The sequence below is a fragment of the Tachypleus tridentatus genome, chromosome 13 (genome assembly GCF_004210375.1).
Source record: "Tachypleus tridentatus isolate NWPU-2018 chromosome 13, ASM421037v1, whole genome shotgun sequence".
In the NCBI taxonomy this organism is placed as follows: Eukaryota; Metazoa; Arthropoda; class Merostomata; order Xiphosura; family Limulidae; genus Tachypleus; species Tachypleus tridentatus.
Window position 1 is genome coordinate 171,948,180 of NC_134837.1, and position 72,089 is coordinate 172,020,268.

Consider the following 72,089-nt stretch of genomic DNA (forward strand, 5'->3'; position numbering starts at 1 on the left):
GACGTCTTGCGTAAGCGTGCACAAAATGTCTGTTCAAATTTTAGCGGCTTTTGCTGATTAACTTTGCACTTGTTGCTAAAATTTAGATCAGCTTTAACAATTAATTGTAAATTATAAAGTTCTATTACTGCAGCAAATTTGAAAATAAAGAACATTAAAAGTTAAGTATGTATTTTTATCAAATATAGTTTCCGTGCTTTCGTTGCAAAGAAAAAGTGGCAGAAAAGGACACTCAAATCAGTATATTTAATATCTTACGTATTTCTTAATGAACTGTCTTGGACATTTGTATATGAAGTAACGGTTTAGTATAGCACATCATTTAAAATTAGGTATTGATTTGGGTTACCACAACTAAAGCCACAGAAAATAAAAAAATCGCTTCTGTCAATAACACACAATGTGTCCTGAATGTTTTTAGCCACACGAAACATTACCGTGTGTCTTGATTTCATAGATATAAACTTCACTGTATATTAGTTACCATAGAATTAGTACTTCATAACTGGATTACAAAGCTTTTAAATAATTTTATTTCGTTTGATGATTGTGGTTCACGCATTTTCTCCACTGTTTATGTAACTTGGAGGGTTATCTAAGGGAAGTTCAATTTCACAATTTCTTCAGTATTCGTAAAATTTTTCTACTCTCGAAAATTCATAATCTCTACTTCACTGTATAGTTTACATTAATTGATAACTCAAGAATAATATTCCTTTTCGTTTATTTTTTTCAACAACAGGTTGCACAAGATTTTAACAATTCACACTCACACTAATATATACACATATATGCTATAAATTATCTTTCTGTGAGTTTATTTTATTATTACAGGGCTTACAAAGATTTCCTATTAATTTTCGTCGTTTTCTTTCTGTTACTTTTCAGTTTGTCCATTTGTTTATGTTAGGTACCGTAACATCTTAATCAAGAGGAAATTTCTTTCTTTTTTTCATATTTTTGTGACTACAAAGTCATTTGTTTTCAAAACGATTCAACATGTACGATATTTATGTAAGGGAAACTCAACTCTTTAGATCTTCAAAGCTGTAAACAACTCACTTAATTTCTCGGAAGTTTAAATCGCTTTTTTTCTAGCATTTTCTTCTTTTCTTTTTCCCAGGTTCTGTAAACAATTTCATTGATATTCGATACATGAAGAAAATCCATATCTTAAAATTTAGGATTTCATGAATAGTTCTTACTGTATTACTTCAAATGTATTTAGGTTTCGAAAACCTTATAGTTTTACCACTTGATGATAAATAAATGTTGTAGAGAAATGTGTATGCCAATAGTTTTTTTAGTCTCAACGAATAATTAACAGTCAGACAGCAACCTCAAACGTTGAACAATTGTGATGAAAAACGTATTCACTGAAAGTTATAAATTTGTTTTTGTAATATATTTTTAAATATTGGGAAAATTTGCTATACAAGGAAAGTTCTAGGTTGTTGCAAAATTATAACTTTATTCTTTAAATTACTTTTAATAATATTTTCATATCTCTTTAATATTAACAGTGGATTATGTGAAATATTTACATATGCAGACTCGAGGATTCAAACTTGACTTCATACAACTACATTAATTTCCAATTAAAATCACTATTTCATACAAAAGATGGAAAAGGAAAAAAGTAAATCAGTAACAAATTTACATATTTTAATATTAAGTAAATTCATTTGAAGTAACTGAAATCAAAATATGTTTCGAACTAGATCGACACTTTAAGGTAGCTTAACAGAAAATGCAAATATTTAGCTATATATAAACAATTTTCTTCTCACTTTTATGTCCAGAACCATGTATTCAATATTTTCATGACCGAATGTTTCACTGGCGAATTCAACAAATGCTGGTAAAAAATAAATGGGAAAATGTTTTGTCATGTTTCGAGAGTGATAAATTTATATTTTTATGGGCATATTCTGAACCACGTCGAAGGTCTAAGACAATATCCTAGTTAGACCGAATCATCTTCAATTTGTAAGGTGACAACAGTCTTGAATCAATTCAACCTTGAATGAAACCTTTCGTGATGTGGTCAAATAATACTTGGCTGGTTTTAAATCCATAGTGGAAAGGTTAATTTCCGTTGTATTAATAGTCAAATTAATAATATATATATATATATAAATACTGTACTTTGTCTTACTTTGAGAACTAGATATTCTACAAAAGAAATTATATGTTTCACTCCTTTTACTCACGAGACATATAATTTAATCATATTGAAAATCGTGTTTCAAAAGTGATGTAGTAAATCTACAGAGACGGAAAAGACGTACGACAGTATTATACACTCGCAAAGATATAAATTAAAGTATAAGTACAAACAGGAAATGGTATATTTTAAGTTTACTTCTAACTATGAAGTTTTCTAGCTTTTGTGGCTGTTGATTTCTAGCACAAAATCATGTGTACTTCTTCCATCAGTTTCATGAAATTTAGTCATTGCGAATCTACATAAAATGATTATTAAAATATTTGAACAATTTCTGGTGCAAATTTACTAGAAAGTTGAGTTAGATTGATATCTTCATAACAGCAGTTTTTTTGTTTTTTTATAGTAAAGCACGAAGTTGTACAATGAGTTATCTATTCTCTGTGTACAGCTGGATATCAAAACTCCAATTCTAATGACATAAGTCTTCAGATATACACCTGAGCCAGTGGGTTTTGGGTATTGAAATTAAAAATTTTGATTGTGCGTGGATACAAGCATTTTAACAGACAAATGTAAACAGTTAATTAATGAAAGAAAATATAAAGATCGTAATTTCTATATGGACCAAGTAAAAATATAACAAATTAAGCATAAATCATCTATTATAAAACTGTAATGATAGTATTTGAACATTTATAAAATTGATAAGTTATTACATAGCTTTAAGGTTTCGAGATAACAATAAATAAAGTCATTCAAAATAAAACAATAAATACTTCTTGTGTATCTGTGCATATTGTTTTCACATTTTTAGCGTCTAGTGGATTTTAACCACATTCTGCATATATATTCCGTAGTTAAGTTGTAAAATAAGTGGAGGTATAACTCGAAAAGAACATTGACAAACGCTTTTGTCAGATAACAGAGTGTGAAACTTCTAGATTCGTAACAAAGAAAAAGAATTATTCTATGTGCACAATACTTATAAAAGAAACTAAAATGTTACACAACGACAGTATAATTACATAGCAACAGACACAACAATTATATAATTAAAAATATTCCTTCATCTTCAAGAAGGAGTGATCAAAATTTGCACAAAAGCCTTAGATGATACGAACTGTGATTAATGGTCTTACAGATTTAGAATTCTAACATCTTATGATCTTAAGTTACATATTAAGATTTGCATAATAAGAGATAATCTTAATTTTCCAACTTACTTTGTATAAAATATTATTTATTAATTACTCTAGAACTTCCTTGCCTGACACCTGTCATTCACACTCTGTAAACACGACAAACTTGAGAACAACGTTTTGATCATCTTAGGTCATTTTCAGATTAACAAATAGACTTCACAATTCTCAGTTCCAAACTTTCTCTGTTAGCCTGAAGATGACATAGGAAGGTTCAAACGTTGTTATCTACTTTATTTTAATAAACTTCTTAAAACCCATAGCAGCCGTCTTCAAGGTCACGATATCAAATCTTTAGCAGCCTAATTAACTTCACGTCTTGTTTCTTTTAGCTGTTTACATAAAATATCTAAATATCTGAAAGGTTCTTAATTAGATCATCAACTACTGATCTCAACCTAGTAAATATCTAGAAAAGAAATTATTAAACTATATGCCTGAATTACTTGAGTGTGTGGATCATTTCCATATATGGCCCGGCATGGCCAAGCGCGTAAGGCGCGTGACTCGTAATCCAAACATGCTCGCCCTCCCAGCCGTAGGGACGTTATAATGTGACGCTCAATCCCACTTTTCGTTGGTAAAGGAGTAGCCCAAGAGTTGGCGGTGTGTGATGATGACTAGCAGGTTTCCCTCTAGTCTTACACTGTAAATTAGGGACGGCTAGCACAGATAGCCCTCGAGGAGCTTTGTGCGAAATTTTAAAAAACAAACAATTTCCATGCACTTTGCTATTATTCATATGAGTAATATTCATATGTTTCGCGCGACTCGGGCATGAACCCGCGACCCTCATATTACGAAGCGCACGCCATAACGCGCTAGGCCATACCAAACCTGCTGATATCTCTACCAATATGGTTTTTAAGACGAAACGTTCATCCACGCCAGGCAGGCCGTCAGTACCTCCGGTAATCGTCGACGGTCTACCGTCGAACCTCACGCCGCTTCAAGTCGCCATGTTGATCGCCCTAGCCAAGCCAGGAGCAATCTCTGAACCGTCCAGGACCCGAATCTTACGCCTGGGCGGAATTTTCATTTAACCCGCCACTACCGCAGACCAAATTTATATGTGTCAACCATGGAACGCCGAATTTAATGTAAGTTGTTCCCCTACCAAAAGTCCAGTCAGTCTTTATTCAGTATTTCTCAGGGGCGTCGACCCATCAATTCAACCAAAAATAATCAAACAAGCCATAGAACCTCAAATTTAGGCCAGTGTTTATGCTGTTCATCGATTTTTTTCTAAGAACACTAATCTTCCTCGTACTTCATGAAGATTGTGGATACATCGAAGTACAATGCTGACTGTATTTTACGTGCCGGATGTTATTATCACATATTTCACTTTAGAGCCGAACGCCCACATCGACGACCTTTCAACACTTGGTCAAACAAAGCGCCTAGACATCATAAACAACCAACGGACAACTTCCAACGAGAAACTACAAAAATACCGCCCAGTCCAGATCCAACTGGAAGAAACACGAACACAGATACAGATAACTCGACCCAGAAGACGTCAACTCCCTCTGTTAGCAACACGCCAAGATTCAGCAGTCCAAGCGACAGATCATGCCAGGCTTCAGTCCCAGTTCCACAGAATTCAACAACCAGCCAGACTCAAACCATTAGCAAGATAACTATCGACGCGTCAGTTCAAACAGAAAGACAAACTACTACCACGCAGAAAACTCAAACCAAAATTACAAGAAAAAGCAAAGCATCACAGACCACCGAAGAACAACTGACTGGAAGAACAGTCAGTTGTTCCACCACCTAGATCACGTTTTTCACTTGCACCAATGGGCTTCAAGTGTGAAAACAAGTTCATGACGAAGTTACTACCTGATCTACAAGACCACAGCTAGCAGTTTTCATGTATACCACCGTCACAGTCCATCAGCTTTTCTTTTGTTTTTGATTTTTTTTTATTCCGGTGTTTCTTCCCAGCTACTTCCGGGTATGGTCTGGGTAGATTTTTCGGCGCTCAGGCAGTGAAAATGGGTTTTCTCCAGGTACTCCCGTTTTCCCCCACAGCAAAATCTCTCGCATTGGATCTGTAGGTCCCAGTCACATTCTTACCGGAGCCTGAAAAGAGCCGCTTGTTTATTCAGTTATAGTTTATACTTTATCCAGTTATGGTTAATTTTAAGTTAATTCGCCAGCCGCCAGCATATTCCGACCATAGGCCAAGGTCTGGTTTACTTCACTTATGCCGCCCTCGTCCAGTTCTCCCGTCTTTCGTATTACTCTCAAATACCCCATTACACCTTAAAAATGTCAAAATAAAAGCGAAGGAAAAACCCATGAGAGTTGGAGAGAGCATTCTTCAGATTTCTCTCTCTCTGAACTAAGCCTCTGCCACGTTCGTTTTCGTTGCAATTTCCCTCCGGGTACAGGACAGGTAAAACTTTCGGCGCCTGTGAACGTGTGTTTCCTCTGAGCACTCCGGCATGGCTTACTTTCCTTGCCTCCCCTACCTCACCAGTAATTTTTATAATACTCCACCTCACTTCATCAACTTAAACAAGCTAAATCAAATTACAAAAAACTTCCACGTAAAAGTAAATAAACCTCCATGAGCGGGGACGAAGTAGAACCACAACGTTCCCGATCACTCCTGTTGGAAAGAGAATTACTCAGACTTCTCTCTCTCTCTCAACTTAACCTCTACATAGTTCAAAGTTCAAAGTGCAAATTTCCTAGACCATCACTGGAAGCAGGACTACCTTGCTAGAGCGTCTTGTGGTTTGCGACTTTCATTTTCTGCTGCAGTATTTTTTTCGGTGCTTGTTCACGGGGTTGTGCTAATATTATATCGTGTGCTTTACCTTTCGTGTTTTTCGGTGAATTTTGTTTGAGTGTAATTTAGACTTTGTCCTTTGTAGCAGTGTTTGTGTTTTTTTCTTTTACTTCACTTGCTTTAATGAAACGATTTTCATTGTTGGCCGGTTTGACTCTACAGCCATGCGTTTCGTGGTGCCCGCAGCCTCGCTACCCTCGGCGATAATAAACGCAGTTTGTACCGACTTCGAGTAGCCATGTAGAGTGCCTCCACACTCTATGATATGAAGAAGTCGGTTTCCAGCTTTACATCTATCCATAGATTACGTGTCATGTGTAAAAAACTATTTTGGATGCGGAGACTATGCAACCGCTGTGGCCTTGAAAGCCACTTGTTGAGTTCTTGCCAAACCCCACCAGTGCGGAAAGTGTCTAGCATTTGGATATTTCAACGAAGAATGCAAGGTAGTTTATGCTGTGTGGGGTAGTCACCCCGCATTCTGGCGTTGTCCGAGGCGTGTGGCATCTTACATCGCGGCGGCTGCAGGACAACCGCAGCTGCGTAAGAAGAGTATGGGGATCTCCTCCATACCGCCACCAGTTTTGAAAGCTTACGGAGGTGGGGTCTCAAAGCAGATGCCTGACCCATCAGTACCTATTCCTGTGTTTTAGGATGAAGGGACTCCCCAACCCTTGACAAAGGCCAGACCTATCATGTAATTGTTCTGGTCCTGGTGTGGTCAGGACTTCTGAGAAGCCCTGGTCAGCCTGGCTGACTTGGAGTGGATTCAGTTTGTGTGGGGGCTCAGTCCTCTGTCTGGTAGTGAGGTGGTTGGGGCTATGATAAAACCCACTTTTTCGCCACTTGAGGTGATGTTTGGGTGGGATCCTCTATTGAGAATCAAGCTCTTACAATCCTGTGTGGGTTGACTGTGGGCAATGGTACTTCGTATGTGGCCCATGATCTCTTGGTCAGTAAGGCTGAAGTTTAGATATCTGAAGGAGTCTACTCACCTGACCTTTGGTATTGTGGTTGATCTGGCCCTCTTCCCCATGAAGGTTGGAGACCCCATCCTGCCAGTGGACGAGCTGTACTCTCTGGGCTCGCTTGATTACCTTGTCAGCTTCTCTAGTGTCCCAAACCATTTGGGATCACAAGGGGAGAATGATCAAGAATGGGGACTCTGCAGCCCCATGAATCTCCCAGACTTAGATATGGGTATTTCTTCAGTGCAGCAGTGGTTGTCGAATTCTGGTAGCCCCAACCGTGTTGGAGTGGTGGGGTTGGAAGGTTTCAAAAAGGCCTCTGCCCCCCTGCACAATCAGTTCAATTAAAACAGCAGCTTCACTGATTCCCACTTCTATGTGGGGATAAACTTTTCTGGCTAATTTTACACATCCAGAGGATGAGAAGCGATTCAAAGCAATTCTACGCAGTTTTCTTCTTCAACTCCTTTGCAGTTAATGCTCGTTTTGCAGGAGACCCATTTTGCTTCTAGAGTGACCAGTTTGCGTTTTCTTCCAGGTTTTCTTTTCGGGCTTTCTGGTAGTTTGGCTTGACGTATGTGCGTGTTGTGGGATAGTTTTTGATTCGCATTTTAAGGGCTCATTTTCGTATCACATCATGATACTGAGGGGCAGGTTGTATGCATTGTTGTCGCTGGGGTTGATTCGGCTTGTTAACGTCAATGTGCCTGTTCAGTCCAGGGAGGTGAATTTTTTTTTTCTAGGGCTTGAGCAGGTTCTTGATAATGCAGGCCGATATCATCCTTGGTGGCGACTTCATCTGAATACTGAATCCCAAAATAAAATAGATTGGAAGCAATCCTCTTTCTGGCGATCAGGATATGTGATCTGTGTGCAATGCTGTCAGACAAAATTTTTCGATGACTGGTGAGTACTCCATTGGTCTGCTTTGCGGCCACTTGGAGCAGTCAGGGTGTTTCTTGTTACCTCCACAGGTTCTACGTTACAACAATGTCACCTTGCGGAAAAAAATCTCAATGACGAATTGAATGATATTCTATATGTGTGCGTCAGATCTGTAAATAAAATTAAAGCACACACACGTAATTCGTTACAGTTTTTTAAGGTATGTGAAGAAAAAGGTAATTGGTGAACCAATTACTGTTGCATACTGAAGTGAGGTGACTGTCAAGAAGTATTTGGTTGGAAAGGCGTATCGAGTTCTACGACTCAAATATGGAGATTTCTACAGATGTGGATTCCTTTTTATGCGATGAGTTAGAAAAAATAAGAATCATCTTTTCTATTTAGCAGACCTATATTCAAACTTAATGATGTGCAGACCAGTCTGTAATGTAAAGATGTAACTATTATACAATCCCGAACAATCCATGGTGCCAACTGTAAAGTTCTGTAGAGGAAGAATCATAATCTGTGGCTGTTTTTCATGGTTTTGGCGAGGCTCTTTACTTGCAGTGAAGGGAAATATAAATGCTATAGCATACAATGGCATTCTAGAGAATTATCCGCTTCCAACTATGTGGCAACAGTTTGGGGAAGACCCATTCTTGTTACAGCACGACAATGCGAGGTCCATAAACACTAGATCACCGAGATTGGTGTGGAATAACTTGACTGGCCGGCACAGAGCCCTGATCTCAATCCCATCGAACACCTTTGAGATGAATTGGAACTTCGACTCCGAGTCAGGTCTTCTGGTCTGCTCTTGTGGCAGAATAGCAGAAAATCCCCGCAGCCATGTTCCAAAATCTCGTGAAAAACTTTCCCAGAAGAGTGGAGACTCTTACAGCAGCAAAGTGGGGACCAACTTCTTATTAATACCCATGGTTTTGGAATTATATGGCCAACAAGCAAATGAGTGTGATGATCGGGTGTCCACGTACTTTACCATATAGTGTATCAGTTGAAAGATAAAAGAATATGTCATTAAACTCACTGCCTTAATTTAATGCAGCTTTAAAATTATATATAGCTAAATATTTAAGTATCTATATAAATATAAAGCCACATTTCACTTTACTTCTCTGTTACATCCAAAACCATATATTCAATCCTTTCATGACCGAATGTTTCTTTTGCGAAATCCACAAATGCTGATTGAATATCAACAGCAATAATCTTAGTATGGGCTATACAGTGGGATAAAAGTATGTTTTTTTGTGATGCTCCCTGCGCCACAACCAAAACCTAAAACAATATCCCAGTTAGATCCAGTCATTTTCGAGACATAATGCGATAGTCTTGAATCAATCCATTCAACATCTGTTTCAGATCTACTGAAACAATATTGGGCTGCTTTGGAATTCATTCTAAAAAAAACAAAAGCATCATTAAGAATTTAAAAACGTTATATTAATAATATTAGTATTGTTATGTTTTCTGTGAATCTCTAAATGATAACTTAATACACATTACTTCTTTATGTGAATTTGTCTTTTTATAGAATGTTATTCGTCTGCGAAGGATATACCCGACCCAACTCAAACATATATGTACAGTAGTTTTGCTATTTGTACCTCTTAATTTGGAGACAAATATACTATTTATAATGTTTATACAAACATAGTACAGACCCATAACTTTAAGACCATACTCTCTTCCAGCAAAATAAGGATATTGTTTGAATACGTACAGTCATTCAAGTCTTATTGCATTCCTAATAACACGGTCAGAACATGTAAAATTTAATTAAATTTAATTTATTTTAAAATTATACGTGTACGATAAACGTCTATAGTATTTTACTAATATTAATGTTAGTTAGTTTAGTTAGTTATTACCAACAGATTCCATTTAGGAACATAGGGTCGCAATCGCTTGCGGATTCTTCAACAAGTATTTTAAGTGAGCAGGTTGTTAGCCCACCGAGCCGTCCCTAATTTAGCAGTGTAAGACCACAGGGAAGGCAGCTAGTCATCACCACCCACCGCCAACTCTTGTACTAACGAATAGTGGGATTGACCGTTACATTATAACGCTCCCACGGATGAGAGGGCGAGCATATTTGGCGCGACGCGGGCGCGAACCCCCGAATTACGAGTCGCACACTATACGCGCTTGCCCATGCTAGGCCTAATATTAATGTTACTGTATATTAATTCTCATGTTATTAAGCCTTTAAAAGTATGGCGTGTAACTGTTTCTCACAGTTTTGTATTTGGTTTATCTGATGAAATTAATCGTGATTAAGAATTAATTCGCTCTATTTACTTTATCTAGGTGGTTTTAGTAGGGCAGTTTAATTTATCTATTTGACCTATATCAACAGATTGTTTAAACTATCAATAAATCAATAGTTATTTTTCAATGTTTAATTTAATTTCTTTCATAACTTTTGTTCCACTTTACTTATTCACCGCTTAATTTTTGGACAACCGGTTCTACAATATTTTAAAGATTTACGTATACAAGATAAAATATCATCATGTTAGGTATCTCTGTCTACTTTACTTTTAAAGATAACATGTTTTTTCGCTTGTTTCATGTTAACTTTCCTAGTTTTCCTCGTAGTATTCTTTAATTAGTCAGTTTATATCACATACCATACCTGATGTTTCAACAAGAAACATTTTATCTTTGAGACTGTCAAATTAATGTATTTGTTTTGAAAGTGTTATACATGTACGGTGTTTAATAATGGAAACCTCAGTTTTCCTTTATGTAGTATACATTAACAGCTAATTTTATATACTACAATCAGTTAAAAGTTTATACGTCTGTGTTGCTTTTCAATAATTCTCTCGCATCTGTGAATTATGTGACAAAAAAAAAAGAACCAAACCACTGTCTCACCTCCATGATCACTGACTGTCAGTTTGAAACAATCTAGCTTTTGTTTTTGCCTTGCTGTTCATAAATACATATTTTTGCAATATTTGAAACTCTTTTGTGTTACTTTGATAAAGTATAAGATGCATAGTCTGTGAAAACTAATAACTTTAAGAGATTTGAATACGGTAATCAAAGGAAGTCAACCACCAAAGTTAGCATAATTTTTACAAACATTCAAAAAGATTTTAAACGATGTTCAATTGTGGAGAACTGCTTTAAGTTTTCTTTTGTAATTAATCGTGATATTTTTATTTGTGTTTTAACAAAATCACTTTTTCCTTTGTCTTTTGTATTTCCTAATCATTCCGACAATTTTTAGTTTCTTGTATTCGACTAAAAAGTGTGTTTGACAACTGTTTTATTGGAATAGAAACATTTCTTTTTAATGAGATGTCAATGTTATACGAGAAGGTGCTGAATTTTTTTCTAACAATGGGTAATTACTTATCTCAGAAACGTACAAGCAATTATTACAAATTTCCTACCTAATTAGACTCTCACTTGTAAACAAACAAACTTTCATGATGTATTTAATAAAACGTTCTACTATACAAAATATATTTGGTTGAGACATTGCCCTTTTTTCCAAAACCTAGTGAGAAATTTTCCGAATCCCCTAAAGACGTTGCTATCTGTATGAATATGAAGTCACTTTTACTTTACTTGTGTATTATATCCAAAACCATATATTAAATCTTTTCGTAAATTAACGTATACTTGGCGAAGTCGACAAATGTTGATTGACAAAAATATGGTTTTTTAACGTTCCTACGCCACAATCAAAGTCTAACACAATATTTCAGTTAGATACGGTCATTTGTAATCTACTCAATATAATTTTTTAGATCTACTGAAAAAATACTTGGTTGGTTTGAAATTCATTCTGAAGAAACAACAAACAATTTTCCACTGGTTGAAAACGCTATATTAACAATAAATAAATACTGTTGAGCGTTTCTGTGAATCTCTAGGTTATATTAAAACACATTATTTATTTATATGAATTTCGATATATTTTGTGGAATGTGATTGACTGACCAATGAAGTACATATGTGATCCAACTCGAATCTTGATGTAAAAAAGCTAATTTCGTGAACACAGTTTTTTCACTACTTTCTCCTCGAAATAGTTTTTCTAATTTGAATATTAACAACAATGTAAGCTATACAAGCCATTATTAATTTAATCAATTATATTTGTTTATTTGATATATTTGAATTTGAAGAATTTCTGGTGTAAATATTGCTTGACATTTGAGACAAAGTGCAATTTATCTACCGAAGGGTGTGGGGTGTTGCAGAATATAATTGTGATTCTGAGTGAGTACTTGTAAACAAACATTTTTGTCTAAAACGAAAATAATCTAATTTGTGAGACTTAATATAATGTTTGTAATGTTTATACGAACTGAGTACAGATCTACAACGTTAATACCATACTCTTTAAAAGAAAAATAATGAATACCTATAATCATGCAGGTGTCACTGTATTCCTAATATTAAGATCCGAATATGAGAAGAAGTAAAATTTAATTTAGAATAAAAGAAGAAATAAGTGTTATGTATTTGTCAATATTGTTTTCATTGTTTAACCATTTAATTGGTGTTAGCTATGTCCATATAATTTATACTACGTACACGATACAAAAATGAAAGTATTTAAATTATGACGAATGACATCACATGGCAACATACTCAACAACTGTACAATATAAACTTATGTTTATTTTTAAGAATAAGTTCTTAAAATTTACAATGTAGCATTAAAGGATACATAAATTACGCTTGATACATTCTTACTTTTTCAATAAAAACACTATTTCTTTTTATTCTTATGGCTTTACAGCTTCGTATGTTTTATTCACGCTCAAGATAACGATCCAATGTGTTTATTGAATCACATATGACTAGCTTAAATCTTTGAACGACACCTTAAGCTACGACGCACACGTTTTTTTCTTTAGCTAAGTATATATCTCGGACTTTTTTAATGTTGGCCATAGTTAAATTAAACATTTTTCTGCGCATTTTAAATGTTGTTCCCGCTCTTTTTTAATATCACTTTGTACGAGCAAGAAACACTTTTAACGAAGCTCTTTTAACGTTACGACTGAATTAGCAAGTAAGAAGTGGGTATCCAAACTGTTCAAATTAATTAAAGGAAATACAAACGGTTGCACTAAAAGAAGTAATGTTATATTAACAACCGATCTTGAAACACCTAAATATTCACATGGAAATAAAGTGAAATTTAATAAATACAGTGTTTTTACTAAACACATGTTACCAAATCAAACAAGGATTCTTAATACAAATAAAAAACGGAAGGTTATCAGATGCTTAAATAAAGTTATTAAAATAACTAGAGAAAAACAGGAATAGAAATGTGAACGTCAGAGTAATTGTTGGAATACCCTAATCAGCGAATACATTAAGAAGCAAAGAATTAAATAGTTGCAACACAGTAAGAATGCTTTGGAGTCAGAAGAGGGCGACCAACGAAGACGTGGATAGATAGTTTAGTTGAGAATGAATATACATGTACACAGTCAGCACTCGTGACCCATTATAATTCAACCAGACGGTAGAAAAACATATGATTTGTTTTAGTTACTGTGATGAAGACTACTTTCTTACTACACTCATATGAATAACACGTCTGGTATGTGGTTCTAGATCTATATTCTAGCTTATTAATTTATTTACTAAATTACTTCAATCTCTAATTACTCCAGTTTCCTTGCAACACATTCCAATAATCTGTTATAATAAACATAATTCTCTAATGGTATCGTGGCTTGATGATCTAAATACATTTTCGTCACATAGATATTCTAATGTTCGTGTCATAAATTTATTTTTTATAGTAGTTATGCAGCCACTTCTTTTGAATACACATTCAAGACCCTTGTTCTCCTTGTACGAATTCTATAACGTTCAGTCATTTCTACTCTATATTCTACATATTTCTCATATGGCAATACTTCAACAATAAGCTACACGTTTTTCATTGTACTGAAAATAGTATCATGATGGCGACTTTCTCCTCCATGTTCTCTTAAAGCAGGTTGTTTTTCACAATATATTAAGTCACTTTCTTGTTTGGGTTAAAAAGTGATAACTGACAGTCGTACAAATAAGTCCATAGCTATTTTGTTTGATTTTTATTTATACACATAAACACAATTCGTTATGTCAGTGTCCACATCCAGCTGTTCTCAGCGGTAAGTCTGATATGAGCTTCGTTAGCACGCTGAGGGTAGAACACACATAGATCATTTTGCATCTTCGCTAGTCTGAAGAAAGAGTAAAACAATGAACGTATGAAGTTGACTCAATTCACAAGAATAATGTATATAAATTCTGCATTAGTGTTATAATAATTGAAAAATATTGATATTATATATCTTCTATTGAGAAATTTCAAATTTCCTTATTGCATAAATGTAGAGTTACTTCCAAACCAATAGACCACTTCGTCAGAAAAATGAACAAGACAGATCTACATCTACAACATAAACATACAAATGCATTATGCCACGCTTATTGTAGCCGTAAGATATACACTGCTGGCGAAAATCTTAAGACCAACGAACACAAAGAAAAAATATGCATTTTGCGTCTTTAGACTCAACCACTTATTTGAGTAAAGATCGAAAGATAAAAATAAGAAAAGGGAAAATAAAAATGAAAGACTTTTTTAGCATTTAATAGAGAATATGTGAACACCATAAAATTAGCCTAAATATTTGCTGGTTAAAAGTAAGACCATACTGAAACGAAGCGTTAATCGGTAAACAACCATTGTATTACTATTTTACTAACCAATAATGCGATTGACCATCACATTATAACACATCCACGGCTTAAAGAGCGAGCTTGTTTAGTCATGGGGGCTTTAGAATTTGACTGTCAGTCCCAGTATTTGGTGGTACAAAAGTAGCCTAAGAGTTAGCGGTGGGTGGCGATGACTAGCTGCCTTCCCTCTAGTCTTACACTGCTACATTAGGAACGCCTAGCGAAGATAGCCCTCGTGTAGCTTTGTGTCAAATTCAAAAACAAACAACATCTGTCAGACACCGCGTGAACTATCAGCTCGAGGTAGTTCATAAGCTCAACATTAGATTGAACTTTTGATTACCTTCTCGAATGTTTGAAATATGTTTTTGTTTGCTTTTTTTTTTTTTTAGATTTTGTATATAAATACCTGTCGACTTTCCGGGTCCGTCAGTAATCGAAATAACTGAAGGGTGTGTTGAATGTAGTTACTCTTATGATATGTAAATAATCTTTTTCATTACATTTACTGCTGCTTTGTGTCAAAACACTAAATCATTACATTTACTGAATACTTGAAGTTACTGCTTTGTTAAGTGGTTAAATAAATGTGCTTACTGTTAATTATTCGTATAGAGTAAAACAATATTTGATAGAAACATTTTTTACGAAACAGTTTATCTTTAAATGGTCAAAAGAAAAGGTTATTGGAAAATTGAAACATTTGATGTAAATCAGTAAAGAGTAATCATGAAATCCCAGATCCTGAAGTTAGAAATATTATCGATATATCTAGTATCAAAGAAACTCTTATAGAAAACCGAGAGTTTTGAAAAGATAAAACTACTTTAAACTTCCTCCCAATTAAATGAGTTATTTATGGCTTTGAAGACAAAAATAAGTCGAGTTTCCCATACTTAAACATCGTGGATACGCTTTCAGAATAAGTACGTTAATTTGATAGTAGCGAATATTTGAAGAGAAAAAAGAAAGACTTCCTGTTGATAAACATGTTATGACTCTTAACATGAACAAGCAGAAAAAGTGATAAGTAGAGCAAAGAAGGCCTGTTATCTTATATTTGTGTATGATTGTATTTGTACATACATACCTGCATGTGTGTCTGTATATTAGTGTGAATTGTTGAAAAATGTTTAGGAAACCAGACACCCCTTAGTTGTAAAGCGTTAATAATCTGAGGGCTAATACACTTTAAAGTTCGTGTGTATTAAACAGTACTAATATTACTAGTATACGTATACTTAGATGGACTTACGAGAGCCTTGGACAAAATAAATATATAAACAATGTTGAAAAATCAGTTTCTCGCTGAGACTTTAGTCTTTTCTATGCGTTTCTGCATAAACTGTGTTTTAGGACGAACGTGGAAATTAACTTCAAATAATTTGTTTGTGAAGAACTGCCCTTCAGAACTAACAAAAGAGATACGATATATTTAGATATCTTAATTTTCATCTCTTTAACATAGAGAATACATACGAGGATCATACATATTCAACTGCCGTGCGTAGCACATAATCAACAGAGGTGTCTCTCTATACATAAATTTCGGCAAGATTGATGTTGCTTCGTATAAAAACAAAGAAGCCTAAATAAAAATGGCTCTGAGTTTCACGAATAATTATATAGAAAAGGTTAAAATCATGTTGTGATAACGTTTTAATTTTCAAAATAAATAAAAATAGGATTGCCTAATTCCAACACGAAGATTTACTTATACATGTCTTGATATTTGTGATATAAAAGTTTCTGTTAACCGTACTAGTATTGAACAAATTATATGGGTATATGATTAATTTTTATGTTCTGTGACTACGACGAGTAAAGGGTACAGTTTATTTTGTATAAAATATTTTTAATGTGAGGTAAAGATTTAAAAAAGAAACTTAGAAGTGAGGGATTTATATATTATTAATATGGTGTTTTCATACAACGAAAATTTCCTTTCTTAGAATGAATTCGAAATTAGCCCAGTATTGTTTAAATAGACAAAGAGAAGATTTAGAGTGGGTAGATTCAAAATGATCATATTACGCCTCGAAGCTGACCGGTTCTAACTGGGACTTTGTTTTAGACTTTGGATGTGGTCCCGGTGACGTCACTAAAAATATACTTTTACCACACTGTCTGAACGTAACGAAACTTTTTTGCTGTTGATATTCAGCCAGCTTTTGTTGAATTCGCCAGAGAAACATTCAGTGACAAACGGATTCAATACTTTGTTTTAGATATAACACAAAAGTAAGAAGAAAAGTATATATATATATATATAAATAGCCATATACTGGATGTATTAGGTTGAGGAATAATTCGTGAGCGTTATTAAATAATTTCATTCAAGCATTACATGCAAGACTATACAATGCATGAACACATTACACCCAAAACATTTATTATGATACTTTATTTCATGTAATACCTAGGTATATAGTATGCATTGTTGTAAACGAAATTGCAAGAAATTAAATGCGAAAAGCAGATGGTGTCGAAAATGCTCGATTTTGTCCACTTGACATTCCATTTAATGAGCTAAAAATGAAAGCAAAAATTAAAGACGTATGAAAATCAAAAACATCTATTAGAGCAAAACATTATCTACCAAATGACATGAAATATTTTGCAAAAGCGTTACATTTATGAATATATTTTTTTAAGTTGAAAAAACGCTCACGAATTATTCCTCAACCCAATATTTTTTACGTTCAGTTTCCTTAACTAATTGTTTGATTAATGATTCCAGTCATTTTAAACGATATATGCATAACTTTAAAGAAGGTGTATTTTTTTACTGATAATACCTATTTAATTTTTTCTCTCATTTCTTATCTTTAATATCACATGGTTGTGTACAGTGGTAAAGAAAGTCTGTTTATGAAGCCAGGCTGGACTCAGTGAAACAGCATGTGTATTTTTTAGACAATATACAATTAATAAATGGGTGAAATGTTATATAAAGAAAGCTTAACATATGAAATTGTTATAGTGTGACAACTTGGAATAATTTGTATCATAAATATATACGTAAAAGGAAGAAGGTCGAAACGTTGTTTGCTCCTCTACATAAAATTTTCTCAAACCTCACCAGCCGTTTTTACATATATATTTTTCTATACAAGTAGGTTTTCTCGTCATAACGAATTTATATAATAGGAAAATTGAGGCAATAGTCAAAATCGAAACATTTATATTAATTTATATCATCACATTTGCTTAACTCTTTAGGTTACTGTGTTGTCAAGGTGCCTTGCTTAGCTAGTTTCTGTTGATAAAACATACTTGTTGTTAATTACTCATGCAAAAATAATTTACACGAACACATCTGTGTAATATTTTGTAGCATTAAGTGGTTAAATTGAAAGGCTTTAGGGATATAATCACATTAAAAGTAAACCAGTAATAACTCGTCTTGAAACCGTACATCCTGATGATGTGGTTTGTCGTTTGTTTGTTTTTAATTTTCGTGAAAAGATACACGAATGCTGTCTTCTCTAGCCGTCCTCAATTTAGCAGTGATACACTAGAGGAGAATCAGCTAGCCTTTAGAACTCGCCGCTAACGCTTGGGCTACTCTTTTACCAGTAAATAATAGGATTTTCCGCCAATTTACAATGCAATGATCAGTTTTCTGATACATATATATGTGTGTGTGTGGATGTTTGTGAGTAATTAAAAACTTTTGAAACCAGTTAATCGAAAAACGGTAAAGGGAAGAAATCCAATTAAATAAAAAGTTCACTGAAGAATGAGTTTATGAAGTTATGTAGAGTATAAGCTTTCCATGAATACAAATCAAACTGTTAAATTAAGCAGCACTTAGGTACCATATACATTAATTAAGTAGTGACAGTGAAGCTTAGACCTAATAAAATAAACGTTGTAAGACGCTGAGGCACCTAATTACACAGTTATCTTACGAATATAATAATCTTATGTCTAAATATCATCATGCTTATGATGTAAAACATTCATATAACTGTGCTATAGTTGACCAAATTATAGGAGTTAATGTGGCGAAATTAAGGATGACTAGTACATTTAACATTTGAGAAACTTTAATCACTTCTCCGATACATATTGTGTCTTTAAAATAAAGTTAACTTTACGACAATTCTTTTACCAGGGTTATGCCATGAATTCAAGATGTATAATGGGATAACAATTTGAAAATAATGGAAATATATGAATAATGCAGTTTAAAATAAACGTTTAGTTAACATTGTGAAGAAATGTAATACATTGTACTTTTTCTTTTTAGGACACCTCAGCAATGGGCGAAAATGTTTGACAAAGTATTTGCTTTCTTTTCTTTTCACTATGTCAAAGATATTAGAAAGTTTCTGGAGGTTCTTTGGGGTATACTAAAACCAGGGGGCTACTTTCTGTCGTTTGGAATAGCATCATCTCCACAGTTTTCTGTTTGGTTAGAGATGTCTAAGAATGAAGAGTGGAAACAGTACTTTATCGTAAGAATTTACAGCTGTGGTAGTTATTGTGATGTTATTATATATTCTGTATATTATGCATTTATTTTAACAAAAGTTGAAAGTTTTTGCTCATCATTTTCAAGGACAAATCTCATAATTCCATGCTCTACCCAAAACGGGTATCGAAACCCAAGTTTTAGCATTATAACTTATCGCTTCGCCACCGGTCAATAAACACGAATGTATATTACTTCAATGACTCCTTCAAATCATTTTACTTTTGTTAGAATGTTACATTTGTCAAATCATACATACGAACCTAGAACTCATTAAATATATTTATTTGGTAATTTCAACAGTTTAAGGTATTTCGCAAGTCCCTTTAACTTCTAAATTGTTTATTTAAACGTATAAAACTGAATTAAAAAATCAGCACGCTGATGATTTCCCAATTTAAAGAGTGATTTCAACACATTTAAACATTATACATAAAACTGGAACAGTTGAAGTAACAGTTCGAAACTTGCTACACACTATTGGACAGATGCTTGTATTTCTAACGGTTCACTCAGTTGTCGTTTAAAACATTTAGAAATCGTATTTAATAAATATATATATAAAGAGCTCTATCTTAACAAACCATGCAATATCACAAAATATTCGCTTCACTTTAAGGTATGATACTGTCAGAAAAGTGACAGTAAATGTTGCAGAATGGATGGTGGGTTATAGGATGTTAAAGAGCTGCCTTCTTTTTAATCAGTAGCTTAAAATTTAACATAGGATTATATGTCTTTAGCAACTTTGACATAATTATAAGTCTCATCTTTGTAGGCAAAACAAACAGTTATTACGCTACCTATTAAAAGTCAAAATAAAAAATAGATTGAAATGAAATATTATATGTTATTGATTTAAGGATGTTTGAAGGTGTGTGGTAGACAGAATAACGTTTATTTAAGTTATTTTATACTTTTATTTTCTTTAACTTCATAAATTATTTATGTTAATAAATTCACATATTAATGTTAAATAAAATCGGTACTGAATTTTAAAATTATCCTATGTTCCAAGAGGGTTTAGAAAAATATATTCCATTTACGCATATGTCGAATGATTATTTTTCTGAAATCAAGAAAGTGGGAGAATAATGTGGATTTGTCCCCTTTGCTGTAACTTCAGGTTTGGAATCTATTACCTTTGATTCAGAAAAACATTTTTTGATAAGTGTTGGGATAACTTTGTATGTATTTTACTAAGACATTTTGATTATGTATTCCTTGAGTTATCTTTAAAAAACATGGTAATCTGTCTGTAATGATTCTAAAACTGTCATACCCAAGTGTGACATATTTATAAATGCATGCGTCACGTTTAATCAAATACAATTATTTGTTTATTTAAAAGTAGTTCGAGTACATTATTAAACTATATTAAACAAATAAAAATATTAAAACTGATATATAAAGTCATAATAAAGTGCATGAAGCAAAGTTTTATTCCATCTTCCAATGATGTTAGTTTTATTAATAAGATTATTTAAAACCTCTGCAATATATATCTATTTATTATACGGTTTCTTATAATTTCTTATTTTCACTGTTAGCTACTTTTACTTAGAACTAAATTGAAAACCTACTTGATGCTAAATTTAGATAATATCAGGATAATGGCTGAAAATGCGATAACATCGAAACATATAAATTAATGGTAAATTAATACTCCTAGTTAGATTAGTAATTAAAAGTAACATTATTTAAGATGCTGAGTTTTAATCTTGATCTATATAAATATCTTGATTTAATCAGAAGCTACTGATAATAGAAAGAATCTGGTGAAGAACGTGGAACAGAATATTATTATGTTACCAGTATTGTTAAAACTTGCATAAAGGAACCACACTTTACTGCGGAGTTCTCATATCGCCTTATGATTCCTATTACTCCCAGGACATCTGCACATAGAACTAGGGTACATGTAGCAGGTTTTAGTGTATTAGTTTAAGTATGAAAACGTCATATTAATTTTAGATTAAGTATTTGAGATATTCACAGACCGCCTTAACACAAACAAGATAACGATTGTTTTATACAAAATCCCCAGTCCGTTTGCCAAGTTTATTCCTACAAACCCCAAAACGGAAGTTAAAATCTGAAGTGATACAATATATCTTGGTTTTGTTAACGAATGACTTAAGGTACAAGGATTAGTAAAATATAATATTTTATTTTTTTCCCTTACCTTCTTTTCTTTTCTTTATAACAATCAATAACACGTTACTTACTAACTACAATTCATATTTTCGTCATAGCAGTTTTAGAATAGACTTGTAAAGTACATAGTGATAGAGGTAATTGAAAATGTCTTACGCCATTTGAACCTAATAAATTTTATATTATATCAGAATAAATTTCTGAACAAACAAACTAGAACTTTAACACATAACTTAAGACTTAAGGAACATCAACATCCTTCTAATTTTGTTATTTAATACTAGTTACGTAACATTTAATAAATTACATTTTTCTTCATTTATAAAAAAAAAATGGAAAATCGATGTAAAGATTTGAAAAAGGTTGAAAAACCTAAAACATAATTTCCTGATGGTTTAATTGCTGTTTTTGTTTTAAAAGTGAGAGTTATTTCAATGTTTCGGTGTAATATGTTATTACATATTTTCATTTAGAGTTTATATTTAGATATGTTTGTTGCTGTCTTCAGTGATAAGCGTAAAGATTCTTGGTTTGGTATGTTTTGAACTTCGCGAAAAGCTACTCGAGGGCTATGTGCGCTAGTCGTCCCTAATTTAGCAATAAAAGATTAGAGGGAAAGCAGCTAGTCATCACAACCCACCGCCAACTCTTGGACTACTCCTTTACCAACGAAAAGTGCGATTGTCCTTCAAATTATAACTTCTCCACGGCTGAGAGAGCGAGCATGTTTGGTGTAACAGAAATTCGAAACCAAAGATTCGTTTTAGTAGAAGCAAGTATGAAAATGACTGTTAAATGTCTTTTTAATTCGGTGGACAATCGAAGATATGATAAATTATTTACTTAGGAGTATTGTTTGTTTCTTTGTTTTGGAATTTCGCACAAAGCTACTCGAGGGCTATCTGTGCTAGCCGTCCCTAATTTAGCAGTGTAAGACTAGAGGGAAGGCACCTAGTCATCACCACCAACCGCCAACTCTTGGGCTACTCTTTTTACCAACGAAAAGTGGGATTGACTGTCACATTATAACGCCCCCACGGTTTGGAGGGCGAACATGTTTGGCGCGACTTGACGATTACGAAGCACACGCCTTAACGCGCTAGACCATGCCAGGCCGTCTTAGGAGTAAGAATGGTAAATATGAAATTATCTTGACTGGTGAACATTTCTTTTTACGTTGACACTCAGAGAATGAAAACAATTAATCATTTATAGATTTTTATTAGTCCATTCTGCCTGAAGAAATCGTAAAAAAAATACCAGTGAAGATTTCGACAAATTCTTGAAAGACTACGGAAAATAATTAAAGAAAATTCAGTCACTTTTCAAATTAATTTTCTTGAGATTTCTCTTGAGTCTGGAAGTTGTAGATGAATGCTGTTAATGTGTCTTATCTACTATGCTCTTAAGATGTTATTAATTATAATTTTAAAGCATGATTCAATATAGTGTAAGAGAAAAACATAGTTCTAAGCAAATCTGTTAGTTGAAGAAAGTTGGTTGTAAATGGAATAATAATATAAAAACTGGAATTAACTTTTTTATCAACAAAAAATTGGGTATAAAGTGTACTTTAATGTCATAATAATAATCATGAACATATAAATATTATACACCTTCTAGTGAGAGATTTTAAGTTTTCTTTTTACATGTGAAATTGCTCCCAAAACAATAGTACACTTCTTCCAAAAATTATACAAGATAGATCTACGTTTACAACATAAATATACAACTGTACCATGATGCATCTGACTTTTCGTAACCGGATGATATATGTCCTTATACTCTCTCAAATGTTCACAGCAGTAAATTCACATTATGAGGGTACAGTCACTACAAGACAAACTTCATAAATGAAATCTGTAGGATAGTTAATTTTATTTATAACGTAATTGTAGCACTGTAAATGAAATGTACTTTACCGGGAGATAAAAACAGAGTTTATTAAAACGTCAATCACCTGAAAATAGAAATAAACCGACAATATTATTGAAATTGCAAGATTGTTATGGGAAATAATTGAAAAATGTTATTTTTTTTGTGTACATAATTTAACAATGATTCAGATATAAGCTGAAAATTGCCAAACTAAAAAAAGGCAGAAAAATGAAATTCATTTGTTATCAAACTTGTGTTTATTGTCTTTTACAAGTTCACGTATCTCATGTTTGAGTGGAAGAAAAATGGTATCAAGACATTGTATTACATTCAAGAACATTCGAGATTCATGTCACGAAATGGAATAGTCGTGTTAACTATGAGTTTGTTGAAAATTAATGACTATATATATTTTTCTAATATCAAATGTCTACATTTTGAACATTATTTCAAAAAAATAACTTTTAAGATAGAATAGCCTTTCAAAGAAATAATTAATTTGGCAATATTCTTTAATTCAGTGTACTGGTAGGAAAATGGCTTCTTGTTTAATTGTGTAGTTTATTAGACGTTGATGAACAATGTTATCGTGAAGGCTTTTTTTTATATCTCACTACATGTGACATATCTTGTTAACAGATCCAAAGAACGTTCGTTTTAAGCACTAATGGATTGCTATGGTGTTGATATCCTTTTTTGTGACAAAGTGTTTAACTTTTCCTTAACTCCTGTATTCCACTTGCAGTTCATCGTGCAGTATTTTTGTTGTTGTTATCACCAGGTTAAATGAAACAACTTTTGTTACAAGTATGGTTCAATATTTTAGATAACCTTTTCTTACACATTCTAAACCCTTGAACTTGCATTCTTTTATAATCACTGAAAAGATAAACTTCATGTCGGAACATCCGTATCACTTAGCCACTGCGGAAGAAACAATTTTATATTATGTGTAGCAATATACCTCGTTATAGGTCGGTTTGAAGGTTATTAAATATGAATTTGATAACATAAATCCTTGATAACTCTTGTATGTGTGTGTTTTTTTTTATAACAAAGCCACTTTGGGATATCTGCTGAGTACACCGAAGGGAATTTAACCCCTGATTATAGCGTTGTAAATCCCAACAGTTACCGCTGTAGCAGTATTTTTGTTGCTTTCTACTCACCCTCTTTGTTCTTCTTTGAATACTCCAGAAGTTGTATAGGAGAGGCTCTATCTTTACCAGTCTATGTCTCTTACCAAAAAGTCTCTGAGTTGCATTCTTCTCACCCTCCAGCTAATATACAGGACAAATTTAGAATTAGTCTTCTACAAAGACTATGTTCCATTTGCTTCTTACAACTTCGATGAATTCTGGATCATCCATTGAGAGGTTAGCAACTAAACTAAGTAATTCAGGACCTCTCAATCTGAAGTACCCGTTCTGTGCTTGAGTTATCAATTCGTAAATAGAGGGTGGATTCTATTTAAAAAAATTCTAACGTTCACTCAGTTTATTTATAACACAAAGCTTAAGATTGAAGTTGACCTTTTATAGTCTGTTTTAATAATACTTTCGTCTTCGCATTCCTAATGTCCATATCTCAGAGACATCTACCTTCAGTAGCGTAATTATACCGATGCAGCCAATACAGTACCATTGAGGCACAAATAAGAATGCTAATAATAAAAAGAAAAACACTGAGAATATATATACATTTGCGCACACACGCGACATTTGTTTCAAAGTTTGTAACTAGCACTGCCAAAAAATGTCAAAAAATATCAGTTGTGGCGTTCGTGTGTCTCGAAATGGTTGGGTGTTTAACAAACTTCCTATAGCCTTTTACATTTATATTAATTGAATATAATATATTTAAGTGTTAAAATATAGCGTAGGTATTTGTATCATTTCCTTAAAAACTAGAAATATATTAATAACAAAGAATATTTTATAATGAGACTTAGCTTTTTGGCGTGTCAGCTTTTAGGCTTGTAATAATTGTTTTAAACGATGTTTTGGTAAGCCTCACAGTGCTAGTTTGTTTACTTTTTAGGAATGTATTAGATTTAAAGAGACGTTGGTTGGTTGATTTGGTGTTTTATGACACAAAGCAACAAGGCTATCTGCGCCAAACATCCGGGAAAAAGAGAAAATTAAAGTAAATTTAGTAAAATTCATAAAAGGAAATTAAGGTAAAATTAAACAAAGATAAAAAAGCATAAAATCAATATTTACATTGAAAAAATAATAAATTGATTAATGACCTTGAAAACCTAAAAACATATCCAAAGTGGACCGATAACACTGTCTAACGTTAGGAACAAATCTTGGGGCAGAACATGATTAAAATGGTGCCGTCGTTGAGTGTCATAACGATGGCAAGACAATAACATGTGGCTTATTGTGACCTGGGTGTTACACAGACTACACACTGATGCATCAATTACAGAGAAAAGGAAACGACGAGTTAAAAAACTATAACAAATGCGTAGTCTAGTTAGAACAGCTTTCTCTTTCCGATCCTTATCGAAGCAAGACAGCTAAAGTTCATCATAGGGTTTTATTTGCAAGAGCTGCTTTTCACGTTGCTCACTCCAAGTCGATTGACAACTGGCACGAAGCCGAGTCTTGAATACAGGACCATAGTCCATGTATGGAAGAGGCACAGTGGTGATAGTGTCAGAGATGATAGATTTAGCAGCAGTTTTGAGGAGCTCGTTACTGCGAATACCAAAATGGCCCGGTTTGCAAAAAACTGGATAGAAGTAGATGTTGGAGAGAATTGGGCTAGTAAGTTTTGAATAACGGCGACAACAGGGTAAGAACTAACGTGAAGCGATTCCAGAACCAGTAGAGAACTAAGCGAGTCAGTATAAATAGTACAGTTTGAGTACTGCTTAGCTATTATGTGATCCAGGGCAAGAGAAATGGCGTAAAGCTCAGCAGTGAACACAAAAACTGTGGAAGGGATTCTGTGTGCAACTAATGAACCACAGCAGACCATGGCACAGCCCACAGAGTGACCTGATTTCTAACCATCTGTAAGAATTCGGGTGGAAGGATGGTTCGAAAAATGTTCAACATATAACAAACAGTACTTCCAATAAGGAGTGTCTGCTTTCCTCAGATGATTTAGAAATAGATCACATTTGGAGAGTGTAAGAAGCTATGGTGGGATGGGTTGACCAGTGGATACAGCAATGTTATTCAAGGACAGACCAAGTTCATCCAACTATGCCTGGATACGAAGGCCAAAATGAGCAATGGTAGATTGTCTGTTCTGAAAAAGTATGGCCCACCGAAAAAGTAAAACACACCCCAGGTGGTTAGTTTTGGTAAGTAACGACGTTTCGAAACATATAGCAAAGACAATTGCAAATTGAGATTTTGTGTATAAGACTCTGTGTATAATTCCTCTGAACTAGGGAAATGTGGAAAGCTCCAGTGCAGATCCGAAGTCCTTGATGATGAATGGGGTCTAATGTCTTTAAGACCGGGATTCTGGCAGAGCCTTAGACCAGTGAGCCATAGCTGAGTTTCCATCGAATACGAGAACGATATATCTTTAGCATCGAGCATCGATTTGCTCCAATCGTGGTGGAAGAGAGGACACAGAGGATGATCAGTGCTCTTGTACGTTTGACCCGTAGCTGCTTGATGTGTGGTATAAAGGCGAACTTATGGTCAAAGATAAGCCTGAAGAACTTTGTCTCAGGGACCGAAGGCAGCACAACTTCGCTGATACAGGGTTTAGGATCAGGGTGAATACCCCGTTGTCAGCAAAAGTGTATGGAAATCAATTCAGAGAGAGAGAAGCTAAAGTCGTTTTCCGTGGTCCACTTCAGCAAACAATTGAGAGCAGTCTGTAGCTGCCGCTCAGTATATTTTATATTCGACGATCGACAAAAGAAGTGAAAGTTGTTGACATAGATCCCGTTTACAACAGCAAGAGGGAGTTGTTCAGTGATAGCATTAATATTTGTACTGAAAAGTGTGACACCAAAACACGCCCAGAGGGACTTCAAGTTCCTGCAGAAAAGAACGTGAAAGTGTTGAACCCACCTGAACGTAAAATCTCATGCCTATTAATAAAAATGAGCAAATGGCTACGTAACCCACATATATGTAGGTCTCGCAAAATGCCATACCTCCATGTTGTATCATAAGCCTTCTAAAATTCAAAGGATATTGATTCAAGATGTTGTCATTTGAGAAAGGCTTTTCTGATTGACGTTTTAAGTCAAATTATGTAGTCCACAGTAGATCGCTGTCGTCAGAACCCACACTGGGTGGGCGAGAGGAGGTTGTTTAATTCGAGGAACCAAACGAGGCGAACATTAACCATCCTCTCTAAGGTCTTATAGAGACAGCTCGTCAAAGCAATTGGACGAGAGTTTGGAATATATCTTGGGATTCTTCCAGGCTTCAGGAAAAACATTGTTCTTCCAGATCTGGTTAAAAACAATCAGACGAAAAGCAAGAGAAGTTGGAGATAGATGGAGCAGCATTTCATAGTGTACATCATCAGGTCCAACCAGACTTATAAAGGGCCAGTTTGAGTTCCACCCGTGTAAAAGGACGATTATAGTAATAGAGACAATCAGCTCGAACGGAAAGAGGTGATCCGCTCTGCCCGAGTCTTGATAGCTAAGAAGATGGATGAAGAAACTGAAATGCTAGATACCCGGTAGAATCTCTCACCTGGAGTACTGGCGATGCTCTGGGTATCAGCTACTTCCTGGCCATCAGAGAGCAAGATCGAGAGGGGACCAAAATTATATTGCCCATTGACCTTACGAATCTCGTCCCATATGACTTTGGAACTGGTGATAAAAGACATGCCGGTTGTGAACTTAATTGCAGATTACTTCTGGGTTTGACGTCTTACCCAATAAGCATGTGCACGGGCCTGTGGACAAGCGACGCGGTGCGAAAGTGTGGAATACCTACGAAAAGTATCCCAGGCATGTTTTCGAGTCTTCAGTGCCATATGGCAGGCAGGATTCCACCACGGACGAGGATATCGTGAAAAACGTGTCAAGGTTTTAGAAATACATTGAGCAGCTACTTGTATAATACAGTCAGTTACTGCTGCCACCCAATCTTCTATTGATCGCTTACCGACGAATGCAGGATCAAGTTCTACGAAAGCAGTGAAAGAGGGCCAGTTTACTCGACCCAGCTTCCACCTGGGCACACGGGTCGAGTGGCATCCACCAGGGCCATTCCATCTCAAAATTATAGAAAATTATCACTGCTTCGTGTATTATTATCAACCCTCTAAGAAAAAGGAAGAATAGTGAAGGAAATTGAAAGATCAATAGCAGTAAAGGACTGACTATGTGCATGAAAATAAGTAGAAGAACTAGTATTGAAAAGAAAAATGTTGTGATCAGAGAGCATTCACTCTACAGAGCGACTTCTCCTCTCAATATCAGCACTTCTCCAAAAGGGATGATGTCCATTAAAGTCCCCCAGTATGAGATCAACTGATCAACGAGACCATCAAGGTCTGATAAATCATACGCCTTTCCAGGCGACAGGTAGAGAGAACAAACAGTGGTGGTACGACCCAAGGAAACACGGATGGCTACGGCTTCCAAGGGTGTGTCGAGTGGTAAAGATAGGGTGGGCACATGCTGATCATCCAACAGTGTTACCCTTCCATGCACTCATCCATCATACAGCCTACCATTTCTGTACAAAGAAAACCACCGTCAGATGACTGTGTCAGCAAGTTTCAGAAATTTCTCCTGCAAGGAAAATCATACAGAATGGTAAGAAACAGTCAGTGTTTTGATGTCATCCAAATAAGAACGTAAACCTCGACAGTTCCATTGTATTAAGTTGGACATTTTTATATATCTTTCTGTTTACGACCACGTCTCTTTTCTTTACTCTCTGTATTCAAAGGAGGTCTACCGACCTCCATGGATTCTACCCTAGGTGGAATGGGCAGGTCTTTGCTGTTGGAAAGGGATTTTAGTAACTGAGGACGCGAACGAATGATTGTTTTGCATCTAGGGGTGGGCGAAAATATATCCAAGGAAATTACTGTACCCGGAACCAAATGAAGTGGATCTTGGGATTTCTAGGAATTATGTAAGAGACAGAGACAGGTGTTGAAGTTTATTCATCGTCGTTTTTTAACCATGGATGTCAAAAAACTTTTCATTTGTTTTGAGAGCGATGCTTTTAGAGGCTCAGTCTGACTCCCTCTGTAGCAGTGGAATGCAGTGCAGCAACACACGTCTGAGATGAACTGGTGGACAGCAACTTTCGAGCCTCAAGATAAGTAATGCTATGAATCCTTTTCAAATGCTGCATCTCTTTTTCTTCCAACCAAATAGGGCAAGAAGAAAGGTAGAACGGGCGAGAGCCATCGCAGTTGACACAATGAGGGTCCGTTTCATACTCATAGACATCACGGTCAAAATTATAGAAAATGATCACTGCTTCGTGTATTATTATCAACCATCTAAGAAAAATGGAAGAATAGTGAAGGAAATTGAAAGATCAATAGCAGTAAAGGACTGACTATGTGCATGAAAATAAGTAGAAGAACTAGTATTGAAAAGAAAAATGTTGTGATCAGAGAGCATACACTCTACAGAGCGACTTCTCCTATCAATATCAGCACTTTGAGTGACAAAACTGCTGACACTGAAAACATCAGAGAGGTTTTGGAATGTATGACCGCAACTTACAAGTAAGATAACCTGCCTTAACGGTGGCATGTGAACGTGGTGATGTAGATGTTTCTGAGTGGAGAAACCAGTGAGAATTTCAGACTCGGGATTGTTCTTCAAATCCCTCTCAACAATAACTCCTCATGATGAATTCAAAGTAGCATGGGGCATAACATCAATAGGTATATCCCCAATTGCCTTTGTTTGTTAAAGGAGTTCACTGTGTTTAGATCTTGATTTTTCCACCAATATGTCACCAGAGCAAAGCATTTTGACTGGCTTTGGAGAGCCAGCAAGTCCTTCTAGTCCTTCCTGGATAAAAAAAGGGAGACATTTGCCCTGAAGGTTTGTCTGAAAGAGAATGTAGTATAAGAAAATGAGTTGCAACAGGTGTTACAGATGTTGAAGTTTGCTGCTTAAAATGTTCAATACGTGGTCGTTTACCTATGGAGTGTTTTTCATTATTTTATTTAAGTTTTTATCTGGAGGGTCCATAATAAAAAGGTATATTTTCGTGCCCACTGACCCCACCCACCAAGGAGCTCTACGAGCATTGCAATGTCAAACAAGTGTACTGCAGCAACGCCAAGGTTTCGTGAGCACTATACCCAAACACCAGCATCAGATACAATGTCCACAACACCTCTTGAGAACATACAACACTGGTACTTGGTTGACCTTACCCCAAGTGGACCGGCCGATTAATTCAAGGTTCCACCCCAATACGGCCTCTCTACAGGAATCTAAGGCCAAAGTGGTGTGTTTGGGTTGGTCCCTTCAACCACCAGGATCTTCTTCTCACCATCACGGGTCGCCACTCACGGCAAACACGTGGATGAATATTTAGATTCCAGTGGAGGTAAACTGAAAGATCAGAACCTTCCTTGGGAGATCCCCTCACCACGTATAGGAATCCACAAAAAAGAGACGTATCTTGAACATCCATATATAGCTGTAGAATGGAACGGGAACGGGTAATGTTGCCTGTATGTGTCTGCTTCTCTAACATTAATTTAGTTGATGTCTAGTACACATATATAATATACACATATACTCCATGAAAAAGAAAACAGTATCAGCAGAGACTTTTGAAAGGTTCCAAAGAAAATTCCGAGGTTGCCTTGTTTCTTTCGTGATACCAACGTGAGTTGTAATACTAATACTATACAAGTATCAACACTAAGATCGACGGGATCCACAATGGCAGACACAAATTCCTCGTCTTATCTCACACATTATAATAAAACAGAAAAAAAAGTTCAAGATCACGGAACGGGTAAATCGCATTTATCTCCAAGTGCCAGCAGTACTGAACACATGAATAACAAATGTATTGTGTATCTAAAATTGAAATTAATTAAGGTACAACATGCAAGTGATATGGCTAATTACGAAGATATCTTAACGAAATATTAAGAGATTTTGCAGACCAAAAGGTGCCTTACCAGAAAAGAATAAGTAGAGATTTGGTGCTAATTTTATTAACTTGACCTCAATCCGGTAAGGGTTGTTAATCTGTGATTGGATTGGGATCGGTATTCTCAAGTTAGGCCGTTCTCTTTCTTTCCTTCTTTCAGTGAATGACGTAAGGTGCCTGAACTTCAAGATCACTGTCTCTCCATCAAAAAAAAACTACTCATTTTAACCCAGGAGTTATATAATTACGTCACATTCCCAAATGCTCATCCAAATATTAAAAAGCTTCATGTTAAATATATGAATATCTGACTTCAATTCACAATTTCATTAATACAAAATAGATTTTTAAACCTCCAATTAAAACAAAACCACTTTAACAAAACTAGCAAACACAACTGTTTCTCATTTTGTATGGAATTTTAAGATATATTTTTGCTTCAAGATTTTTTGTGCATCTCTAAACAACGTGTTCACAACTTGAAATAATGACGGCAGTAACTCGCACGAGGTTCAAAGTACAAAATCCTAAGCTCAACTAGTCTCAACATGAGACTACATGATGTGTAGTTTTTGAACCAGATTTATCCATGAAGTTAATTATCGAATTAAGTAATACATAAACTAGGAATAATTTCAGTGTAAAAATAATATCAGAACGGAATCCAGAGCCTACAACACAATCATATCTTCGTTAGAACGTACAAAACCTCTTAAACACCTAGTTACTAAATATATAAAAGAAACAAAGAGTGAACATTTTGGCGAATGATAAACTAACAAAACTCTTCTATACCGACCTAATTTTAACAGCCTTGAAATATCATAATTAGATAATATCCTAAAATGGATAACACTAGAGTATTGTGATATTTTATGTACAAGATGAATAAATGAAGAAGAATAAAGCCTTCTATTCACACAGTTGATGACACATTGACACAAAACGGCTTTTGCCAAAACGAAAAGAAAATATTCATCAAGTAAAAATTTCATTTAAGTGTTTATATAATGTGCTACTCATGAAGATTATAGAAAAACAGTTATTATAGCGTAGTAAACTCATCGTCCCTTAAGCAAAGAACGTTTATTAAAACTACCTGGGATACCCATACCATGGAAGTACGCTATGTAAATTTATCATTAATGAAAGGTTATCTTAGGACATGAAAAGCTTTTTCCTTGAATACGCCCATTTACCCAGCAAAATATAAAATGTGAAACAGGAAATTTATATGCGTCTCCGCATGTCATCATGAAGTCAAAATAATAGTTTATAGTTTGAGTAAATAATGTCCATGGTATTTTCAGCCTCGTTTCTTTACTTTTATTCGATCCATATTTGAAGATTTACAAAATCCAATTTTAATTTGTGTTACACTTGCTAGTATCCTTACGTTTTGTAATCTGAATTTGATTATTAATGGCTGCGCTATACCAGATAACCATATTTAAGCTACATTGTATGACAGATTAATTACTACTTACATTAAGTCTTTGCTGTCTTATACTTTCCATTCACGCTGTTAGGACCGGCATGGCCAAGCGCGTTAAGGCGTGCGACTCGTAATCTGAGGGTCGCGGGTTCGCATCCCCGTCGCGCTAAACATGCTCGCCCTTTCAGCCGTGGGGGCATTATAATGTGACGATCAATCCCACTATTCGTTGGTAAAAGAGTAGCCCAAGAGTGGGCGGTGGGTGGTGATGACTAGCTGCCTTCCCTCTAGTCTTACACTGCTAAATTACGGACGGCTAGCACAGATAGCCCTCGAGTAGCTTTGTGCGAAATTCAAAAAACAAACAAACAATACTTCATAATACAAATATATTGGCAGATATTCAAATTCAATATGTAATTGCAATACTTCAAATTTAGAGCAACATTTGTTGCACAAATGTTAAATATCCTACAAACCCTATATAAAAATTGCTTCCCTGTGGTAAACAAAAAATAATTTGTTATTTTATCATTTGGTGACTTTTGTCATTTTGCTTTGTTATATTTCATCAGTAGTTTGTTTTTTTGTTGTTTTAGCTGTTAATATATTATCACATAACTTTCTTCTGCTTTTGTTGTTTGTTTTGTATTTTTATTTTTTTATGATTGGTTTTCTTTTATTTCGTTCTTACAATAACGGTTTTGTACTTTAAGCTTGGTTATTTTTTATATGTTTTTGTACTTCCAATAATTATAAAACTTAGTTTTCTTCTGGGTTATTTCTTTTGTTTATTTTTACTTTGTATTATTAGGGTAATTGCAGCTTAGTTATTTAAAATAATTCGTTTTTATCTATGATATTTTCGTAAGTATTTATTAGTTTTTGATTTAATTATAGTTAAGTTTTTGTTCTTATTTTTCTTTATGGAAATTATATTAACGGACTTCTATATCATGATACGATACAGTATTTCTTGTTTCCTGTTGTTTTATTTATAATTTATTTTTCTGAGAACGAAAGTCCCTCGCTGTCAATTCTGCAGATTTACATCGCTAAAATCAGGGGTTCGAGTTCCCTCGCTAGAACCAGCACATAACCCAATGTTGCTTTGCTATAAGAAACAAAACACACACACAGGTAAAATAATGCTAGTAAAAATCAAGTTTTTCTTGTAGCCCTCCATACAATTGGTCCCCTGTTTTAAGTTTTTTAATCTTGACTGTTGTTTATACTGACTTTTAACAATGACATTATTAAAGATTTTTTACGAGTAAATTATGCGAAAGCAATAAAATCCAATGTAAAGTGATCAGAAATTATAACAGACAAATAAAAAGCTTTCATAGTGAAGCAACCTTATACATATGTTGCCTGTAATTTAGGCACCATCATATTTACAGGAATACAGTGTATATACATGTCTCGCTATTATTGTAATTAACTCCACCAAAGTACGAGAAGATACTACAAGGCCTTCAATAAAATTGTGTATCAATCTAATCATTGACAAATTTAAAACTTGTTTTAGTGAACAGCAACTACCGGTTGTAGAAACATAAGGACGACGTTTTGAAAGTTTCCACATTTTATCTTTCATAGTATTATATACATTGATATTTAACTTGTATGAATCAGTTTGCGTGTAAAGTCAAGCTTGGTTTCTCGAAATAAGAGGAATAATAATGGTCAAAATACATTTATCAAAATATAACAGTTAAATTACTGTCTATCCATTACGAATGGTTGGGGTGCAAGTGTAAACTTTACAAGTGTAGTTACTGTTGGTATAATAAGCCTGAAGTAAAGACAGTGTGGGATCACATAGACTAGAGCTAAATGTATAAAATTGATCATGAAAGTGAAAATAATTCAGGAAAGCTATTATTTTGGAATGTTATAGCACATTCTGAAGTATCCCAGAATATTCCAAACTATTCAAAATGGTTAGAAACATTTCATATGTAAACAATCCATGATATAAGTTATTACAACTGGAATATTTTATTTTTCAGAACAGTTTTCAGAATTTATGAAGCTGGTTATTCTATACCATTTCAAATAAAACTGCGTCAAGTCATTGCAAGTGAGTACTGTCACAAGAAGGCTACTTTTTGGTTGCTTGATTCGGAGGAAACTAAAATAACAAGAAACAATCTACTTTAAGATATGTTAGCGTTGACTGTGTTTTTCTACCATTACAAAACATTAAAAAATAGTTTATGAAAGCTCAAATATTATAGCCAAGATGAGTAGGCTTGGATTACAATTCGTACAGAGTATCTTGTCGTTATGAAGCTGGAGAAGGTTTTGAAATACAGGCAAAGCTAGAGAAATTTGAAAAGGAAACACTGAAACATAACAAGTTCATGATGTAGAGTTTGTCACTAACCTGGATGCTTTTCTGACTTCAGGCATAGGAATGGCTTCATTTTGATCAAGATATATGAAGAAAGGACTTTGTCTTCCTTAGGAGGAAACAGGGAGTTGCGGGTTCATGGTAATTTTATCACTCACACTTATATCTATAATCTAATACACTTAAGAAGCTTTTTTCTACAAGTTTCTGATAGATAACAGAGGAAATGATAATCCAAACTAGACTGAAAAAAGTTTACCTTGCTTCATTGTTTTAATATATACCTTTGAAATGTATAAAAAACAAGAAACAACAACTCTGAAATAACATTTCAATAGAGAACATGCAAGAAGTATCAAGTACGTATCTCTAATCTAGTACACATCAACGTAATGAAAACATTAGTTTTAATACCATTGTGTAATAAGTGGTGAAACACTATCTTTTCATTGTTTGTGTATGGGAAATTACTTTTACGAATTCTATGACGTGTAAAACTAAAGAATTGTAAATTTGAATGAAAAACTCAGATAATTAGTTATATCAAATTAAAATACTAATTACTGAAGATGTTTATTTACATTTTATAATTAGCAGCATCAATTGCGCGTGCGTTGTCTTTGTAATACAATTCTCTCCTCTTAGGTCCATCTTCGGTGGTTCTGTTGATTTATCCATAAGATCTTCATTGTTGGATATTATCTAGCTTCGTCTTCTGTTTCCTTTCTTTTCACCTTCTCCTAAGAAATATACCTTTGTTTAAGTTCTTTAACTGGTCATCACGTCCCAACACATTCCCAGTACTGGTTCTTTTTCTCTCTGTTGGCTTCTTAGGCCATTCTAAATGTGATTTTTATTTATTTAAAAACGCCAACCATCTCATGTGATATGACTTCTTAGATAGCAAAACATACTTCCTAAAACATTTAACCTTTGACATTAATGTTTAATTTTCTAACTTATCTCCTTAGCACTTTCAGCACTCTAGTTAATTTCATGTTTATTTCAATTATTAAATTTTTCTGCTTCGTTTAGTTTTGTAACTTCAAGTCGCAGCCGTTCTTCTGTATCAGCCAACACTGCCTTATCATAAGCAACTCTAGATCTCCTTATTTGCATTCTAGTCAGTCAGATTTTTCCACAGCTCGTACCTATTATTGCCTCTTCGAAGGTATTGACAAACGATATTAATATGTATTTCTCACCTACAATTATCTCCTATTAGTACTTACTATCTCAAGACAGAATTACATTTTTGTCTTTCCCGTTCACTCCAATCATTCCATATACTTTTATTTAACACTTTCACGTTTGCGTTAAAGTAGATTATGTGACAAAAACATTTGGTTTATGGACATGGTGAGTATTTTTCATATCTTATAATAGCGTTATAAAGGAAGAGATCTTTAACATCTTTATTGTTATAGCTCATGCAATGTTTTTATTAAGCATTTACTTATAAAGATTTTAACTCTATTTATTTATTAGTTAAATTTAGTTACTTTTAAACTATCTTTATACACCGTTTTACTTAACTTTTTAAGCGAAAAATCAATTATTTTCTATAACAAAATCAGTATGAAAAAGAAGCAAAATAAATCATATTACGCCATTTAACACGGCACAAGTTTCATATTATATATGGAGAATTTATCTTATCAAACTAACTTCAGCGTTAATACATTGCTCAAGGGACACTCAACATTATTCCAATTCTATTTCCCAATAATCACGTTACATTTAACAAATTACAGATTTCTTGGTTTATAAGAAAGTGAGAAAACCATTACAAACACTCGTATAAAGAAATGAAGTCCTAAAACATGTTTTATGGATTGTTAATTGTTTTCTCGTTTTTAACCAAAAAGTGAAAATTACTTCAATGTTACAGTACTGTAGTGTGATATGTCATTACATATTTTGAATTAATATTTATTTTTAGATTTAGATACGTTTGCACCTCGCTTCAGTGATTGGCGTAAAGATTCTTTGTTGTAGAAAGAAGCACGAAAATGACCGTCAATTGTTTTTTTTAATTCGGTAGATAATCCAAAATACCATAAATTATTTACTAAGGAGTAAAATGGTAAACATGAAATTATCTCGATTGATAAATATGCTTTATATTTACTCACATTTCTCACTCATTTTCAGATTTACAGAAGTCCGTTTTGCGTAAAGATATCTTGAAACAAATACAATTGAAAAATTTCGACAAATTCTTGAAAGACTAAGGGAAAGCTTTTGCGAAATATGATATAACTCGCAGTGTTGATGGAACAGTCACTGCTCAACCTACTCTTCTTGAGATTTGTCTGAAATTTCTAGTTGAATACTATTTATTAAAGTGCCTTATGACAATTATTCTTAAGATGCTACTAGTTATCAAAACTAGAGAAAACCAAATTTGTCAGTTAATTTGTAACTCTGAGAAAGATTATTATTAAAGAAATTTAAAAAAATACCGAACTTTATTAATTTTTGAACAACAGAAACTGAACAAATATGGTTGGGTGTGCCATGAAACGTTATAAATGTAGCGTAAGTTGGAAATAGAAGCCTAAATAAAAAACGGAGTCCGGGATTACCTAGCAAAGAGCCAAATGCATAACATTTACCATGAAATTAGAAATACCGATTCATTTTAAACATTAATCGTTTTGCAATTAAACTACTTCCTGTTATATAACCAAAGTCTTTAATAAAATCTTCTTTCAGCAACGGAGACTATAAGTAAAGAAATTGATAAATAATTTATAATTCATAATTATTTATTATTTAATAAATATACATCGGAATTATTCTATAGCTATTCTATATTCTATAGCTTGTGTATGTGAAATTTTAAAATGCCCTCCACCAAAAGACTCACACACATACATATATATATATATACACATGTGTACATACGTACATAATTGAAAATTATAGCCTGAAACATAAATCTAGCCAAGGTAGATTATTGGTTCTGTTTACGGTAAGGATTCTTTTCCATCTTTAACTCAATGTTATTTCGAGTACGCACGATTTAATAAGTTTTCGAAGAAAGTTATTTAATTTTTTGCTGTCTGAAAATTCTCAGTGTAAGTCAAGTATACATTAATAATAAAATTCAACATTCTTTGTAGCTCCGTTCGAAACGTACAGATAGTTTGTAAATGGACCCTCAGGCTGCTTATTGTTTCACCTAGCCATGAATTACTAGATCAATATAATCTTATTTGAGCCTTATATGCAATACAAAATTGAGAAGATATATCTAAGTTGTTGATGTTTTTCAGTATAAACTAGTAAATTACATGATTTTTTTCTGTTAAGTATTTTTTCAAATAATCATATCATACAATGAAACAATATTTCCGCTCTTCTATTTTGACATTTCTAACCAACCGTAAAACATAGATCCTCAGTTAAGACCGTTTTAATTACACTTTTAATTAGTATATTGCTCTAGCTCTTTATTTATCGACACTATGTAATATAGAGATATGCATATATTTAAAACATTATATTGAAAGATATTTGTTCAAGTTAGTAAACAACTGTTCGTTTTAAATTTAAAATGATTTAATTTACAAAAAAATTATCATACTCATTTCATATTATTTTGAAATTAACAGAATTCGAATAATTATATCATATATAGCATTTCACTTTAAAAAATTTTTTGTTTTTAATTATTTATTTGTTTGTTTGGTGATTAGAGCACTTCACTCCCAAACTGCGTATTAAGAGTTCGAACCCACTCACCGAATATGTCACCAAGTAGTGTTAACTAACTTCCTTCCCTCTAAACTCTTACTCCTACATTTGAGATGATATAACCAGATAGCCCTCGATTAGCTTTAAGTAGAATTCGGTTAAAAAATAAAGGAAAACATAGTCGGCTATCTCAGCTTTCTCTCTCTCGGGACACTACTCCTGAAGTTTTACGTAATAATGTCATAATGCTATCGCTACTCAACTTTTGACAATATCTATTATGGTTAAAAATTCATTTGAAGTATAATTTATACAGATAAATTAGGTTTGATTTATTTAGAATGTCTTAGGTTGCATTTCATTACCGCTTATATCATCTTATGGACTCAGATCCCAAATTAAGGTTGTAGAGTACAATAACAGATGAGATATATTCTGAAGCCTTATGTATTTACATTTACAAAGCAACATGAAATTTTGGAATGTCCGAGCAATTGTATTCATACATGTATTGATCTATTTTAAGTGTATTTTTAGGAAAATCAATATCTTATTGTCAAGTATTTTGGTGTGAAATATGTTTGTTTATGAAATATCATATCTTATTTTAGCTTTAGAGAGGCAGACCGACATACGCCAAGGTGATTAAATCTAACTACAGTGACATCTGTCGATTCACAGGAAAACTTTAGTAATTATTGCAGGAAACTAAAAGCTATACACATTATTTCAATGTGGTTTCATTATTTTAAACTGAGATGTATGAGTCTGAGATATTTAAGAAACATTAAATATTGAACACCACCGGAATCATTGTGGCTGAAGTTATTTGACACCCAATACGTCATGCCTAATCTGGTTCTAGGAAATCTCTTCAGAACCAGCTTTTTTATAGCAGAAAAAAATGTCAGTATTTAGGAGCTATTTACGCCTGTATTAGCGATTAAGTACAACTGTGATGAGAACAGTAAACATTTTATGAAGTATTATAGGAGAAATAGTGAAAATGGACTCGTGTAACTCACAAAGTCCGGAGAAATCGAGAGTGACCGATTAACACTTGACTTTTAATATTATAATATACTTTTTCCTAGCACAGCAACAAGCCCAGTGTAAAAGTTGGTTGTTTGAAAACAAGTGGTATCGAACGTTTGAAAAAGTGCAGTTAAGGATACATGTGTTAATATGAAACTGCGGTAACAATACGAAAAAAAAATCAAGAAACGTAATTTTCATTGGTTGAAACTACTTGTTTGATAACGAGGAAGCTTTAAAAACCACAGGGATTATGAGAGATTTTGGAATCAAGACAGTCGTGTTTCTTGAGTCTCAATCAAAGGTACCAGGCAATAAAGTTTTAAAGTAAAGTAAAATTTTATTCAATGTAAGTTATTTAGGATCATATTGTATAAGCACACCTCCATATTTAACATAAGATTATTCGACGCTAGAGTACTGAAACTTTAAGAGTAGTTGCTGTTTTTAATTAAGCATGAAGCTACACAAAAGGCTATCTGTGCTCTGTTTACCACGGGTATCAAAACCTGGATTTTAGCGTTGTAAGTCCGCAGACATACCGCTGAGCCACTGAGGGGCGTTTGAGAATATTAGGCACAGTTTTTATCATCTAAGACTTCATTTTGAGTAAATGCTTTATCTCTTCTTCTTAAAAATGAAGAAATATTAAAATTGTATAATAGTTTGGTCTATTGTTATGTGATGGTACTGTCATTATTTGACATTTCGATTTTTTTTACATTGCAACAGATTTGTTTGATTTTACCTGTGAAGTTGCAAAATTGTCTGCTTGTTATTTGCTCACCGTGATTATCAAAACCCATATTTTAACGATATAAGCTCTGAGACTTTCCGATATATTCTGGGGGGAGGGTTAATCTGACTGACCAGTCTTAAGTTTCACCCAGACCAAGTACAGAAAGAAGAAAAAGTAAATGTACTCAATATTAGGATGAACAGTAACAGTGTTTGAATATCTATAGCCATGTAATTTTTGTTATATTCCTAAATCTCGAGAGTCTAGCATTACAAGAGGTTAAATTCGATTTAGAATAAAAGATGAAAGCCACTTACCTATCTGAGTATGTTACTTTCATGATTTAACGTCTAGTGGGGTTTGCTTATACAATTGTAACATAACTTATTATTTTTATACAAGTTTTCTAGAAAACGTTAACATATTTATATAGTGACAAATACTGTCACATGGTAACAGACACATAAACTATACTACAAAAATATTTATTCCTCTTTAATACAAATAAATAAAATGGACCCATACAGCAGTTTTAACGGCCTCAATTTGCACAGTTACCATGTTTCAGTCAGGAAAGAAGTAGACTTTGAAAATAAACCCCAAACAAGCACGAATACGTGAACTTTAAACTAAGAATAATATTGTAAAATTAAATAAGTTAATTTACACAGAGAACACACTGCCATACAAAATGAGTTATATGTAATCGTATAAAAATTAAAAAAACTAACATTAAATTTATGGAATTATATTTCAATTCAGAAGTATTCTGAAAAATACATTGGTATAAGAAGGGAAACTCAAAAGAAATTACTTGGGGAACCCAATATGGTGGTTTAATATACATCTTTCTTCACCATATCTCTTTTTATTTTTCGTCCTAAGTCCATCATACCCCGAATCGTTGCCGAAGAGAATATTAAACACCCGAGAATCGGAAGCAAGTTTTTTATCGGGGAGATTCTTGGGGTATTCTTGAGATTCCATGAACTTGTTTATCCCCTTCTCGTTCGTAAGTCCTTAAGTAAAACCTCTTAAACCACCAACGAGGTCAAACTTTCTATTTCTGAGCTTTGATGGTTCGGAGGACATAAATACCAATGAAGGATAAATGAAACTTAGTTGTTCTTTTCATAACGTGGTCTGGGTCACATTTGCCCATTTCTATGCATTATATATAGAGAGAATCAGGTTACACATAAATTATAAATGTTTACTATAATTCCAACCGAATATTCATGACAATCTCTAGACGTAGCTTAAAATTTAACATCTCAAGTTAATGTGATCAAATAGCCAAACGCTAGAATACATCATTATGAACCTTATCAGCTAACTACTATATTTGTTACCATTACAATGTATAAACTTCTCTATCACATCAAGTAATCCTTTGCCTATAGATGCTCATACAAAATAGTAAATTTAAAGACCTGAAAATAGGGATCGTAAAAAAAGCAAAAAAACAAGGCATTATTTACTTAGAAATATATTTTGTGAAGTCAAAAAATGGTTTGTAGTTTCAGAAAATGATATCTACTGTACCTTCAACCTTATATATGTACCTTTTTACAATCCCTATTTAAATATTTACACATTTCCAATCTTAATTTATCTTAACTTATCAGTTTTGCGACCTTATGTTGAATATAAATGGTTGTAATATACGAGATAACCCTAGTTAATTTACATTCTATAACAAATTAATTACTACTGACATTAAGGTTTTACCATCTGATACCTCTCATTCACGCTCAAAAATCACGACTAATTTCAGCACAAAGTCACGAGTTTGAATCTTTATATTTGTACCCAAACAGTGCCGTTAATTACACTAAACTGGTTATTTTTGTCTTGTTCGTTACGAAAAGCATCACCTAATTATGGATGACCCTTTATTATGTCCTTTGGCACGTAATACAAACCAGTTATAGCTGACCATTTTTTTAATGCTCTTTGGCATACAGTGGCTGTGAAGTTTCTTGTTACCACAAGTATAATATAAATGTGCTTTGAAGTTTACGGGAAACATTTATCGATAGATCCCACAAGCTAACAAACCTTTATTAACATTTATAATAAATCTAATCGACTATCAGCTATGCTGTAGAAATGTTTGTTTGTTTGTTTGTTTTTGAATTTCGCACAAAGCTACTCGAGAGCTATCTGTGCTAGCCGTACCTAATTTAGCAGTGTAAGACTAGAGGGAAAGCAGCTAGTCATCACCACCCACTGCCAACTCTTGGGCTACTTTTTCACTAACGAATAGTGGGATTGACCGTAACATTATAACGCCCCCACGGCTCAAAGGGCGAGCATGTTTGGCGCGATGGGGATGCAAACCCGTGACTCTCAGATTACGAGTCACACGCCTTAACACGCTTGGCCATGCCGGACCTTGTAGAAATGAGATTGGTTCATCAGTGTGAATAATTGTGTTTTTTCTGTTCTGGGTTAAATACAAAGCGACACAATGGACTACCTGTGATCTTCTGACCACTTGTATCGAAACAAGGTTTTTTGAGGTAAAAGTTCGCCGTAGACACACTACTGTGTCTCAATGGGATGATAATTGTCTTACTATAATAGAACGAAATATTTATATCATGACACTTATTTAGTTTTTATTATTTTCATTGTAAGCAACGTGTATAAACACTTAAGTCTAGTTTCTACTTAATCAACGTTTTTCTTGAATCTAGATGATAATTAGTTTATATTCCAATCTGATAATCTGAAGTCTCTAATTTATTGAGCTGTTTCAAGAACAGATTTTGTTCAGTTCTCTGCTAGGTTATTTGAGTAAGGTAACATTTGTGTGGTTTATTGGAAGCATGGATCATAACAGTCATATTTTACTATTAAAATGTTGCAGGTAAATCGATAAAGGGTTTCCATTGTTCTATTTGTTTCTTCAATATATTCAATTCCACATTCAGAGAGAATGTTATACAATGTTTTTCCCTTTCAAAGGGAAGTTTGGTGGGTTTATGTGTTCTAACTATGATCATATTATGTCTGACTTCAGATTATTGTTCTGACTTTATGTTGTTTTCAGATCCAGTGTACGTTTTCAGAAAGATCTACACGTTTCTTTCTTCTTCATTATTAATTTTTGTCAAGCGGTTGTAGTTATGTGTTATTTCTGCTTGGCATCTTCTACACAATAAATATTGTTTATTCAGATAATTCTAGGGTAGTGAAGGAAGACCGTCTTATATATGCATACATCGTTGTATTTTAATTATTAAATACGTTAGGATTTCGACAATAGATATTTTTTTTACCTTAACTGATCATAGTAACCGTGAAGTATTGAGGTTTTAAAGCATGTTTATGGAGACAGAGTTAACAGCGTCCAACTCTTGTATGATATAGATTGCGGAAAATGTATTAAATATTATGATATTACACCACTTTCCCACTGAAGGAATAAGTACCATGAAGATTAAAGTGAACCTTTTTCAATACAATGATACATTCTAAGTTTTTTGATCTATCAAGAAAAATTATGATCTGCAAGATATGACATATCAATTATTTTAGGTGAAATATATTTATTAAAAGTATTTATGTAAATTTAGGTGTCACATATTTAACAACATAATTAGACTGAGGTTAATGATTTATCTCCAGAGACTACCCGACAAAGTTTCATGATCTGTATAAACAATGGTTATTGTAATGAAGCCTGTACTACTCTTTTATATAACACAAAAACTGAATCACGTAGTTTGAGGTAAGCGTCTAAATTTTGTCTGGTAAAAGAAATAAATAAATATTTGCGATCTCAATGTGATGACAAATTTGGATTTAGTGACACTGAGAACAGTTTTCTTAAACCTATATTAGTGTACTTTCAAAATGAGTTTAAGTCCATCTTATCATTGCTATATGTTATTATTTTATTTCGGAAGAGTCTGATACTCTTGAAAACTTACAAAGCCATAGTGAGATGTGTCCATTAGTTTGAGACAACACAATTAAGTATATGCACCTAAGATCTTAGCGGCGATTTGAACTCCATCAGGGCTGGGATGAGCTTAGTAAGTACTTTTGACAGTACATTAGCGAATATCTCAGTTCATGGTTAAAGAGAACAAGCCTGTAGAAGAAAGTATTCACTAGTTATACAGCAAAGAAGTTGATTTTCTACATGAAAGTTAACCAAATGAAGCCTGTTAACAGTGCAAGAGCAGTAGCTTAGACAATTATTTCAGTAACGAGAGATGAACCTCAAGTGTTGGTTTGTAATAATGAACAGTTGGATTTCGAGCTGTTACGGATAAGGTGAGAGAGTTAAAAATAATGAATGTTGGTAATAACATTAAATTTGTATTTGTTGTACTGAGGCTGAAAGCACTTAAAGGTCACTGTTTGAGCACTGTGCAAACAATCTAGACTAAATGCAGTGAAAAAAAAAAACCTCAGAGATTTGTTGGTGAAATATATTAACGTATTTGTCAAATCAGATAGCTGAACGGGTCGAATAACAGTGATGTGTCACAAGTAAGATATGTTCTCGGTGTCCTAATACAAATACTTTATGGTGAGAAAGAACTTCTTGCATTTGCGGTACGTTATTGGCACTACTACTATGTTGGAAGGTGAGCATCAGACGGACAGAGTTTTATTTAAGTGGCTACTTACTTTAAATTATCTGGTAGATATGATAACTCATTCAGAAAGAGTGTTGGAAGAATACTACTTTGTCGTTGTGTATTCCCAGGCAGACGACACAATGGTGCAGATATATTGTGTTGCTACTCAGCGAAACTTTGCCCATTTCAGAAACTTCCCGATTGTGGACACTTCGTAGAAATTGATATGATAGCCATTTTCGCTAGAGCAATTACAACATTTGAAGTAGATGATGTTACTGGCAGATTAATGCCGAGTAAGATTGAAAATTAGGATTTTGACGATTGTAAAAGAGAATTGTGTTGGGAAAATACATGATCAGTTTACTGTTTCCTTTGAATTTGCAAGATGTTTTAATAAGTGTTGTCTATCGAGAGTGTTGTTGCACGAGTAGTTACATTTTGAAAGTTTGTTTCGAATTAGTCGTACACTAACATACCGTCGAATGTCGGCTGTGAACATGTGATTTAGTTTTGCAGTTTTTCTTGTTATGTTAAACCACAGTGAACAATTACAGTCAGTTTCAGTTACTGTTTATTGGTTCACCACTCGATCAACATATCTAAGTGCCTTTTATTTATGATTCACTTCGACCTAATGATTTACATAAGTTCAGTGAATACCATTACATATACGTATAGGCTGAGTAATTAGTGGTATTCATTTTAAATCACATGACTCGCTTTAATACTGCTCTCTCTCTCTCTGGTGTTTGGGTATATATATTTGTATTCCTCCTTCTATTACTTTGTTGGAGTGACCTGATTAATATATTTCGAGTAAATACTGAATAGCTGGAGTAATATCATAACACTAATCTGGTCCTATTTAAGGCAATGTACATTTATATTATTCTTTGATTTTTTTAATAAGTCTAGAACGTAGGTGGCCTGTTTTATTTTAGCTCTATTTTGTTATTACTATTATTATTTTAAATTATTTTATCATAATGACCTGATGTACAAATTAACGAAGAGAGGTGTTTAGGTCTCTTTTCACCAAATATGCAATATATGTCTAGTTCGCATAACAACTCATTTTTTCGCTAATTTTTATCAAAATTAAAACTGTTAATAAAAATGAAGAATAAAAAAATAGAAATATTTAAAGTTTTATAGATGAACTTCAAAGCAACTTTGCAATTATGACCTATTATGACAAAAATATTTTCTTCACATACTTTAATACCGAATACTTTTTATTAATAGAATGAATCTGACACAAAAATGTTTGTGTTTCATTTTAGTAATTTTATTAAAACTAATATAAACATAAACACTAAATAGTTCTATATTGTTGTGATACTCGTTTACGACGTTTTTGCTTTTATTGTTAAACACTAAAGCTTGGCAAGTTTTAAAATTAATAACATTCCATTAATATTCTACTTTATTTAAGATTAATTGATAAATATTTGTATCGCAATACTTGTGATTATTCTTGATCTAATCTGAAAAGTAATGGTATTTTGAAACTTTGTTTAATACATGCTGACATCATTCAAGTCTATCTTTTGTACTGCAGAAACATCTCGATAAAGGTTTGCTGAGCAGTGACTGGTCCTTCAGTATTGCATTCCAATTTGTATCTCTTAACAACTTTCCTTTCGTCTTCCAAAAATTTGTCGAAATTTTCCACTGGTATTTGTTTGACGATTTCTTTAAGCAAAACACTTTCCTGGAAACCTGCGAATCATAAAAAGTATATTAACTTACATAAATGTAAACTTTACTATGAATTATTGATGTATATATCGTCATATAATCCAAAGTCCAAATTAATTCAAGCTGATCACTTCACTATGATATTCCTCTCTATTTACGTAATAGAAGAATAAACCTATTAGCTCTTAAATCATACAACAAATTAATCTTTACTGGGTAAGCAATAAGTCTACAAGTTTAAAATATTAAAGAATGTTGTTTAGACAGCTATGGTTAGCACAGCTCAGATATGTATGATTTCACAATTTGAGGTTACAGTTTTCGAATCAGTACTTTGATTAAAGTTTCGTAAAGTTAACTTAAACAATTGTTACATATCATAATTTGATTCGGACGAGTTTCCGAATTATGTTACGTCTTACAATTTCAAACAGACTAACCTTTAATTTTAATTTGGAAATTAACTAAATGTCGATATGTATGAAGTTTATAATACTTGCCAACAAGATTGAATACACACAATTTTCTTTCTTAACAAACATATACAAACAATATGATTTACAATAATAATTATTAAAAATAATTTAAATGCAAAAGTTCTACAAACCTAGAAAGAATCACGAGTCTTCTTTTTGGTCTCGATCCGAATATTTTATGTATGGTTTTCAATGAGCGAATTAATTCTATGTTGATTCACAGATACAATTTACTTTACAGATAAGGTAGTTGTATTATTGGTTGGCCTCATGTAGTTAACAATTTGGCTTTTCACCGAGAATAATATCTAATACATTGTTAAGAATACTAACATCCAAAAGTTAATTTTCCGAAGTTCAACAGGTTGCAATGTTAAATACCAATGAATGTTCCTGGTCAAGTATCAGCAGGTTTTCGATTAATAAGCATTTATCACAGTTATAGGTGTCGAGGTTTATGGTATATAAACTGTGCCAAATCCTCCGTATAAAAAGTTGGCGAGAGGGGTATAACATTAGATTTATGGAAAGTTACGAAAAAAATTAGTTTTAGCGCTTTCTTACTAAGCCAAAAGAAAATCAAAAGTTGTATTCCTTAAGTATCAAAAATACCAGAAACATTATTTCTTACGATAAGATATTTTTTTTCCATTCTTCTTTCGTTGACAACTCTAACCAACCAGAAAACGTATGAGCTGAAGAAATACCAAGACAGATAACGTAACCTTCTGATTTTAATATCTCACGAAATACTTTTAGAAATTTTCTAAAATCTCTGACGTAATGATGGGAAAAGAAAGCGAAAACTTTGTCAAACATCTTCGCCCAGTGCGAGGGAATTCTAAAACAAAACGAAAAAAAAAAACAAGTTTTAGATTTTTAAAACTCTATTTATTTAAAAAAATCAGGGTAATATATTGAATTTCACTTAAAATAAATTACTCACTTGTGTAGAGATATATACACACACACACAAACGTACAGAGAAAACAATGTTGTTGTAAAACCTGATATTATATTCAAGATATAATTTGGATTAGTTTGGATATTCGCAGATAATTACACAAAGACACAACACATAATTATGTCAACATTAAGAAAATTAACAGTAAGTTTCAATTCATGAATATAAGTTGAAATTGTTTCATTTTTCTGGTATTGAAAGGAAGTTCGAGACCCACATAAAATTGTAATTTTACATAACCAAGTTACTTTGAAATATCTCTTTCGTATCTGTATTAAGAGTAGATTAAGTGAAACAGTCAACAATAAAAAGAAACATTACATCTTGCCTTGGTAAGAATAGTTTGACGTACTATAAGGCCTTCGTTATTTTGCTCCTACCCTTAATGTTAGAGGTATTAAGACGAAAGTAGTAAAACAAAAATTAAATCTAAATTTTTCATAAACATATATACTACGTGAGAAATATTGTGTGGACACCCCTTCTAGATAGTGGGTTCAGTTATTTCAGCCACATCCATTGCTAAAAAGATGCATAAAATCAAGTATTCAGGTATGCAATTTCCCCCGGATTTACAACGCTAAAATCAAGGGTTCGATTTCCCTCGGTGAGCTCAGCAAATAGCCCGATGTGGCTTTGCTGTAAGAAAACACAAGCTTTGTGAAAGATGTAAACTTCTACTCTCAAACACCAAATGAAATATTTTGGAGTTTTTGACCAGTCCAGTCAACTGGAGTCCACGCTAATCACTGATCAAGTCAGACGTGCTGATATCTCCACCAACATGGTTTTTAAGACGAAACGTTCATCCACGCCAGGCAGGCCGTCAGTACCGCCGGTAATCGTCGACGGTCTACCGTCGAACCTCACGCCGCTTCAAGTCGCCACGTTGATCGCCTAAGCCAAGCCAGGGGCAATCACTGAACCGTCCAGGACCCGAATCTTACGCCGGATCGGAATTCTCATTTAACCCGCCACTACCGCAAACCAAATTTATATGTCTCAACCATGGAACACCGAATGTAATGTAAGTTGTTCCCCTACCAAAAGTCCAGTCAGTCTTTATTCAGTATTTCTCAGGGGCGTCGACCCATCAATTCAACCAGAAGAAATCAAACAAGCCATAGAACCTCAAATTCAGGCCAGTGTTTATGCTGTTCATCGAATTTTTTCTAAGAACACTAATCTTCCTACGTACTTCATGAAGATAGTGACAACATCGAAGTACAATGCTGACTGTATTTTACGTGACGGATGTTATTATCACATATTTCACTTTAGAGCCGAACGTCCACATCGACGACCTTTCAACACTTGGTCAAACAAAGCGCCTAGACATCATAAACAACCAACGGACAACTTCCAACGAGAAACTACAAAAATACCGCCGAGTCCAGATCCAACTAGAAGAAACACGAACACAGATACAGATAACTCGACCCAGAAGACGTCAACTCCCTCTGTTAGCAACACGCCAAGATTCTACAGTCCAAGCGACAGATCATGCCAGACTTCAGTCCCAGTTCCACAGAAATCAACAACCAGCCAGACTCAAACCATTAGCAAGATAACTATCGACGCGTCAGTTCAAACAAAAAGACAAACTACCTCCACGCAGAAAACTCAAACCAAAATTACAAGAAGAAGCAAAGCATCACAGACCAGCGAAGAACAACTCACCGAAGAACAGTCAGTTGTTCCACCACCTAGATCACGTTTTTCAGTTGCACCAATGGGCTTCAAGTGTGAAAACAAGTTCATGACGAAGTTACTACCTGATCTACAAGACCACAGCTAGCAGTTTTCATGTATACCACCGTCACACTCCATCAGCTTTTCTTTTGTTTTTGATTTTGTTTTTATTCCTGTGTTTCTTCCCAGCTACTTCCGGGCATGGTCTGGGTAGATTTATCGGCGCTCATGCCGTGAAAGTGGGTTTTCTCGAGGTACTTCCGTTTTCCTCCACAGCAAAATCTCTCGCATTGGATCTGTAGGTCCCAGTCACATTCTTACCGGAGCCTGAAAAGAGCCGCTTGTTTATTCAGTTATAGTTTATACTTTATCCAGTTATGGTTAATTTTAAGTTAATTCGCCAGCCGCCAGCATATTCCGACCATAGGCCAAGGTCTGGCTTACTTCACTTATGCCGCCCTCGTCCAGTTCTCCCGTCTTTCGTATTACTCTCAAATACCCCATTACACCTTAAAAATGTCAAAATAAAAGCGAAGGAAAAACCCATGAGAGTTGGAGAGAGCATTCTTCAGATTTCTCTCTCTCTGAACTAAGCCTCTGCCACGTTCGTTTTCGTTGCAATTTCCCTCCGGGTACAGGACAGGTACAACTTTCGGCGCCTGTGAACGTGTGTTTCCTCTGAGCACTCCGGCATGGCTTACTTTCCTTGCCTCCCCTACCTCACCAGTAATTTTTATAATACTCCACCTCACTTCATCAACTTAAACAAGCTAAATCAAATTACAAAAAACTTCCACGTAAAAGTAAATAAACCTTCATGAGCGGGGACGAAGTAGAACCACAACGTTCCCGATCACTCCTGTTGGAAAGAGAATTACTCAGACTTCTCTCTCTCTCTCAACTTAACCTCTACATAGTTCAAAGTTCAAAGTGCAAATTTCCTAGACCATCACTGGAAGCAGGACTACCTTGCTAGAGCGTCTTGTGGTTTGCGACTTTCATTTTCTGCTGCAGTATTTTTTTCGGTGCTTGTTCACGGGGTTGTGCCAATATTATATCGTGTGCTTTACCTTTCGTGTTTTTCGGTGTATTTTGTTTGAGTGTAATTTAGACTTTGTCCTTTGTAGCAGTGTTTGTGTTTTTTTCTTTTTCTTCACTTGCTTTAATGAAACGATTTTCATTGTTGGCCGGTTTGACTCTACAGCCATGCGTTTCGTGGTGCCCGCAGCCTCGCTACCCTCGGCGATAATAAACGCAGTTAGCACCGACTTCGAGTAGCCATGTAAGTGCCACCACACTCTATGATATGAAGAACCCTGTTTCCAGCTTTACATCTATCCAGGGGTTACGTGTCATGTGTAACAAACTATTTTGGGATGGGGAGACTATGCAACCGCTGTGGTCTTGAAAGCCACTTATTGAGTTAGTGCCAAACCCCACCAGTGTGGAAAGTGTCTAGCATTTGGATATTTCAACGAAGAATGCAAGGTAGTTTATGCTGTGTGGGGTAGTCACCCCGCATTCTGGCGTTGTCCGAGGCGTGTGGCATCTTACATCGCGGCGGCTGCAGGACAACCGCAGCTGCGTAAGAAGGATTTCCACCATACCGCCACCAGTTTTGAAAGCTTACGGAGGTGGGGTCTCAAAGCAGATGCCTGACCCATCAGTACCTATTCCTGTGTTTTAGGAAGGAGGGACTCCCCAACCCCTGACAAAGGCCAGACCTATCATGTAATTGTTCTGGTCCTGGTGTGGTCAGGACTTCTGAGGGGCCCTGGTCAGCCTGGTTGACTTGGAGGGGATTCAGTTTGTGTGGGGGCTCAGTCCTCTGTCTGGTAGTGAGGTGGTTGGGGCTATGATAAAACCCACTTTCTCGCCACTTGAGGTGATGTTTGGGTGGGATCCTCTATTGAGAATCAAGCTCTTACAATCCTGCGTGAGCTGACTGTGGGCAATGGTACTTCATATGTGGCCCATGATCTCCTGGTCAGTAAGGTTGAAGTTTAGATCTCTGAAAGACTCTACTCACCTGACCTTTGGTATTGTGGTTGATCTGGCCCTCTACCCCATAAAGGTTGGAGACCCCATCCTGCCAGTGGACGAGCTGTACTCTCTGGGCTCGCTTGATTACCTTGTCAGCTTCTCTAGTGTCCCAAACCATTTGGGATCACAAGTGGAGAATGATCATGAATGGGGGGCTCTGCAGCCCCATGAATCTCGCAGACTTAGATGTGGGTATTTCTTCAGTGCAGCAGTGGTTGTCGAATTCTGGTAGCCCCAACCGTGTTGCAGAGGTGGGGTTGGAAGGTTTCAAAAGGCCTCTGCCCCCCTGCACAATCAGTTCAACTGAAACAGCAGCTTCACTGATATATATACTGATATATACATACATGAATGTGAATTATTAAAACTTGTGAAAGTGTTATTTAGAAAAAGGTAAAGGGACACAACTGTAAGCCTAGACCTATAAAATGAAGTAAAATATACTCTGAAGTATGAATATGAGAGCTTATGAAAAGTATAAACATTCTACAAATATAGTTCACACTGTGAAATTAAGCTGCCCTTAGAAAAAAACATTTAGACAATGTAAATTGTACAAAAGAAGCCTAAACCACAAGTTGCCTTATAAGATAAATATCATAAGAACCTTAGGAAGCCGACTTCTCATTTATCTGACACATATGAAGCGTTAATGATTTGAGATCTAATGTATCCTATAATGTATGAAGTCTATATTTATTATACATACACATATATATATATATATGTATATATACGTACATTATTAACATTATAAATAAATGTATACTTAGGTGTCCCTTTTATAAACGAGTATAAACTTAAATATATAGATTAACGTTAGAAATTCAATAACTGAATTTTTTTTCTCTGCCTTTATGCAAACAAAAAAAAATTGTAGGTTAAAATTAACTTAAAATAATTCGAATATATACAATTGTTCTCAGAATTAACAAAAGAGACAAGACACAGTTAGGTACCTTAATTTTTCTTCTCTTTAGTGAACAGAGCAGATGCGGGGATTATATATATTCAACTGTCGTACACAGCGCATAATGAGCAGAGGTGTCTTCCAACACATAAATTTCCCCAGTTGTACAGCGGTATGAGTACGGACCTACGATGCTACAATACGTTGATCTGTATTAAAATAAACTTGCTCCACAATATCTGCTAGTTTCCTGTCTATCTAACGGAACATATGGTTGTAATTTAAAACGTATACAAATCGTATTTCAACAAATATATTTAGAAATAGTTCTATCCATTAAGTTTGGTTGTTTTGGATTTCGCACAAAGCTACTCAAGGGCTATCTCCACTAGCCGTCCCTAATTTAGCAGTGTAAGACTAGAGGGAAGGCAGCCAGTCATCACCACCCACCGCAAACTCTTGGGCTACTCTTTTACCAAAGAATATTGGGATTGATCGTCAAATTATAACGACTCACAGTTCTAACTGACATATTTTTCACTTACTTAAACATGTGTACGTCTTGTTTAATCAAATATTTGTCATTTTAAAAGCAATCAGAATACGTTTCCTTGGAGACAAGTAAAGTAATAAATATTAAAGAAATAAGAGAACAAAACTCCGAAGATTAAAATTAAAGTTTCAAGTAATAACTGTTTATAAATTAACACATCGTGCGTAACTGCTGCATAGGAACCACAAAGTAGCTGAAGATAATTCTTCTTGTGTTACACTTTTCAGGTATCAGATAAAGCGTGAAGGAAACTGGTTTGTGTCTTTCAGTAAAGTTTTATGACATTGTTGCAATAATGTCAGTTTTATTAATACAGTTTTTAGAAACGTCTTAAATATATGTTTCTGTATTACATTGTTAGCTATTTTGATTTAAAATAGATTTAAAATTCACTTCACGCTAAATTTAGATATTATTGATAAAATGACTAAATATTCGATAACACAAATGGTAGCAAACTGATAAATTAATTGTAAATCAATACTTCTAGTTAGTCTAGTTATTAAAACCTATGTTATTTTTTTGACTGAATTCATGTCTAATCTGCATTGATTTAATCAGAAGCTACTACTAATAATAAAAAAGAATCTGGTGAAGAAAGTGAACTAGAATTTCATTATTTTACCAAAATTGATAAAACTGGCATAACTAAACAATATTTCATGATGGAGTTCAAAGGTCTCATGTATTCATTTAGGTAATTCAACACTGCCAGTTTGTTTTAGCACATCTGCACGTAGCACCAGAGTACATACACTAGATTTTATTGAATTTGTTGAGGATAATAACTTAATATTAAATATACCGCCTCAGGTATTACGAGTATGCCATAAACATAATATGTGATCGAGATTCAGTGACACTGAAATCCTACAAAAGATGGCTGTATTTTAGTACCATGGATATAACCTAAGTCCAAAAACTAAGTTTTGTTCTATTAACTCAAAATAAAAAAGTTAACAACTCTAAGTAATTCAGAGTAACCTGTATTGTTGACAAAATACTCTTGGTGCAAAGATAAATAAAACTTAGAACGTTACATCATTTTCGTTAATATCTCTGGTTTGTTATTAGATTCATTAACGCGTTCTTTATCAACTGATATTCGCCACTTTTACGTTATAGCAGCTATAGAGTCGACTTAAAACGTGAATGTATGTACTGATACAGGAAATCGATGATAATTAATGTAAGAATTATCTTTTGTTATGTACTGAACACAAAGTCTGGGCCTCCAGTTGCTCAGCAGTATGTCTGCGGACTTATAACGCTAAAATCCTGGTTTGATACCTGTGGTGAACAGAACACAGATAGCCCATTGAGTAGTTTTGTGCTTAATTCAAAACAGCAACAACAACACAAAGTCTGATATTAAGTTATATTTATATGTACGTTATCCTGATCACTAACGAGTTACTTAAATCTATATTATGCATTTACGTATTAGGCTTTGAACACTATTTATCTATGACTTAAATTTAGTTACTTTTGAATTATCTTTCTTACACTGTTGTGCTTAATCTATTTAACCAAGAAACTAATTCTATTCAGTGACGAAATTAGCATGAAGAGGAAAGAAAATAAACCTTATTACATCATTTGACACGGTAAATGTTTTATAATATATGATATAAGGCGAAATTTCTAACTAAATTATCGAAAACATTAACATATAACTCAAGGAACACACAAAATCTTTCTAAGTTTATCATTTTATAATAATCACGTTACATGTAATAAATTTCAGATTTCTTGATTCATAAAAATAAAATAAAAACCAATAGAAACAGCCGAGCAAGGTAACAACCTAATACATGTTTTTTTTTGAATGCAATTGTCGTACTGTTTTTAACTTAAAAGTGACAGTTTTTTAATGTTATAGTATTCTACTGTGATATGTTATTATATATTTTCAATTAAAATTCATTTTTATATATTTTTGCAGCTTGTTTTACTGATCTGCCTAAAGTTTCTCTCCATTAGAAACAAAAACGAATTTGACTATTAAATGTCTTTTTAATTCGGTGGATGATCCAGGAAATGAAAATATCCTTACTGAGGAGTGAAATGGTGAACATAAAAGTATCTTGATTGTTGAATATTCTTTACATTTACTCACAGTAAGAATTTATTAATCATTTGCAGATTTCTACGCGTCCCTTTTGTTCAAAGAAACAGTCAAACGAATACCATTGGAAAATTTCGACAAATTCTTGAAAGACTACGGGGAAGCATTTAAGAAATATGAAGTAACTCACAATAATGATGTAACAGTCACTTTTCAACTTACTAATTAACTTGCAAGATTGTTGTAACAAATAATTGAAAATGTTATTTTTGTGGACGTAATTTAACAATGACTTAGAAATAAACTATAATTTGATAAACAAAATAGACAGAAGACTGAAATTCATATTTCATTAAACTTATTTTAACTATCTCATACAAGTTCACGTATATCATTTTTCAGTGGAGGAAAACTGACATTACAACAAACAATGTATTATATTTAAGAATATTCCTGATTCATCTTAGTACAGCTTTAGCCTATTTAACTATGTAGTTTGATAGACTCTAATGAACAATGTTGTCGTTTAGTTTTTTTATATCTCATTGCATGTGTCATATCTTTCTAACAGTTCACAAGAATATTCGTATTTTATCTGCAATAGACTGCTGTTGTGTTGGGATCGTTTGTTATTAGCTCCTATATCCATTTATAGTTCGTTGTGCAGTTTTTCTATTTTTACCAGGTTCAATTAAAGCTTTGATTTTATTCTTTCAGTTGAACACTTCAGATAATCAGATTTTTCCATATTCTAAGAAGGAAATTTGCATGTGGGAAAAGGCAAATAATTTAGCCACACACCAAAGGATTACTTTTAGGTATTACCTGAATTCTAAAATGAATTGCAGCGCAAAGTTTATGGTTATAGTAATAGGCTTCAATAAAGGTTGGGCTCAAGGTTAATAAATATGAATTTGTTAACAGAAATCCTTGATAAGTCTTATATATCATCTAGAAAAATAACGTCTGAAGTTTCATAATTATTCATAATTTCATAAATACACATTAGAGTCGTTTGATAGCTTTTGACAGTGAATTATTTCTTGTTAATGTACAAATTCATTGTTTATGGTAAAGACCATTATATAAAGAAACATCAATAGAAATACTCAAAAATAATAATAATTTTGAGGACTGCGGATTGGCTACTTTAGACATATTACAAATGGGTTTTGGGTTCAGAGCAAAATAAATTGTATGGTCATAACGGATATTTTTTTGGCTTCCTTGATTTTCACAATAACTTAATGATACATATATATATGTCTGTGTGTGTGTGTGTGTGTGACAAGAAGTTGCAGCTTGAAACGTAGGTTTAATCAGAAGCTACTGATAACTGATCGACTCCGAAGAAGAATTACATGTATTAGTATTCCTTGTGTTACCAGAATAGTTCAAATTGGTTAAAAGAAATCACACTCTACTATGGAGTTCAAAGATCACCTTCTGATTCCCATATGTTAAAATGTATCGATTAAGGTTCTTCATTGCTGCCAGTTTGGTTTAGAATATCTGAATGTAGTATCAGGGCAACCTGTTTTACTGTATTAGTTAAGTTTGTTAGTTAGTTTGTTTTTAATTTCGCGCAGAGCTATACGAAAGCTATTTGGGCTAGCCGTCCCTAGTTTAACAGTGTAAGACTAGAGTGGAAGCAGCTAGTCATCATCACCCTCTGCCAACGCTTTGGCTATTCTTTCACCAACATATGGTGGGATTGACCGTCACTTTATAAAGACCACACGGCTGAAAGGGCAAGCATGTTTGGTGTGATGGAGATATTAGTTAAGTAAGGGCTTAAAAACGGTGTTTAAAATAAGGCGCTACAGATATTTCTAAAGTGTAAGTATTACAGATATGATGTTACATTCAAGTTGAATTGTCTTGAAAACATGGTTTTATCAATGAAATATGTTCAGCCACTTCAATTATTTACTTATATATATATATTTTTCAAAGTATGTACGTTTATTATTAGTTTACCAACTTCACTTATCCTGTCTAAGATCAAATGCTGGTGTATAGTGGTTTATATAAAGTCTAGTAGGCTCACTAAGTCAGCATATCCAATTTTTGCACATGATTCACGTTAGTACATATCTGGACATTTTATTAAAAAGAAGATTCAGATGTAAAATTATTATTTTGCTCTCGCAAAATAAGTTAAACTACACAGAGAAATACGAGTTTATGTACTTATTGAGAGTACAAATATTCTTGATTTATTAATAACGATCAAACTGTGAAAATAAGCTGCTCTTAATTAATTATTTAGGTCACGTAAGTAGAAAAAAAAAGAAGCCTAAATCACAAACTTATGTTGCAATAAACAGAATAAAACGCTTAGGTAACCAGTCATCCCCAAATGTAAAGCGTTAATAATCTAAGAGCTAATGCACTATAAAGTTCATGTATATAAAACAGCATTAACTTTACTAGTAAACGTATACTTAGATTGAATTATGAGAACCTCGGATAAAATAAAGTATACAGATAACGTTGAAAAATCAGTAACTGAAAACTTTTCACGAAGACCAAAAATGACCAAACCTGAAGAGAAACGCCGCTGAGTTTCACGATTAATTCTATAGATAAAGTTAAAATAATGTTATAATAACGTGGTAATTCTGAAATCAAAATAAAGACTTCATTTTCTGTTGATCTGTCTTCAATTAAAACTTGTGCACTGGATAAACTGTTACCTTTTATAACTTCTGTGTATATACTGATTGAATAAAAGTTTCAGAAAACATTCTAGTCTTGATCAAATTATAAGGTTAAGTGTGGAAAAATGAATGACTGCTAGCTCACGTTTTGTTTTTATACCTTGTGCGAATAAACTGATTGAATAAAGTTTCAAAGAGTGTTTTGTTTATTCATACATTCGAAAAGAAAAATAAGATCGCTATTCCAACACCAAGATGTACTTATAAATGTTCTGATAATTGTGACATAAAATTTTCAGTTAACTGTTCTAGTGTTGAGCACATTATAGAGGTAAGTGAGTCAAAATGAGGAAAGGCTAGCACATGTAGCTTATAAGTAGCTGTACTCACTTATAAGAAAAAATCGAAATTCTATCTTGAAAACTATGCCAACATTAGAACAATTGTATTTTCAGAGTGTATTTGTGAATACATGCATATAGTGTACAGGGGTGTTAATTCGAAAATAATTCTGATATATGAATTATCCTCTTTTCAAAAGAAAAATTTAAAATTTATTGTTTAAAAATATAATATATAATATATATATCGAAATATAAATATAATATATTTTTAAACAATTTTCTCTTAAAGAAATTCACCACAATAGGACAAGATGTTTGACAACGTCTTTGCTTTCTTTGGTCTTGATTATGTACAATATTTACGAAACTTTCTGAAAACACTTCGTTGTATATTAAAATCAAGTGTCTTCTCTTTGGTTAACTATTTCAATGAAAGAAGAGTGAAAACAATATTTCATTGTAAGAATTAATATTTCTCATATTATATTTTGCTTTTTATAATTTTATAATTTCTTTTACCAATCTCCAAATTACTTTAATTTCTCATTAGTTTCTTTAATCTTAAGTAAAACTGTTAATAATAACAATAATAAAACATCACATCTGAATCAACACCTTCCACATAAACCTGGGACAGTTGTTGTAACGACTCAAAACTTGCTCCAGTTAATCCGCTATTTGTTTTTCCTGTCTTTCTAGTGGTACACTTGTTTGTCAAATGCTTAACTATACAAAATAAAATACTGTTTCAATAAATATATTGAGAAATATCTATATCTCTTAAGTCGAGGAAAAGTCCGTCCAATACCACCAAATAGTCGTCAGACTTTGTGAGTGCGTTATAACAATATCAGTTAATATCGTAGTTGGTGAATTTTTCGCTATTGTTGAATGGCTTCCATTTATTTCCAACAATTTTACAGTTAAAATATTTCCTCATGTTTACGAAAAAGTAATCAAAATATATGCAAAACTTTTAAAGAATACAAAGTGTGTGTAATACACGTAGAGTTTTAGTATTCTAATATTGAACGAGGTTTGTTCAATAAATACGCGGACTGACGTCATAAAACAAAATGTACTTTATTTGGAAGTTACAGGTCTGGGACCCCTTCAAAGTACTCTCCTCCTCAACGCACACACTTATCCCAACGGTGTTTCCACTTGTTGAAACAGTCCTGGTACGCTTCTTTTGTAATGTCCTCCAGCTCCTTCGTCGCATTTGCCTTAATCTCGGGAATCGTCTCAAATCTTCTTCCTTTCAAGGGTCTTTTGAGTTTGGGGAACAAGAAAAAATCGCAAGGAGCAAGGTCAGGTGAGCAGGGGGGTGGGGAAGAACAGTGATCGAGTGTTTGGCCAAAAACTCACGAGTTCTGAGGGCTGAATTTCGCAGCAACGCGGTGCATCTTCAATGTTTCGGTCAAAATCTCGTAACAAGATCCAACTGATATCCCACACTCTTCAGCAAGCTCCCTGACAGTCAGACGTCGATTTGCCCGCACCAACGTGTTGATTTTGTTGACGTGTGGGTCGTCAGTTGACGTGGAAGGACATCCAGGACGCTCATCATCTTCAATGGACTGTCGACCATCCTTAAAACGTTCATGCCACTTGAAACATGCCGTACGCTTCATAGCAACATCACCGTAAGCCGTGTTAAGCATAGCAAAAGCTTCAGTAGCAGATTTTCCAAGTTTAACACAAAATTTCACAGCAAGTCATTGCTCCTTCAGGTCATTCATTCTGAAATCCGCCAAACGAAAAAATCGCACTTCACTTAAAACCGTGTAGCTAATACACAAATGAAGATATCTGCAATCGGGAAATAGCGTCGTAATCAGCTGATCTATGCAAACCTAGCGACACCAAGCGGATTCCCCTGGAACCAACTGGAGCCGAGCAATTCAAACAGTCCGCGTATTTTTTGAACAGCCCTCGTATATACTTAAGCTAAATAATAAAGATTACCTCAAACAAGACAGGCCTAAGTAGCATACTTTATATAATATTATCTATTACTTACTTTAAAAAGATTCTATCTGATACTTTTCATCCACTCTCAATAAATACGACTATCGTGAGTCCAAGATCATGATATTAAGCCTCTCGCAACCACTCGTAGGTTATTTCTTATATACCGAGAAAGACCAACCAATTACGATATTGAATTTCTAGAATGTTTCTTTTGTTCTTGTCATATGTAGTGACTGAATAATTTTCTGTAAACACAAGCATATTCATCAGTGCCCTTTTCTCAAACCTTATTTGTTACTAGCTCTTAAATATAAATTAATATCAAAAATATATAAATGGTATATTAATTATTATGTGGTTATTTCTTTTACTACATTATAATACTTGTTTAAACAATTAAATTTAGTTTCTACTTAATGAACTTTCTTGTCAGATAGTAATTAGTTCACATCATTGATTTTAGCTCCTTACATAGATAACTGAATATATTTGCACCACACAAAATAATTTTAGCTTTATTTTTATTGTCTATCAGCTACTAATGTCTACCTCAGAAAAGAAAATAATTAACTGTTATTTGAAGAAAACACTGGTTTTGGAGAACGTGGAGATGAATGTAGTTATTATGGTATTATCACCAGTATACTGAAAAATGTATAATGAAAGTAGAGGTTTCGGTTTATCAAAAACACAAGATACAGAGGAGAAATAACAAAACTGAACTTTGTGAAATTTCAACATGCAGAATAAACGTGTTAAATGTGTATTCAAGAAAGGTGATTGTCTGACTACTATAAAGAATCAATTTACGATACGAACAATATAATACCTGATAGACAAAGCACGTTCCTTGACGATTAAACCAAAGTACCAAAGCAATTCAGTATATTTTTCAAAATTAAAGAGTATTATACAGAAACCTTGGTTGGCTTTAAAGTGATTGTTAATGGTGTTTAAGGGAGAAACATTTTATACTCTGTGAAGAAAATATAGAATGAAATTTAACCAGTATTTGTAGCATTAAATAATGATTAGAAAAAAGTGAGTGCCGACGCCTAACAAATATATGCTTAAAAAATTTATAAAAATACACATCTGAAAAAGTTGTGTTGTAGTTTACACTTAAAGCAGACGTTTTTGGCTCAGAATACTCACATGGAGAATTAGAGGCTTTTAATGTGTAATAGAGAGAGATGTCTGCTTGACTATCATATGAAGTGAATTTATAACACGAACATTAGAAAATGTAATTGACGAAAAACATACTTTGATCTTAAGACCACAAGATTTAAGTGAATTATAATAGATTGTTGAGATGTGATTGGTCTGCATTCTTAATATGTGAACAAACTACTTTCATCTTTGCTTCTCAATGTGTTCCCTGACGAGGGCTATTCCAACATTTTTTCTGACGTTTATATTTCTTTTTTTTACTTCCTCAAGTTGTGTTAACAGCTTGTGTAAACATATCATTTCGCAAGTGATGATTTTCAGTTCTTGATTTTTATTGTAACATGTGGTTAGTATAACTACGATGTTCTTAATCTTCTCTTTATTTACACCAGGATATGTCGATGTTTTGTGAGAGGTTATTAACTAACTCGTGTTCATTGAATTTTGCCAGGCCGTTCATTGTTTTAGTGTAACTGTTTTGTATCTCCTTTAAATAACTTCTTTGTTTGAAACTAAAGTACATTCTGTGGATAAGTCTTAAGTTACTTGGGTTACGAAACTATATCCGGGCTTTCTTTATACTGGATCACAGAGTGCACATTCCTTTGTGCTAAAATTAATAATAATGCAAGACTTCCTAGAGAGTAGTGATCATGGAATAGATCGTATGCACTTTATACGTATATTTTCATTTATACCTTTTCAAATTACTATATGACTTTTCAACCATAATTTTTAATATGAATGAATTATATGTTCTTTGAGTAAGACGAGTAAAACATACAGTTTATTTTGTATAAGTTGTTTTATATTAAACTACTTTTATCTGTTGTGATGTCGGGTCCTCAAAGGTAAAAAAATAACATATCTATTGTATAGATATTCAAACACTGTAATATTGTTTCCAATAGATAATATTTCTATAAATTTTTATGTCTATTTTTTGTCCGTATAGGATTACTATATGTTCTCTGGTTAATCAGACTGCTTTCATTTGCCTGCCAAAATGTTTATTTCTATACCCAGTCTCAACTATGATTCCATTGTCAAATTTAATTGTCCACAGTGGTAAGTCTGAAGGCTTATATTCTAAAAAATTGAGTTTCGATACTATTTGGAAAGCATTACACAGATACCTTATTGTGCATCTTCTTGACTCTCCAGAAAAAGAAAATCCGTGACAATGAAAATGCAAAACTGACTCACTTTTGTAGCAGTATTTACACTAGAAACGCTTCACAAAAGAAGTATAGAAAATATACAATTTATATACTCGTAGTGACTTGTCTAAACTTCATAAACATTGATGCTCTAACTGGTAAAATCATAATAAGATATAAAGTGGTTAAAACTGTCTTCAGGTGCTTCGTAGATTGATCGATCATTTTATAAAAATCCTCAGAAACTAGAGCACTTACTGTGAATAAACGTCAAGTTTCTGGGATTACAAAACTAAATCCAGGGTTCCTTTTTACTGGATTACAGAGTACACATAACTGAAACAATAAGAACGGAAACTTCCTAGTGTTAAGTGATCTTGTAATAGATTATTTACACTTTTTACGTATAATTTCAGTTAAATTTTCTTTTCTTAAATCACTATACAACTATTCAAGAATAATACTTAATATGAATGAATTATATGTTCTGCGAGCACGATGAGAAAAACATACAGTTTACTTTATTAAATATCTTATTAATGTAAGCTAAATATTTAACAGAAAAACTTAGAAGCACAGTAGTTATATACTGTTAGTATGACGCTTACACACAACGGAGACTTACTATCTTAGAACGAATTCAAAATCAACCCAGTATTGTTCGAACAAATCAAGAGAACTTTTAGAGTGGACAGATTCAAGACTATTACATTACGTATCGAAGATGGCCGGCTCTAACTGGGATATTGTCTTAGACTTTGGATGTGGTCCAGGAGACGTCATTAAAAATATACTTTTACCACACTGTCCAAGCTTAAGAAAAAATATTTGCTGTTGATATTCAGCCAATTATTGTTGACTTCGCCAGGGAAACATTTGGTGATGAAAGGATTGAATACATGGTTTTGGATATAACACAAAGGTAAGGAGAAAATTGTGTTTATTTATATATACAAATAACCATATATTTAGAAAAATGTATATAACTGCTAATTATTCTTCAATAATAGCTGACATGACAGAACATTTCTGTATAATATTTTGTATCATTAAGTGGCGAAAAGAAAGGTTTTGGGAACATTTAAAGTAAACCAGTAACGACTCATCATGAAACATACATTCTGAAAATACGGTTTGTCCTTGATTTGGTTTGAATTTTCTCACAAAAATATAGGAAACCTATTTATGCTAATCGTTTCTAATGTAGTAATGACACATTAGATGGAAGACACGTTGAGATAAACACCCACTGACAACGTTTAGGCTACTCTATTACCAACGAAACCTGGGATTCAACATTACATTATAATGCAAGGATCCGTTTTCTGATTATATTTACATGTATTTCTGTGAATTATTAAATACTTGTGATATGATTTATTTAACAAGGTGAAAGAACATATATCGTATCAATATATATTTGAATGCGAAAAGGTAGAGTTCCTTAACATCTTTATTGTCATATCTCATGAAATGTATTTATTAGACTCAGTTAAGACTATCCTATGCATTTACTTATTAAGATTTTGCTTTCTATTTATTTATTAGTTAATTATTTTAAAGCAGAAAACCAATTCTTTTCTGTAACAAAATCAGTATGAAAAAGAAGCAAAATAAATCATATTACGCCATTTAACACGGCACAAGTTTCATATTATATATGGAGAATTTATCTTATCAAACTAACTTCAGCGTTAATACATTGCTCAAGGGACACTCAACATCATTCCAATTTTATTTCCCAATAATCACGTTACATTTAACAAATTACAGATTTCTTGGTTTATAAGTGAGAAAACCATTACAAACACTCGTATAAAGAAATGAAGTCCTAAAACATGTTTTTATGGATTCTTAATTGTTTTCTCGTTTTTAACCAAAAAGTGAGAATTATTTCAATGTTACAGTACTGTAGTGTGGTATGTCATTACATATTTTGAATTAATATTTATTTTTAGATTTAGATACGTTTCCAGCTCGCTTCATTGATTGGCGTAAAAATTCTTTGTAGTAGAAGGAAGCACGAAAATGACTGTTAACTGTTTTTTGTAATTCAGTAAATAATCCAAGATACGATAAATTATTTATTAAGGAATAAAATGGTAAGCAATAACTTATCTCGACTGATAAATATGCTTTATATTTACTCATACTAAAATTTTTTCAATCATTTTGTAGAATTCTACGAGTCCGTTTTGTCTGAAGAAATCTTTATCAAATATCTCTGGAAAATTTCGACAAATTCTTGAAAGACAAGGGGAAAGCATTTGCAAAATATGAGGTAACTCACAATGCTGATTGTTCAGTCTAATATTTCTATTTGAATACTAACTTTTAAAGTGCCTTCTAACAATTATTCTTAAGATGCTACTAGTTATCAGATTAAATGAAAACTACAAAAATCTAGAGTTGTCAGCTAATCTGTAACTTTAAGAAAGATTATTATTAATGAAATCTAAAAAATACTGAACTTTATTAATTTTTTAAACAATAAAAACTGAACAAATAAGTGTGTGTGTGTGCCATGAAACATTATGAATGTACTGTATGTTGGAAATATAAGCCTAAATTAAAAACTGGTTCGGGATTTTCTAGCCAAGAGCCAAACGCATAACATTTACCATGAAATTAGAAATACCGATTAATTTTAAACACTAACCGTTTCTCAATTAAACTACTTCCTGTTATATAACCAATGTTTATGATAAAAACAATTTTTTTTAAGCAAGGGAGACTAAAAATAAAGAAATTGACAAATATTTGAAAACTTCTATATATTTATTATTTAATAAATATATTTCGGTGCTATTCTGTAGTTTGTGTGTGAGAATGAAGGATGCCCTCTCCCAAAACACACACACACACATATATAATGTATACACACATACATAATTGAAAAATATAGCTTGAAATCTAAATTTGGCCAAAATAAATTATTGGCTTTGGTTACAGTAAGGATTCTTTTCCATCCTTTCGAAACGTACAGATAGTTTGAAAATGGACCCTCAGTCTACTTTTTGTTTCACCTAGCCCTAAATTACTAGATCATTAAAAGCTCATTTGGGCCTTACATGCAATACAAAATTAAGAAGAAATATTTAAGTTGTTGATGTTTTTCAGTATAAATTAGTAAATTACATGATTTTTTTCTCTTAAGTATTTTTCCAAATAATCATATCATACAATGAAACAATATTTCCGCTCTTCTGTTTTGATATTTCTAACCAACCGTAAAACATAGATCCTCAGGTAAGACCATTTTAATTACACTTTTAATTAGTATATTGCTCTAGCTCTTTATTTATCGACACTATGTAATATAGAGATATGCATATATTTAAAACATTATATTGAAAGATATTTGTTCAAGACAGTAAACAACTGTTTTTTCGCAAAAAAACAATTATCATACCCATTTCATATTATTTTGAAATTAACAGAATTCGAATAATTATATCATATATAGCATTTCACTCTAAGAAAATTTATGTTTTTAATTATTTATTTGTTTGTTTGGTGATTAGAGCACTTCACTCCCAAACTGCGTATTAAGAGTTCGAACCCACTCACCGAATATATCACCAAGTGGTGTTAACTAACTTCCTTCCCTCTAAACTCTTACTCCTACATTTGAGATGATAGAACCAGATAGCCCTCGATTAGCTTTAAGTAGTCTTCGGTTAATAAATAAAGCAAGTAAGTGCTTGTTTTGCTTCAAAACTACATAGTCGGCTATCTCAGCTTTCTCTCTCTCGGGACACTACTCCTGAAGTTTTACGTAATAAGGTCATAATGCTATCGCTCCTCAACTTTTGACAATATCTATTATGGTAAAAAATTCATTTGAAGTATAATTTATACAGATAAATTATGTTTGATTCTCATCAAGTATTTTTCTGTGAAATATTTTTGTTTTTGAAATGGCATATGTTTCTGAGATTTAGACTGGCAGATCGACGTACGTCCGACATGATTAATCCTGACTACAGTGACATCTGTCGATGCACAGGAAAACTCTAGTAATTATTACAAGAAACTAAAAGTTATACACATTATTTCAATGTGGTTTCTTTATTTTAAACTGAGATGTATGAGCCTGAGATATTTAAGAATCATTAAACATTGAAAACCACTGGAATCATTGTGGCTGATGCGATTTGACACCCAATACGTCATGCCTAATCTGGTTTGGGGAAATCTCTTCATAACTAGCTTTTATGTAGCAAAAAAAATGCCAATATTTGGGATCTATTTACGGCTGTTTTAGCGATTAAGTACAACTGAGATGAGAATAGTAAACATTTTATGAAGTATTATAGGAGAAATAGTGAAAATGGACTCGTGTAACTCACAATGTCCGGAGAAATCGAGAATGACCGATTAACACCGATTATGGGAGAATTAGTTTATATCCTAATCTGATAATTTGAAGTCTTCCATTCAGTTCCATGCTAGGCTATCTGAGTAAGTTAGCATTTGTTTGGTTTATCTCAAGCGTAGTTCATAACAGTCATATTTCACTATTAAAATGTTGCAGGTAAGTCAATAAAGGGTTTCCATTGGCCTGTTTGTTTCTTCAATATATTCAATTCCACATTAAGATAGAATGTTATACAATGTTTTTCCCTTTCAAAGGGTATTTTGGTGGTTTTGTGTATTCTAACTATGATCGTATTATGTCTGGCTTCTGATTAATGTTTTGACTTTATGTTGTTTACAAATCCTGTGTACGTTTTCAGAAAGATCTACACATTTCTTTCTTCTTCATAATTAACTTTTGTCAAGTGTTTAGGGTATCCTTTGTCAAAGGGTTGTAGTTACGTGTTGTCATTTCTGCTTGGCATCTTCTACGCAATAAATATTGTTTATTCAGATAATTCTAGAGCAGTGAACGAAGACCGTCTTACATATACATACATCGTTGTATTTAGACATTGAATAGGTTAGGATTTCGATACGGTAGACATTTCTTTTTATCATAACAATGATTGTAACTGTGAAGTGTTGAGGTTTTAAATTATTTCTATGGAGACAGAGTTAACGTCGTTCAACTCTTGTACGACATAAACTGCGAAAAATGTGTTAAATATCATGATATTACACCACTGTACCATTGAAACAATTGAATATTAAAGTGAACCTTTTTTCAATACAATGATACATTCTAAGTTTTTTGATCTCGCAAGAAAGGTTATGGTCTACAAGATATGACATATCAATTATTTTAGGTGAAATATATTTATAAAGATTATTGATGTAAATTTAGGTGTCACATATTTACCAACATAATTAGACTGAGGTTAGTGATTTATCTTTAGAGTCTACCCGTTAAAGGTTCATGATCCGTATAAGCAATGGTTATTGTAATTAAGCTAGTATTAGTCCTCTATATAACACAAAAACTGAATGACTTACTTTCTCATAGGCATCTAAATTTTGTCTGGTAAAAGAATTATTCCCAAAGCGTTTAGTTGTTATGATCTCAGGCTCTATGAGTTATGGCTTAATGTTGATAACTTGGTTGGATATTGGTAAACACTTGTTTAATTTTAATTATGTTATTTAGTGACACTGAAAACAGTTTTCTTAAACCTATATCAGTGTACCTTCTAAATGAGTTTAAGCCCATCTTATTATTGTTATTATTTTATTTCGGAAGAGTTTCTGATTTATTACGTAAAGTATGTTACGTATTACTGTCTCAAATAACGGGAACGTTGAATTTGAGATTAGTAGTTAATTAAATGTTAATGTGTATTAAATTTCTGTTATTTGCCAACAAGATTGATACACACAATTTCTTGTGTAACACAAATATCTTTTAATATACACGCATAAAACCAATACAATTTGTAATAACGATTAACACATAGTTATTATAAATGATGCTTTTTGTACAACAGTTTTACAAACTTACAGACAATACAGACTCTTATATCAGCTCTAGAACTGAGTATTTTATCTACGATCCAAGTTCACGCCGATCATATCAATTGTGAATTGATATTGTTGCACCTCGCTTAAGCTAACGACGTCTTTACTGAGCAGTTTCACACCCTTACAATCTCACTTTTTCCGGTGAATATATTTCATGTTCTTGTACGAATACTAGTATCATAAGTAATTCACTAAAGTTGAACGGTTTATAATGTTCGACGTATATAATGTTCCTGGTCAACTTCTGTTCTTTTCCAATTAACAGACCTTAATCGCAATCACGCTATCCTAGGCTTATAGCATACTGAGTGTAGCTGTCAAATAATATTCTCTTTTTCCTTCTCTCGGCACGTAGGCTTTTTATATCTAAATCACGCGATTTTCGCGACTCTTCAACAATATTCTAGCAAGTTTTCGCAAACAAATATTGTTGCTTCTGACTTTCAAGAATTCCATACAAGTTGCCAGAACAGATGGTACTTATGCTATATACATTCAAAACTATACGTCACATAAAAACAAGAAGAAAAAAGCTATACAGAAAGAATGGTAACCTCTAATATAAATGTACAACAGTAAAACTGTTATACTATTCACTTGTCAGAAGGTTTCATCATATAGATAAAAATGCCTCTAAGCTGGTAAGAGTCCGTCTATTAATATTGGTCTAAATAGCTCTAAAACCGAAATACGAATTTATAGACAAACAAACATTATCCACTATGTAAAATTACACACCGCATTTTAGCTTGTAAGTTCATAAACTTACCACTTATCCACTAGGAGACAGAATTGTGAAAGATAGAATCTTGTTTCTATCAATCAGTTACTTTTATCATACTTGAAAAATTTTAATATTCTTTTTGAGATTTATTTAACATTGGTAAGATAGGGGAAATGCACTAGAATTTGAAAAACAATTAATTAGATGCTTTGTATTTTGTATAAATATACTCTTCAAAAAAAAACGCAAAAGGTAAAATATGAGACATATTGTTAACAAGTTTATTTTGGGTAGTTCTGTATGACATGTGTGAAACTTTGCACATTCACTGCTGAACATCCAAAGTCTGCAAAGGCGAAGTCCACGCTCACTAGTTGAAGTTTAACGTCACTCAACGTCATAAACGAGTATGCCCCCTTGAGTATCAAAAACTACTTGGCATCTCCTGCCCATGGAAGCGATGAGATGACGAATCACATACTGTGGAAAGGCTGTCCACTCTGCCTGCAAAGCTGCTGCAAGCTGATGTAGAATCTGCGGTTGAGGTAGTCGCCGTCTCAGACGTCGGTCCAACTCGTCCCAAAGATGTTCGATGGGGTTTAAATCTGGTGATCTGGAGGGCCAGGGAAAAACGTTGATGTTGTGGTGTCTCATGAAGACAGTGGTGAGTCGGACTGTGTGAGGACGGTCGTTGTCATGTTGAAAAACGTCGTTGACGTTCACCATGATGGGTTGAACATGGGGCCTAAGAATCTCCTCGACGATTGCGAACGGTTTGATCGGAAATCTTACGCAACCCTGGTATGGTTGAGGCAGTAGACGTCGTAGTGGTGATCCTATCCCGAAGGTGACGTAACCGGATGTTGCGATCTTGTGCGTACGTGGTCACACGAGGTGTGCCAGATCGTGGACGGTCACGAGTTGATCCATGTTGTTGGTGACGATTCCATTGCCTTGTGATGGTGCTTGGGTGGACATTCACAGCTCTGGCAACATCTGATTGAGATTCGCCTGCTTCCAAGCGATCAATGGCGTTGTTGCGTTGTGCTTCAGTCAGTCTTGGCGTAACTGTATTGCGTGTCGGTGGCTTAACACTGAGCTATGGAAACCGAGAACCCGTCACTTTTATAGGGATTTTGCACATGTTGCACTTGCAGAACATGCTGATCTCTCAAACAAATTTATTGGACAGGCATGCGTTTTGGCGAAAAATCCGATGTTTTCCTCCGTTTTCACAGTGCACAACTTTTATTGTCATTTTGGTCTGACAATCAGTGCCTTAACACGTGTAACATCACATACTCTGAGCTTGTAACGTTATTACATATATTTCTTTTTAAAATAACAAAAATATCCCTTTTGCGTTTTTTGTTTTGAAGAGTATATATTGTAATAGAATAACTAGAATTGACTACGCTATTTTGAAACAATTTTTGAATGCAAGTCAGTAAAGTACGAGTCAGCGACAGCCCATGTAAACTTGAGAGAGAATGAAATGTGTGACAAGTAGATTTTGACTTTGTTTGGTGTTATACAATAAGTTGAAGTCATTGAAAATTCACCAACATTCGTCAATAAAGTATACACACAACATTTCATATCCACAAAGACAGCATGGTTGTCAGTTTCAAGAAGACAACAGCCAGTCAACGGCGCACATACAAGTATGTTAGTAATTCCCAAGGAAATCCAGTAGCAAAAAAAGTATATACTGTAGCAAATACTCTTGAAAACTTACAAAGTCATAGCAAGATGTGTCCATTAGTTTGAGACAACACAATTAAGTATATGCACTTAAGATTTTGGCGGCGAGTTGAGCTCCGTCAGGACTTGGATGAGCTTGGTAAGTACTTGTGACAGTACATGAGCGAATATTTCAGTTCATGGTTAAAAGAGAACAAACCTGTAGATGAAAGTATTCACTAGTTATACAGCAAAGGAGTTGATGTTCTACAGTAAAGTCAAACAAATAAAGCCTGTTAACAGTGCAACAGTGTATTCAGGAGAAGCAGCAACTGTACCACTGTATACATAAAGTTGCTCTGTTATTTACTCCAGATGAATTCTAATGCATCCGTTTTGTGTAATGTAATTCCAGAAGACACGCATGAAATGAACTCTTTATTGTTCAGAAGGTTGGTTATATTAGCTCAGACAATTATCTGACTAACGAGAGATGAAACTCTAGTGTTGGTTTGTAATAATGAACAGTTGGATATCGAGAGAGGTAAAAGTAATCAGTGTTGGTAATAACATTAGATTTGCATATGTTGTACTGTGACTGAAAGTACTTAAAGGTCACTGGTTCAGCACTGTGGAAGCAATCTAGAATAAATGCGGTGAAAATTTCTCTGAGATTTGTTGATGTAATATATTAATGTATTTGTCAGACCAAATAGCTGAACAGGTCGAATAACAGTAATTTGGCACAATTAAGATATGTTCTCAGTATC